Source organism: Gopherus flavomarginatus, chromosome 21, assembly GCF_025201925.1.
Source record: "Gopherus flavomarginatus isolate rGopFla2 chromosome 21, rGopFla2.mat.asm, whole genome shotgun sequence".
NCBI lineage: Eukaryota > Metazoa > Chordata > Testudines > Testudinidae > Gopherus > Gopherus flavomarginatus.
Genome location: NC_066637.1, coordinates 23,230 through 94,286, shown reverse-complemented (window position 1 = coordinate 94,286; position 71,057 = coordinate 23,230). Strand labels below are relative to the sequence as shown.

The 71,057-nt window shown below is 47.1% G+C and overlaps 2 protein-coding genes across 3 annotated transcripts; both read left to right on the top strand.

Moving 5' to 3' along the window:
* Nucleotides 1–15,169: 15,169 nt before the first annotated feature.
* Nucleotides 15,170–30,220, top strand: LOC127038823 (zinc finger protein 560-like). 2 transcript variants are annotated; one of them, XM_050931837.1, is made up of 6 exons: nucleotides 15,170–15,306; nucleotides 18,190–18,299; nucleotides 25,295–25,456; nucleotides 26,100–26,226; nucleotides 29,150–29,217; nucleotides 29,879–30,220. In XM_050931837.1, the coding sequence occupies exons 3-6, from the start codon at nucleotides 25,433–25,435 to the stop codon at nucleotides 30,032–30,034; spliced, it is 375 nt and encodes a 124-aa protein (XP_050787794.1). In that variant the 5' UTR covers nucleotides 15,170–15,306; nucleotides 18,190–18,299; nucleotides 25,295–25,432; the 3' UTR covers nucleotides 30,035–30,220. The 2 variants fall into 2 exon arrangements, 1 of the variants encoding a protein (XP_050787794.1); XR_007770812.1 differs by lacking the exons at nucleotides 26,100–26,226; nucleotides 29,150–29,217.
* Nucleotides 30,221–32,443: 2,223 nt separating this feature from the next.
* Nucleotides 32,444–36,504, top strand: LOC127038754 (zinc finger protein ZFP2-like). Its single transcript, XM_050931621.1, has 4 exons — nucleotides 32,444–32,504; nucleotides 33,186–33,299; nucleotides 33,657–35,087; nucleotides 35,902–36,504. Exons 1-4 carry the CDS (start codon nucleotides 32,444–32,446, stop codon nucleotides 35,994–35,996), a joined length of 1,701 nt encoding a protein of 566 aa, XP_050787578.1. The 3' UTR covers nucleotides 35,997–36,504.
* The last annotated feature ends 34,553 nt before the right edge of the window (nucleotides 36,505–71,057 follow it).

The window sequence follows — 71,057 nt, the reverse complement described above, 5'->3', positions numbered from 1 at the left end:
CTCTAAAGGAATACGCACCTTGATCCTGTATGTGTGTAATACCACCGAGGTGAGGACCGGTAGTGATGGTCCTGTCATTATAATCCTGGTTCTGGAACGGATTTGTTCAGGGCATGACACACAATTGGGTGGTTCCACTCTGTCTCTGATAACCCGGTTAATTGTTACCAGTTGTGGACATTCTAATTTGGGCCATCGTTTAACAAATATCTGTCTAGGAAGGAGTATGGCAGAAAGAGATCTAGGGGTCATGGTAGACCACAAGCTTAATATGAGTCAACAGTGTGATACTGTTGCAAAAAAAGCAAACGTGATTCTGGGATGCATTAACAGGTGTGTTGTAAACAAGACACGAGAAGTCATTCTTCCGCTTTACTCTGCGCTGGTTAGGCCTCAACTGGAGTATTGTGTCCAGTTCTGGGCACCGCATTTCAAGAAAGATGTGGAGAAATTGGAGAGGGTCCAGAGAAGAGCAACAAGAATGATTAAAGGTCTTGAGAACATGACCTATGAAGGAAGGCTGAAGGAATTGGGTTTGTTTAGTTTGGAAAAGAGAAGACTGAGAGGGGACATGATAGCAGTTTTCAGGTATCTAAAAGGGTGTCATCAGGAGGAGGGAGAAAACTTGTTCACCTTAGCCTCCAATGATAGAACAAGAAGCAATGGGCTTAAACTGCAGCAAGGGAGATTTAGGTTGGACGTTAGGAAAAAGTTCCTAACTGTCAGGGTAGTTAAACACTGGAATAGATTGCCTAGGGAAGTTGTGGAATCTCCATCTGTGGAGATATTTAAGAGTAGGTTAGATAAATGTCTATTAGGGATGGTCTAGACAGTATTTGGTCCTGCCATGAGGGCAGGGGACTGGACTTGATGACCTCTCGAGGTCCCTTCCAGTCCTAGCGTCTATGAGTCTATAAATATGTGCCATGCCTTTGGGGTTATGTGCATCCGTGCTTTAAGTGCAAGCCCAACCCCCACAGGTACCATGTCGGTATAATTGGTGCATGATCTTTCATGAGTGTTTGGTTTCTTTTTCCCAAAATTCCACACAAATTCCAGTATCGAAGTCTGTGCGTTCCCTCCCAAGCCATCATGGCAATATGCCATGTAGTTGTGCTCAAATGAGGGATAGCCCAAGACCTTGTAGTACCCTTCTGTCATAAACAGATAAGTAAGAGTTAATAGAACAGAAGTACTTCATCTCTCTTTTGCCTGTAAAGGGTTAAGTTCAGTGATCCTGGCTGTCATGTGACCAGAGGACCAATCACGGGACAGGATACTTTCAAATCTTGAGGGAGGGAAGTTTTTGTGTGTGCTGTTAGTTTTTGGTGGTTGTTCACTCTGGGGGCTCAGAGGGACCAGACGTGCAACCAGATTTCTCTCCAATCTCTCCAATACAGGCTCTTATAAGTTCAGAATAGTGAGTACTAGGTAGATAAGGCGAGTTAGGCTTATGGTTGTTTTCTTTATTTGCAAATGTGTATTTGGCTGGAAGGATTTTAATTTGTACTTGTATACTTAGGCTGGGAGGGTATTCCCAGTGTCTATAGCTGAAAGACCCTGTAACATATTCCATCTTAAATTTACAAAGATAATTTTTACTGTTTTTCTTTCTTTAATTAAAAGCTTTTCTTGTTTAAGAACCTGATTGTTTTTTTATTCTGGTGAGACCCCAGGGGACTGGGTCTGGATTCACCAGGGAATTGGTGGGGAGAAAGGAGGGAAGGGGGAGAGAAAGGTTAATTTCTCTCTGTGTTAGGATTACTCTTTCTCTCAGGGAGAATCTGGGAGGGGAAGAGAGAAGGAGGGGGAAAGGTGAATTTTCCTCTGTTTTAAGACTCAAGGAGTTTGAATCACAGTGATCTTCCAGGGTAACCCAGGGAGGGAAGCCTGGGAGAGGCAACGGTGAGGGAAAGGGTTTACTTTCCTTGTGTTAAGATCCAACGGGACTGGGTCTTGGGGGTCCCCAGGCAAGGTTTTGGGGGGACCAGAGTGCACCAGGCACTGGAATTCCTGGTTGGTGGCAGCGCTACAAGTACTAAGCTGGTAATTGATCTTAGAGGAATTCATGCTGGTACCCCATCTCTTTGGACGCTAAGGTTCAGAGTGGGGAATTATACCATGACACCTTCACTAGTAGTATGCAGCTGTTCCCCCTTTAAAGGTAATTCGGACACTGGCTGCATTAAATATAGACACTGTTCGTCTCAGGGGGCCACAGCATCATCAAGGAGCCTCGCCCTGTTCCAAGGGGTAGCTCATACACTTCCATGATTCCTTCCAAAAACTCTGTAATCTCTGGTACCTGACACCAGCGGATAACAGGGCAGTCAGTTGTTATCAAAATTGTAATGTTACTAGCCTCCTCATTGTTGTGAGTATCAGTGTGTGATTTTATTTGGACTGTCTTGGACCTACTGTGTGCTCATGTCCTAACCACAGTGCCACCTTTACTTCCGGTCAGATTTGTTTGTTGGCCACTGCACGTGTTTTGGACAAGCTAAAGTGTTTCCTTAGTGCGGCAATTAAAGCAAAGCAAACCCGGAGGAGGGGGGTTAGTGATCCATTCCCAGTCCCCCTTTTCACATGGCACACGACTTGCATCCTTCCTCATGCACCATAGGGACAGCAGGAGCCACAGCAGAAGCCTCCCCATGGTCGCTCTGGTTATCCTGGTCACCGTTAAGTCCTTCCTCCTTCTCCTCTTCTTGTTCACCCGTGGAAGCATTGTTAGTATTGACAGATGCTGATTTAAACAATTTTAACTGATTTTGGTGATGTCAAAATGTTTTAAATTTTCCTTTAATCTTTGCACATGTATTAGTAGTTAGAAGGACCTTTATAGGGCCTTGCCATCTTGACTTTAGAAGTTCCTTTAACCCCTGGATAAATGCTACACATTACTAAATTCCCAACTTTAAATGCAGGTTTGTCTAGACTGCTATTATTATTCAGCTTGGTTTGGTTTTTTTTCCTACTGGGTTGTATAAATTCTTTAACTCTATGTCCAATGGCTTAATGTAGTTTTGCAGCCTGTCTGCAAAAAGCCCGGATCCCCCTGCAGGGAGGGTCACAGTACTAGGCATTCTCCTTGCTCTTCCTGTCATTAGCTCAAAGGGCGTCAGCTGGGTCAGCCTATTTGGGCTTTCTTTGATTTGATACAACATAGCAGGAAGCATAGGAGCCCATCCTTCTCCTGTATCCAGTACTGCTTTTGTTAAGGCTGTTTTTATCGTTTTGTTTATCGTTTTTTATTATTTTTGAGCTTTCAGGGTGGTATGGTATATGGAATTTTTGCTTTATTCCCTAGTGCTTTACATGCCTCTTTTATTACTCACCCTGTAAAGTGAGTTCCTTGGTCAGAGTCTGTTGACAGTGGCAAACCTCATCTGGGTATTAGCTCGAATCCTAGCAAAAGAAATATTGTTATGGCAGTACAGTTCTTGCTTGGGAATGCCTCTACCCATTGGGTAAAGGTGTCAATAATTACCAAAATGTAAGTGTACCCTCTGTTTGTGGCAAGGGTCCAGTAAAATCAATTTGCAAATTTTGCCACGGTCCCTCTGGTCGTGGTTGGTGATTCAGAGGCACTTTTTTTTAACCCACATTTACTAGTGCCTATGTTACACATATTTTGAGAAATTATAAAGCATTTTTTTTTATGGCTGGCCACCACCAGTATTTCAGGGCTGCCTTCATTTGTCTCTACCTCAGAGGGGCTGGAGAGTGGATGCCATGGCGCAGTAGAGTCTGTATGCACTCCGGGGCTACCAGCTCCTCCCCCCAGCCCATACCAGAGGTGATTTTTATACACACAGCCTTGTTTTTTTAACTTTCTTTTCTGGGCTTATGGTTGCATATAGCTTTTTTAAATTTACTTCCTTTTTTTGGCACTCTAGCTGCACAAAGCTTAATAGGACTTGCTTGTGCAATTTTTTTGGAATGTTTATTTCCCCAGTAATTTTTTTGTTTGTTTTTTACTTGAGATTTAATTGTGTGCTTTTATTTTTACTACTGCTAGTTCTGATGGTAGTTTGGCAGCTTCTGTTAGGCCTTGAATTGCTTTCATATTATTAATTTGCTTGTCAGTTGTTGTTATAAAACCCCTGCGTGACCACGCGTCCATGTAGTCACGCACTACTCCAAATGCATATCTGCTGTCTGTGTATACAGTGAGCTTCTTGCTTTCCCCCACTCTCAAACGTTCAGTGAGGGCTGTTAGCGTTGCTTCTTGGGCTGACTTTGATCCTTCCATCTGACCTGAAGCTATCACTTCCCATCACTGAGTAGCACTGGCCATCCTGTATGTGGCACTCCAATTTTATACTCTCTTGATTTATTTACATACAAAACTATATTTGGATTTTTAATAGCTTTTTTTAAATTCTTCCCAACATTTCCTCTTCTCTATAAGATATGCGTGTACCTCTCCCTGTATGTTTAGACATTTGGCTACATTTATTTTTTTGTTTTTTGCTATGGAGAAGTTAGGGTTTTGCAAGCACAATGTTGATTCCCACTGACTCCTCTGCTCTGGGCATCTGTTAAGGAGATCAATAAGTGTATGGGGTGTATGGAGCACTAATTTCCCTGTGACAGTGTATGATTCATAAGCTTTCACAGCTCAGGGAGCTACTATGAACTCCAGTAATCCCTGGGATACAGGGGGTCTTAAGGTAGGTAGGTATGCTCCCTGAAGCTGGGTTAGCACAGCTGAGTACTGGGTCCAGCTGTGGCTGCAGTAAAGGTGGAAGGGCTTTCCCATATTGGGTAAGCCCAGGCTGGGGGCGGAGGCTAAATCCTGTTTTATTTTTATAAATGCCTCCACGTGTTGTGTGCCTCATATTACTAAGTCATTTGCAGGCTTTTCCCCTCTAGTGAGGTTTTGAAATGGTTCCACCATCTCTCGAGTGCTCCGGTATATAGGTTCTACAGAAATTAAGGAGTCCCAGGACCTTCCAGACCTCCTTAACTGTCCGTGGTTTCTTTAATCCTAAAATTGCCTGCTTTCTGTCTACTGTGAGTGCCTTTTCTCCCTTGGAGATGTTATGCCCTAGGTATAAAACTTTCTGCAATTGCAATTGAGCTTTCTTCAGGCTTAATTTAAGTCCTGCCATGCAAAGATATATAAACAGTCTGTTTAAGGTTTTTAAAGGGTCCTTTTTATTTGAACTGGCAATTAGCAAATTATTTACATACTGTAAAGTATCAGAAGGGTAGCCATGTTAGTCTGGATCTGCAAGACAAACCCAAGAAAGAAACCAACAGGACTCCACTGGCCATCACATACAGTCCTCAGCTAAAACCCCTCCAACGCATCATCAGGGATCTACAACCCATCCTGGACAACAATCCCACACTTTCACAGTCCTTGGGTGGCAGGCCAGTCCTCGCCCACAGACAGCCTGCCAACCTGAAGCATATTCTCATCAGTAACTGCACACCGCACCATAGTAACTCTAGCTCGGGAACCAATGCAACAAACCTCGATGCCAACTCTGCCCACATATCTACACTGGTGACACCATCACAGGACCTAACCAGATCAGCCACACCATCACCGGTTCATTCACCTGCATGTCCACCAATGTAATATACGCCGTCATATGCCAGCAATGCCCCTCTGCTATGTACATCGGCCAAACTGGACAGTCTGTATGGAAAAGGATAAATGGACACAAATCAGATATTAGGAATGGCAATATACAATAACCTGTAGGAGAACACTTCAACCTCCCTGGCCACACTATAGCAGACCTTAAGGTGGCCATCCTGCAGCAAAAAAACTTCAGGAGCAGACTTCAAAGAGAAACTGCTGAGCTTCAGTTCATCTGCAAATTTGACACCATCAGCTCAGGATTAAACAAAGACTGCGAATGGCTTGCCAACTACAAAACCAGTTTCTCCTCCCTTGGTTTTCACACCTCAACTGCTAGAACAGGGCCTCATCCTCCCTGATTGAACTAACTTCGTTATCTCTAGCTTGTTTGCATATATATACCTGCCTCTGGAAATTTCCACTGCATGCATCGGACGAAGTGGGTATTCACCCACGAAAGCTCATGCTCCAAAACGTCTGTTAGTCTATAAGCTGCCACAGGATTCTTTGCTGCTTTTGCATACTGTAGTATCACAGTATCCCCTTCCAAAGGCACTCGTGCTATTACTTCTGCCATTGCCCTGTGGAAGATGGAGGGAGAATTATGGAACCCCTGAGGTACTCGGGTCCAAGTGTACTGCTGGTCTCCTACTGCAAATGCAAATTTCTCCTAACTCTCCTTCGCAAGGGGCATACTCCAAAATCCATTAGCTGCCTCCAGGACTGAGAATATTGAGTGTCCTGGGGTTAGCAAATTAAGAATAGTGGCAGGGCTTGCCACAATAGGATGTGCCTTTGGAGTCACCTAGTTAAGGTTGGTGTAGTCTATAGTTAACCTCCAGGTCCTGTCTGGCTTCCTGATGGGCCAAGTTGGGGAGTTAGTTGTGGAGGTGGTTTTTTTAATCACCCCTCTAGATTCTAAATTAGTGACTATATATTTAACTGCCTCTAAGGCTTTGGATTTAATAGGATCCTGCCTGCGAGCTTTGTGAGTTGGTCCTTCTACAGATACAGGCTTCATGTTTACTAGCCCACACTCTTGTTTATCTGTTGCCCACACTTCAGGGTGAAGGGAATACGGGGTTTCTACTGGACCCCCCCCCGGTATTATTACCCTATTACTGGCAATCATGGCTATATTTTGAGATGATTTTTCCTGTTTGGACCCTTTGGCCCATTCAATGCAGCTAGCTCTGGGGTTGGTTACTCCCGTGAGCTCCTTAAGGAGATCTATGCTGCACATTGTGTCTCCCTGCTTGGGGCAAACCCAGATTTGACTGACTGTGACCATATCTTCAAATTCTATTTCTACTGCCTGGCTAAGGGTTGCTTTTAATTTCCCCCCTTCCACCCCTTCAATCCATATGGTTCCACAGGTCAGGGGAAGATCTTGGCTGGTTATTGATACCAAGGCTCCCATGTCTATTAATATGTTGCACTGTCGGCCCCCCACTTGTGTGTTTAGAAACAGCGTGGGATCGCCTTCAGTTCCAGCCACAGAGGCCGCTGATAACTATTTGCTAGCCAGGAGTTTGAGCAACTCCTGGATTTGTTTATCCTCTCCTTGTTCTTGGGCACTAGTTGTATCACTTTTATTTTGCTCGTTTGGCCACTGCCCTTCTTTATCCCCTCCGGGGTGGAAGCAGACTTCCTGTCAGTGGTTGCTCCTTCTACAATTACTGCATGTTTTTATTTTTTACAGTCATGTGCCAGATGTCCAGGCTTACTGCAAGTGAAGCAGGTAGTGGTTCTGACTGCATGAATTGCTACAATTTCCTCAGAGGGGGTGGTTGCTGCTACCTTCCTCTTTTTTTCTGTTTTCTATTTCTGTGGCCCATCTCATTACTGCTGAGTACGTCTCTCCCACCGAGATGCCAAATGCCAGGACTGCTTGGTGATCTGCTGACAGCCCTTCCTTTAGGATTTGAAGGAATACATCATGGTCTCAGGATGCTATATTCTCCAGACCTGGATAAGCTCAGAATGCATTTCATTTCTTTTCAGCATAGGACATGGCGGACTCCCCCGTCTGCTGAACCACAGACTGTAGAGCCCCCAAGTTAGTAGTCTGAGCTCCTAGAACAACACATAGTGCATTCCTGAATTCTGTTACAGTGCCTGCGTCTGGGTTTGGGATTCCTGCTGGTTCTTTGGCCTGCTCCCCTCCCGCTGGGTTGGGGTTATGATCTTCAGCCCAGTGTCCCATCTTCCATTTGTTATCTGTGTTCTCCCACACATCCCTGGGACACTTGCACTTGACCAGGATGCGAATGTCCTTCCTGTAGAGGCCACGCATTTCAGTCAGGCCATCCAGCTTGTCCCAAAACTCAAGTATTCTTGTTATCACGCTTGAGTTTGGGTAAATCAGACAGTAGAGCCTGTTTTTCCTGGGGGGTGAAGGGGTGGTTAATTTTAGTTGTCTGTGTCTTGAGTCCCCTTACTGGTTCACCTGCTGGATTAACATTTATGAACCTCCTTAGCTGTGTTTTGATTGGAGCTGTAAGGGAAAATCTACGGAAAGAGCTTTGGTCAAGCTAGTAGGCCTAAAATATTAGCTAAGCTTCCTTCTCTCTGTAAAGGGCATAGAAAGGCAAAGTAGAGTGGAAAGTCCCCAGATACACTGATTTGCAATAACCAAGCTTGTGAAACATAACCACAGTGGAAGCGTTAGAAAAGTCCAACCACAAATTAGACTAGGAATAACAAGAACAGGAAAGGCCAAATATGGAAAATCGATTGTTCAGTTTGCTTTTGACCTGTATCATATTTTGCAATATATTCTAAATAAGGTAATTTACGTGCAACGTATGTGTAATTGTTTGTGGTTTTAACTTTAAAAGGCTTGTGTGAGTTTTAGCTTGGGGGGACAGTATTCCAATAGCTGTCGCCCCTGCGCGCTTGTAACCAATATAGGAGCCTCAGGCTGAGCTGATTCAAAATCAATCGTGTGGTCGTTTTCTACAACAGAGCCCTACGCTGTACTTGTTCCTCTGGGGCAATTAATCCTTGTGGTGCTCCTTTATGATCTTTGTGGGTGCTCAAATTTGGCCTGTCATGTGAAGAAATGTATGGAGAAGGTTCTGATTCCTCCCCTTTGCTTTGTGCTGCTGAGTTTTCCCACAGGTAGTTAATCGGTGAAGCTGTTGGCTGACAAATGCCAGGAGTGTGCGCTTCCCCTCCCAATCTGGAGGTGTGTCCTAGGCATGGTGAATGTGATTCTTTTGCTCGGGGATTTTTTTCCAGTTTCTTGACAATTACATATTTTAGAGCACAGGCTCTTATGTTCAGAGCCTGATTTTTAAATCTTGTAATTACATTTCTTTTATTAAAGATTCTTAATATTCCAAAAAAAACCCTATTACTGCTTTGTTGGTTTTGTCACTTTTCTGATTATTCCACCAAGGAACCAGATCTGCCCCTGGTCCAGCTGCAGAGTAGTATTTTAGCTGCTGCCTGCTGAGTTTTGACATGTTTATATTCCAAGCGCTCTTGAGGACTGATTATCACCTCTCATTTTGACGCCATGGGTTTTTAGTCACTCCAGCTGCTGACTTTGATGGGAACTTACGTCTTCCCCCTCCAAATGCCGTAGTCTCAGTCTCCACAGCCTGTCAGCCTTGATGAGGAGTTATTTCCCCCCCTATATTGTGTTATGGTCTCAATCTCAATAGCACTGACAGTTTTATGAGGACGTCACTCCCCTTTTTAAATACTACGTGGTCTTAAGTTACACACACTTGCCGGCCTTATTTGTTGGAGACTTTGTGCTATTCGAAAGCACGTATGTCACATGCCTGGGGGGGCAGTCGCCTAGGACTTGCAGTGTTACATGCAATGAGGAAATGGACCACCAGTTTGCATTGCGTACTCAGCCAATCTTGGGCTTAACTCACGGCCAATCACTTGCTGGTGGCTTATCCAAGTGCTCCGTAACACACCCTGTAGTTGTTAAAACAGTACATGACCCTCTTGCACAAGTCTTCCCTCCCAAATGGTACCCTTATTTAACTCCTCTGCTTGGACTACACTTGTCTAGGTTCCTTCACAGAAATTAAAAAAAAACGGAAACAAGATGTATCTGAAAGGAGATGAGAGACTTCTATCCCTGGCTTAATGAGGTGGTAAAGTAAACATATTCACCTGTTTTGGATTTCAGTCTCAGATCCTCAATCAACTCACAAACTTGAATCTCAGACGAGCTCCCAAACTGAAGGACATAAATCCACATTGTGCAGAGATTAAGCGTAGGAGTTTATTACACAAAGTGCTGGTGGAGTGTCACCTGGCTTATTAGGCTCAGAAACACTGTCAATCAGTTGATTACAATAGAATATACAGATTTTCCATGGGTGGGGGAAAGTGATGGGGTGGGCAGTTCCACACCTCGGGATAGGTTTTGCAGCAAGACAAGATAGCACATTATATAGCCTGTTAACCATTTACTAATGTCTCCGCCCATGGTCTTAAGTTAGTAAGTTAACATTTAGTTAAAACTTAAAATGTTATTAGGATAAAATATATATCAATGTTGAATTCTGATTTGGGGTACATAGGAATGGAGTAGCTCCTCTGATTGTCCAGCAGATACATTCCTAGGGGTTGAAACAGTGAAAGTATATGGCAATAAAGATTGTCTCCCTTGTGTTTTAAGGCAGGCATTGGTCCCTGGGAAAGGGAGGTGGGAGGAGGCCATATCTTATACTGACATGTTCCAACCTTTCATAAACTCAGGGTTGGATGTGGGGGAAGAACTCCCTGCAAAAGAAACTAACACAATAGGAACAAGTGTCAGAGCGGTAGCCGTGTTAGTCTGTATCTGTAAAAGCAACAAAGAGTCCTGTGGCACCTTATAGACTAACAGACATATTGGAGCATGAGCTTTTGTGGGTGAATACCCACTTTGTCGGATGCATGCATCCGACGAAGTGGGTATTCAAGTGGGTATTCACCCACGAAAGCTCATGCTCCAATACGTCTGTTAGTCTATAAGGTGCCACAGGATTCTTTGCTACAATAGGAACAGGGATTCTTTGAATAATTATGTTTCATTCACTGCTTCAAATTAAACAGTTATTGCTTCAACATCTTGCATTTCTACCAATTAAGCATATCTTAGCAAAGGCAAGGTTACCTTGTTTATTCTGCTTTTTCTTAGCTAATCACTATTTGCTAGGCCTCTGACCTCTTGACCAAACTCTGGACTTTGGGCCTGTACACAATCCATATGCCACTTGCATTTTAACCCTTCTTACATCATATCCCACCATAGGTGAGCTGGAACTGCTCACACAGGGAAAGGACCTTCTGTATACATGAGAACTCTATCTACTATCTGTAAATGCTGCTCATGTCTTCTGTACAAAGGCAGAAGTCACTGCTGTTAGTGACCCATCTTTTTCTGTCTTGGAAAGCTGTAGGATTACTCTCACTATATCCCTATCCAATTTCTGCATATCTTTTAAATCTGGTATGTCAGCCTGTACAAATTTAGTTGTGGCTATAGGGCATTTGGGACTAGGGGTAGTAACAGAATATTTCTGATCTTTTCCTTTCCAGAATTCCCCTAATTGGGCTCCTTCTTGGGCTAATTTATCAGCCTTCCCATTTTCTATAGCACTTTAGCCCTGCATCCTTTAGGATCTGCAGGAGCTCATCAAGTCTTTCTAAATGCTCCCTTTTCGTCTGTGTAGCTAAACACAGGCCATCTACGTATTGAAATAGAACATTTGGTTTAGGAAATTGTGATAATACCTACCTCATTTGCACATGGATAAAGCTGGAGAATTTTTATACCCCTGAGGTAAACGTGTCCAGGAATATTGGACTCCCTGGAAACTAAATGCAAAGTGGTACTGTGAAATGTGGGCCAATGGCAATGTCCAAAAGCTGTTACTGATGTCTAGGACAGTAAACCACACAGCCTCTGGATCAAAGGATTTGAATAGATTCGGCATTTTGGCCACTGTAGGGGCACAAGTGCGTGTGACCTGATTCAGGCGTCTGTAATTTATTGTGAGATGCCAAGAACCATCTGGTTTCTTCCAGGCCAAATAGCGGATACTGTCTCTGGGCTGAAATCTCTCCTCCTTCTACAACAATAGTGACTGCCATGCATCCACAATCATGTTTGTGTTTAGCAAAGGCATCCGCATGCTTGCAAAGTAACGCCTGTAACTGAGGTCGCTCTGCATGCTTAGCCACTATTTTGTTCAAATCATACCCCTCAGGTTCAGAGTCCTCCACTGGAGATACCATGCCACACTCAGGTATGACTACTGGTGAGTCATCCTTTACCTGTTCTAGGGTAAGACACAACAATTGGTTACCCAGATCACGAACACATGCCTGTTTGTATAGGAAATCATTTCTTAACAGACAGTTCTTTGAGTCTGCTAATTTCATCAGTGCAAAGGATGGACCTGTCCTAGGTGACTTATCTGTATTTCAAGGGGTATAGAAAGTGTGGTAACAACCTGATTACTTGCAAAAGTTTCAAGTGTCTTTGTACACCCTGATGACAGAGAAGAGGATCTAGGATCCTTGACATGGATAATGCTAATTGCTGCCTCAGTATCTATAATAAAGTTCCTGTGGATGCCCCCTACCACGGCAGATACTGTGGGTCTGCCACTTGCGTCCCTGCCTAACGGGGTTATGACTATGCTCGGGGTTGATTGACATCATGCAGCATATGCAGACAAATAATATGTGAGTTCTTCCCCTATGTCTTTGGAGGCAGCCAACTCTGGAGGAGGAGAGGCTGTCTACCTGAGAGAAGGAAATGGGTCAATAGAGGCCACTGGATGGTTCAAGGGTGCTGGGCCTGGCCTTCCTCATCCGCTCATTGACACGAGCTCAGAGTTCCCGGATATCCTGCCATTGAGCTTCAAGGATCTGCAGCGCTGTCTTAAACATCCTTACAACTGAGTCTTCAGTTTTGTGGGGAGGCAGTGAGTTGGGTCTCTGCAGACGTGAATTGTTCTGTGCGGTTGTCATAAACAGATTGTTAAGGGTTAATGTCTCTTGTACCTGTAAAGGGTTACAAGCAGGGAATGGGACACCTGACCAGAAGACCAATCAGAAGAGAAGATACTTTTAAATTTGGGTGTAGGGAAGCTTTTGTGTGTGTTCTTTGTCTGTTGTGTGTTCTTCTCTCAGAGGGTCTGAGAGAGACCAGACATTACTACAGGCTCTCTAAGTTTCTTTCCAAATAGTAAGTAAAAACAGGCGGTTTAGGCTTTTTGATTGTTTTACTCTATTTGCAATTGTGGATCTGGCTGGTTAACTTTTATATGTGTAGTTGCTGGGAATATTTTGATTTGTATTGGTACTGGGGGGAAAGTCTCTTTCTCGTGTCTGTAAGCTATAGGACCCTGTAATATTTACATCTTGAAGTTACAGAGATAATTCTTTACTTTTTCCTTTCTTTTATTAAAAGATTTCTTTTTAGAGGACCTGATTGATTTTTTTTTCTTGTTTCCCTTGCTTTATTCCAGGGGATTGGGATAACTCACCAGGACGGGTGGGGGAGACAGGAGGGGGGAGAGACAGAATCTCTGTCTGTTTTCCTTGAATCTGTTGGCCTCTTTGTGGAAGGGAAGGGAGATGCTTCTCTATATGGTGATTTAAGAGGTTGGATCAGTATCTCTCAGGATAGCCCAGGGAGGGAAATTCTGGGAGGGGGAAAGGTGGGGGAATGGTTTATTTCTCCTTGTTTTAAGAACCCAAGGGATCTGGGTTCTTGGGGTCCCCAGGGAAGGTTGGGGAGGTCAGAGTGCCCCAAAACACTATATTTTTGGGTGGTGGCAGTGCTATCAGATCTAAGCTGGCAATTAAGCTTAGAGGATTCAGGTGCTAGTATCTCATTTTCTGAACTCTAAGGTTCAGATCTGAGAGGGAATGCTATGACAGCGGTAATCTGAAAAGAAAGGAACATGGTCCCCGGCCCTTACATAGGATCCAAATGCATAACCCTGTCGAGGGGCCTGCCCACTCGAAGATCCAGGGTTATTATATGGGTTAGGGTCATTTTGCCAACACTGGTACCTAGGGAATTTAGGAACCCCTTAACCTAACCCTGATTGAAATTGAGGTCTCTCAATTCTCACAGTGGGATTAGTTCGTGATTCCTGAAGTATTGTAACAGGAGCTCCACACCAACCTATTTTAGAGCCTCCCTGCGCATATGCCTTGGCTAGTAAAGCTAATGCAGTCTTTAAAGAAGTATCATCAATTATATGCATGTCAACCATTTCCCGTAAATGGGGAAGAGTTATTAGCCAGCAAACTAATGTATGGTGGCTCATGTGTTTCCTCTTTCATATGACTGTGTCATGCTGCACTTAACTGCAGGCAAAACTGATGTGGAGACTCATTAGATCTTTGCTTTAAGTTAGACAGAATTGCTACTCCAGTTTGCCCTGGATGCCGATTATGTTCCAATAGGGCTCTTGTTTCATTAAAAGTTTTTTCTCCTACCCTGTACTCAGGTGGCAAAGTACTCCACAATGCTCGATTCACTATGAGTTGTAAGATTTTAACCCAGTCTTGCCTTGGTAAGTCAAATGCTTTTGCTGTTTTTTGCACACGTTGTGCATGCATTGCAACTGATGAATCGTCCATCATTCCTATTTGCTTAGTTACCAGATCTAGGGTCTTAATATCTATAACAACTGCCACAGGACAATCAGAATTAGAATCTGAGGATCCTCCTTCTGGATCAGGTTCTGGACTTCTATCTGAGCTTGAATCTATAATTTCTGTGTTTTGACTTCTGCCCGAAGTCACATTTTCGTCATCTGAGCTACCAGAACTTTCCACTGGAGATAATTCTGGATATGCAGAACAATTTTCCATAAAACCTCTATGTCTTACACTCAGGGCAACTCCATGCTGATGCAGGACATCTCTTAGTCTGCTAAGGTCTGGTGTAGTAGGGTGTTCTACCGGTACACCAGGTGATACCAACATATACCAAGGGAGTGTAGAGGTTCCACCAGGTCAGCGGCGGCTCGAGGAACCAGCTCAGCAGGCGCGTGCCTGGAGCGGCAAGCCGCAGGGGTCGGCCTGCTGGTTGCTGTGAGGGTGACAGGCAGGTGGCTTTCGGCGGCATGCCTGCGGGAGGTCCACCGGTCCTGCTGTTTTGGCGGCAATTTGACGGTGGGGACACTGAAGGCGTGGCACTGGCAGACCTCCGCAAGCATGCCACCGAATCGGTGTGACCAGTGGACTCCCCTCAGGCATGCCACCGAAAGCCACCTGACTGCCAAGCTTGGGGCGGCGAAAGGCATAGAGCGGCCCCTGCATGTGGTCTAGGCAATGTTGATTGCCCAAATGCCAATAAATGTCCACCCAAAAGGGGCTGGATATGCCACTCTATATGGTGCTAATTTAATATTGGGTGGAGGAGCAGGAATCCTATTCCTTGGTTGTTGTAACTGAACCTTCTAGTCCCTGAACAATGGCAGTCTCTAAAGGCACTGCCTCTTCACTAACAGAGGAGAGGATATTTCCTCCCATTTTGCTTTGCTCAACTTCTCCTTTACATCACTAGCTGCCTTTTCTATGGCACTCAGCTCCACCTCCTGTGGTGCCACCCTGGGACTTCCTTTTCCTATGTGCAGACTGCCAGTATCTCCTGCACTGCTAAATTCCTCTTCTGATTCCCCGTGGCTCTTTGGACTCAGTCTCCAACTCCACTCCTAAAGGTACTGTATCAGCCTGAGCTAACTCTCTTACCCTACTTGGCCCGGCAGGTTTTTCTACCTCTGTCAGTTCCACCTGCCAATAGGGATGGGAATCGATTCTTTATCCTCCTCTGACACATCTTCTCTCTTCTCTAATTCTTTCCAACAGCTGACCACGTTCTGATCTATAGCCCTCTAGCGATTTTAAGCTGGCATCCAAAGTTTGCTGGGCTTCCCTAAGTAACCCTTCTTTTGTATTCAATTTCTTTCCCAGCGAACTACAAGCCACGAGCAGGCACTCAACAGCTATTCCCTTTACCGGTTTAGCTCTGTTTCTACATCAAATAAGTCACTTACAAAACCCTGTGGGTTACCATGCTCAGGAATCATCTCGCTATTTCTCAGCTGTTCTAAACCTCCTCCATGTTCCTGAATACATTTTATGGCAAAGTTTTCTAAAGCCAGACTGCAGGCAACTCCAACGGACTCTGCTCTTTCCCTTATTCCACTTTTAACACAAAATATAGAACTCATTTCAATTCTGTAACTTCACTAGCTTATTCAATAAACTAGAATGAATACTCTGTTGATTTACTCTGAAACTGAAGCCGTCCCTTCACAGACACAACAGGAAATAATATCCCTAACCATTTTTTACACTTGGTTAAATAAGTCCCAAGTAAATAATAGAGGGATGGGGGTACATTCCTTCTCTTTCCTCAATGGCTCGTAGCTAATGAAGAGGTCTTTTCCCTTTGTCGGGACCTGCCAAATACTAGGAAATACTGAGGCAGATGGATCAAAGGTGCAGCCTGGGAAAGTTAAGGGGACTGAGATAAGGTATCTTGAACTGTTCAAGTTCTGAACTATTGCGGCCTTTTGGCAGCAATTAATTCCTAGATTTGTCAATTCCTCTGCCACCACTAGTGTGGGTCATCAGATCCAATGCTACTGCTCATATCTTACCGGTACCTTTTGTTATAACTTCAACCTTTACAAAACCCCTTAGATACATGAGCTTTCGTGGGTGAATACCCACTTCCTCAGATGCATGTAATGGAAATATCCAGGGGCAGGTATATATATGTGTGCTAGCAAGCAAGCTAGAGATAACGAGGTCAGTTCAATCAGGGAGGATGAGGCCCTGTTCTAGCAGTTGAGGTGTGAAAACCAAGAGAGGAGAAACTGGTTCTGTAATTGGCAAGCCATTCACAGTCTTTGTTCAATCCTGAGCTGATGGTGTCAAATTTGCAGATGAACTGAAGCTCAGCAGTTTCTCTTTGAAGTCTGGTCCTGAAGTTTTTTTGCTGCAGGATGGCCACCTTAAGGTCTGCTATAGTGTGGCCAGGGAGGTTGAAGTGCTCTCCTACAGGTTTTTGTATATTGCCATTCCTAATGTCTGATTTGTGTCCATTTATCCTTTTCCGTAGAGACTGTCCAGTTTGGCCGATGTACATAGCAGAGGGGCATTGCTGGCATATGATGGCGTATATTACATTGGTGGATGTGCAGGTGAATGAACCAGTGATGGTGTGGCTGATCTGGTTAGGTCCTGTGATGGTGTCGCTGGTGTAGATATGTGGGCAGAGTTGGCATCGAGGTTTGTTGCATGGATTGGTTCCTGAGCTAGAGTTATTATGGTGTGGTGTGCAGTTACTGGTGAGTCTTGGTTTTCACACCTCAACTGCTAGAACAGGGCCTCATCCTCCCTGATTGAACTGACCTCGTTATCTCTAGCTTGCTTGCTAGCACACATATATATACCTGCCCCTGGATATTTCCATTACATGCATCTGAGGAAGTGGGTATTCACCCACGAAAGCTCATGCTCCAAAACGTCTGTTAGTCTATAAGGTGCCACAGGATTCTTTGCTGCTTTTACAGATCCAGACTAACACGGCTACCCTCTGATACTTAGATACATGTATCACTTTAAATAATATTACTTTAACAATAACACTATTACTTTATAATATTACTTTTGACTTAGAAGTTTAATTTTAAGGTTTTTAAATATAATACTGCAAGATAAAAACCACAACACAAAACTGAAAATACTGGGACTGCTGCCAGCTGCAGTCACAGGAAATTAGGTTTCTGTTTTCCTAAGAAAGAGTGGGTGAGACACACAATTTGTAAGTTTCTGTAATTTTAACTGTTTACTTATGCCTCGGGTGAGATTTCTAGGGGTCTAAGGATGCCTGGAATTCCTGAAAATTCCTGTCATATGCTCATCTAGTCTCCTGGCTAATTGAAGATGAAGAGATCTAGAATAGAGGATGAATGAAGCTATTTTATATGACACCAGTGCTGGAAATCCTTCCTCTTGTTCCCAAATTTCATTCCTTCCCCACAGAAATATTAGGGTACACTTACCCCATATACTAGTATGTATGTGCGTATTGATGATGGGTATGTATGGACTCGAGGTGTACTTATTAGATCTGTGGGTCCAACTTTGAAAAATCCCCTTTGCCATCCTTCACTGTCTATTGGTTTAGATAAAAGGTCTCTAGACATCTAGATTGGTCATCTTTTCTTAGGAATGAAAAGGGTCACAATATACATATGTTGACTTTGCCTTAGCTTAACAGACAGAGTTTTAGCCTGTAGGTCTCTTGCATTACAGCCAAACATATTTTTAATATAAATCTATAAACCTATTGCAATACATCAAATACTTATAAGAAAAGATATAAGTTTATCTATGCAAACAAGCAGATTAATCCTGAGGGCTGCACGCTGAGAGGCGTGTTAATCCGGAGTCACTGCAAGACAGAACAGGGAGTGACTCAAAATTAACATGGGAGGTAGATAAGATCAGGGTGTGTCCTTGTTGGGAGGGGGTTTCAGTTGTTGCTAAAGGAGGGAAAGTTACTCAATTTCTCTCTGTCTCTGCCTCAGGATTTTGGGGTTGAGCTTTCTGGTTCAGACGCTGCTGCCCTGATTGTGGTCTGGGAACCCAGGCTGAGCAGCTGCTGCTCCCCCAGCGGGATCACAGCTGGGGAGTGGCCGTGAGTAAAGCTTCCTCTGTGCCCAGCCAAGGTGAGGATTTCCTGCAGCTGTAATTAGCCCCATAGGGCAACCCAAGGCTTTGTCCACAGCAATGTCTGAGTCAAAGACTCCAGGCGATTGATAGAGAACTCAGGGAACTGGGGATGGGCATGAGAGTGACTCTGCACAAACAGCCCCTCCTCACCCCACATCTCTCCCCCGTTAGCAATTGCAGGAGCCGATCCAGCCATAGGAGAGCGAACCCCCAGGAGTCTGTCAGCCAGAGGGGGACAGACAGGGGAAGGGGAGACATAAGGAGAAAAAGGAGACAGAGAGACTGAAAAGGGCAGTGGGAGAAATAATTAGGGAGAGAGATTCCCAGATCTCTGACCAGCCCCCACACACTTATTGCAGCATCTTTCTGTTGATATCCAGGAAGTCGGTGGGCAGATCCCGTCCACTGCTAAAGGACCTCCCCTGAGCCTAAGGGGAGGATCCACAGGACCATGATATCAAATAACTGGGCAGATTCACTTTCCTGTGAGCAAAGTGAGGTGCAGGAAGAGGAAAAGTCAGTTCCTGACTCTCCCTGTTCCCCCTGCTGTGGGAGTGCGCTGCCCTGGGGACAGTGTCGGGGGAATCTCCCAGGGTCACTCCTTTTTGTTCTGCGCTTCTCTCCCACCCGGTTCCCAGACCTTGTTACTGGGAGGGTTTCAAAATGTCTCGGTGGTTTAGTGCTCGTGGAAGGGGCCGGTCAGTGCTGTAATAAAGTGGCCAAACATTTCCCCTGCATAGAGTCGTAGAACTGTGGGGCTGAAATGAACCGTGAGAGGGCAGCTAATCTGGCCCCCGGCACTCAGGTGTTTGTCTGACCTGTCCTTAAAAACCTCCAGTGATGGGGATTCCACCACCTCTCTTGCTAATGTAGTCCGGTGCTTCATCTGGTTTTTCACAATTGACTCAGCTTCAGTTTGTGATCCACTGTAGCCCCCAATCATTTTCAGTAGTACTGCCCCCTGGCCAGCTAGTCCCCACTTTGTAGTGGTGCATTTGCTTTTCCTTTCCTAAGTCTAGTACTTTGCATTTGTCTTTATTGAATTTCATCTTGTTCATTCAGCCCATTTCTCCTGTGTGTAAATGTTACCTTGATTTCTAATCTTGTCCTCCAGTGTGCTTGCAGCCCCTCGCAGCTGCTGTTATCTGCATATTTAGACAGCATGCTCTCCAGTCCATTATCTAAGTAATGAGTGAAAATATTGATTATATCAGATCCAGGACTGGCCCCCGGGCACCCCATTGTATACATCCTCTCATTGGACAGTGAACCGCTAATGATTACTGTCTGAGTACAGCCTTCAACAACATTTTCACCCATTTTATAGCACTTTCATGTGCGCCACATTTCCCTAGCTCACTATGAGAATGTCATGGGGGACTGTGTCAATAGCTGGACTAAAATCAAGATATGTCCTTTCTACAGTGTCCCCTGGATCCGTAAGTCCAATACCCCTGTGAAAGCAGGAAATTAGACTGATTTGGCATGATTTGTTTTTGGAAATCCAGACTGGCTCCAATTTATCACCTTCCTGTCCTCTAGGTGCTTACAAATTGATTGTATAATAATTTGTTCATTCCAGGTATCTAAATAAAGCTTTACTTTATTCCTCAGTCCTCTTTATTCCCCCTTTAAAAGATGGGTACGTTTGCCCTTCTCCAGTCTTCACCATTCTCCAGGCATTCTCAAAGATAATTGCTAATGGTTTCCAGATTGCTTCAGCTAATTCTTTGAGCACCTTAAAATGAATTTCATGGCTGACAATAATGTACCTACATATTTTTAACCTGTTTTTTCCCTATTGTGGTTTCTGTTTCTTCCTCCTCTTACTTAATAATAATTAAGACCCTACCTGAACTGCGGGATGATCTTCAAATAATTGCAGTTGATTTGCAAAGAAGGCTTGGAAAATCACAGAAAATTAATAATGGGCCTTTATTAATTGCTGTAATTTGGAAAAGCCACAGCAGACCTATTTGTTTAAGAAAAATCTGCTGGAATAATATAAACACTCAACTATTACATGATGCCTGTGATTTGTTTTGCTAACCAGACAATTTGGTTCTGCTACAGGGCCATAACACGGGTGGGGTGAGTGGGGCAGCCACCAAGGGCACAAAGTGGGGCTGGGGAGTAGAAAAATGGGGCAGAAAAATGAGGGTGGAAATTTGCATCACAGACCATGAAATCGGGTCTTCGGCTGCCTGACTCTGAAGGCAGAGTGGCGAGTGGCAGCTGCCGGCTGGGTGCCTCGCTCTAAAGGCAGCACCACCACAGAACAGAAGCTAAGGTGGCAATACTAAGCCACTCCTACTTCTCTCCTTCAGAGCTGGGCACCAGCCAGCATCCACCGCTCTCCCGCCACCCAGCTCTAGGCAGCACTGCTGCCAGCGTCACCTCAGGAGTAAGGGTGGCAATACAGCGACCCCCTGGTAGGCTTGCATCCCCCTTTTGGGTCTGGGCCCCCAGTGTGAGAAACGCTGTGGAGAAATCACACTTTTTTATGGGTTACTCACTACATCAATAGCAAATTTTGCAGGTGTATAACTCATCTGTGAAGTTCACTATTTATGCCATGACCAACCCTTGAAATTTATATGATTCCCCCTCCTCCCTGTGATTTAAGCAGTACCCTACTTATTGCCGCTGTTAGAGCAAAAGGAATTTGTTAACTCTTTGCTTATGGCAATCCTCTGCTTATCATCCCAGTACCATCCCAGTTAATCTTTGCACGTATGTAACCCTTCTTAAATGCAGGTAGGCAAAATACCTAGAAGGAAGATGTTAAACAGATCCAACTTATCTGCAAAAGGAATTCAAGGAATGTATGGACTAACAGAAGTTCTGCAGGTAAAGATGTTTGTAACCTAGTATATAAAGGGTGTTCTAAGCCAGTAAGGTGTGTCTTCTTCTCTGGCACTAGCCGAGGAGAAATACCCGATCAGCTGACCGAGAATAAAAGTTTGGTTCCCGTCTTCCTGTCTTCCGTGCCTCCTTGGGGTAATTGAGTAGCTCCAGGGGGAAACGAGCCTATTTGGCTAACACCTTCTATGTCCCTTGCTAGTGGTAACTTCTTTTGTGAGTTAATCTTTCTGATTTTGTCCCCACATTCTGATGGTACTCAATGGGGGGAGGGTGACAATACCAGAAAATGTGGAAATGGCAGAAGTGCTAAATGCCTTTTGTTTCGGTTTTCACCAAAAAGTTTAGTAGCAATTGGACATCTAACTTAATGAATGCCAATGAAAATGAGGTAGGGTCAGAGGCTAGAACAGAGAAAGAACAAGTTAAAAATTACTTAGGTTAAATGTCTTCAAGTCACCAGGGCCTGATGAAATGCAGCCTTGAATGCTGAAGGAGCTGACTGAGGAGATCTCTGAGCCATTAGCGATTATCTTCAAAAAGTCAAGGAAGATAGGAGAGATTCCAGAGGACTGGAAAAGGGCAAATATAGTGCCCATCTATACAAAGGGGAGTAAGGATGACTTGGGGAATTACAGACTAATCAGTTTATTTTAATTCCCTGGAAAAATAATGGAACAAATAATTATCATCTTCTAGGTGTTGCTAACTGATTGCTTAAAGTGATAAGTAACAGTCAGCATAGATTTGTCAAGAACAAATTGTTTCAAACCACCCTAATGTTTTTTTTCCTGTCAGGATAACAAGCTTTTGGATAGAGGGGAAGCAGTAGACATGGTGTATCGTGACTTCAGCAAGGCTTTTAATACTGTCTTGCATGACCTTCTCAGAGAAATACAGTTGAGATGGAACTGCCAGTAGGTGGGTGCATAACTGGTTGGAAAACTGTTCCCAGAGAGTAGTTCCGAGTGTTTCACAGGCAAGCTGGAAGGGCATATCGTGTTGGGTCCTACTGGAATCAGTTCTGGGTCTGGTTCTGTTCAATATCTTCATCAATAATTTAAATAATGGCATAGAGAGTACACTTAAAAAGTTCGTGGACGATACCAAGTTTGGAGGAGTTGCAAGTGCTTTGGAAGTAATTCTGCTATCCTCTGTGCTGATTAGGCCTCAGCTGGAGTATTATGTCCCGTTCTGGATGCCACATTTCAGAAAAGATTTGGAGAAAGTTCGGAGAAGAGCAACAAAAATGATGAAAAGTCTAGCAAACATGACCTGTGGGGGAAGATTGAAAAACCTGGGTTTGTTTAGTCTGGAGAAGAGAAGACTGAGAGGGAACATGACACCAGTTTTCAAGTACATAAAAGGTTGTTACAATGAAGAGCGAGAAAAATCGTTCATATTAATCTCTGAGGCTAGGACAAGAGGCAATGGGCTTAAATTGCAGCAATAGTGGTTTGGGTTGGACATCAGGAAAAACTTCCTAACTGTCGGGGTGGTTAAGCACTGAATAAATTGTCTGGGGAGGTTGTGAAATATCTATCATTGGAGATTTTAAAGAGCAGATTGGATAAGACACCTGCCAGGGATGGCCTAGATAATATTTAGTCCTGCCATGAGTGCAGGGGACTGGATTAGATGACTTTGTGAGGTCCCTTCCAGTCTTATGATTTGACGCTTGTGCTGTTCTTTTGTACTCATCCATAGCAATTTGTCCATGATTCAAATTTTTGTAGGATTCCTTTTTATTGCCTGGTCATTAAAGAGCGCCTATTGGCAGCTTCCTATTCTTTCTGTCTTTCCTTCGCATTGTGATAGTTTGCTGTTGCTCCTTTAGTAGTGGTCTGAGAAACTGCCAGCTCTCCTGAGCTGTATTCTCCTTAGAATTTTATTCCCATGGGGCTCTGTGACGGGTTTGGACCCTTTGGGGTGTCGCCTGATGTGCCGAGGTGCCACTGAGGCAGCCTGTTCTGCTAGTCTGGGTCCCCTCTTTCTGGCTGGGCTAGGCTTGCAAGCCTCTTTCAGCCAAGTACATGGGCAGGGCCACGCCCAGCTGCACAGAGAGACAAATCCACTCTGGAAAGATTCAGCCTTAGGGGCTTGCCCCAACACTCTGGTGCCCACTCCCTTTAAGGGGGACAGACGGAAAGATTTTATGAAATTTGCCCCCTCCCTCACTGTGGAGGGAGATATGCACAACTTCTGCCCCCAGTTAGAAATTACATAATAAATGTATTCCTTGTTTATAATATAACCTAGTTTAACTACAAAAGGTGAATTTTAAGTGAATATAAGAGATAACAGACAGAACAAAGCAGATTACTAACCAAATAAAGCAAAATACACAAGCTAAGCTCAATATACTTAAAAAACAGGTTACACAATAAAAATATAAATTTGTTAGTCTGTAACATGCCACAAGTACTCCTTGCTCTTTTTGCTGATACAGACTAACATGGCTACCACTCTGAAACAGGTTACACAATGTAATTTCTTACCCTGAATGTTATTTTAGGCAGGTTGCAAAGTTTCCGTGGTTCAGAGTTCCAGTTATATTTCATTTCAGATTGGATCACTGTCTCAGTCTGGACTCCCCGCCTCCCTTACCTTCAGATGGCTTTAGCAGTCTTTCTTCTTGGGCAGACACGTTTGCCTTCCTCCCAACCCTTAAATAAGATTTACATAAAGCGAGAATCTTCTGTTTCCCATACTTGACACACACACCCTTTCCTTCCAGTGGAAAGTTACAAGAAGTCCCAGGTGTCAGGGATTCACAGGTCGTGCCCACTCTTGGCCCCATGCAGTCCTTGGGGGAACCCCCTTCAGGGATACAGACCTTCTTGCGGTTTCACTCTCTCGGGAGTTAAGCCTCTCCACCTCCTGGAACCGCACCTCTCTGAGCCTTAGCACACCTGTCTCTCGCCATGGGCCCCCTCAGGGAGTCCACTTGCTCTGGACCCCCGGGCATCTAGTCCCAGAGGGAATGATGCAACCTGTTCTCTAGACCAGAGTGACTCTCAGCCAGTGTAAAACACGAGGCTTTATTGAGCATCTGAACACAGCATAGGAAAGTCTCAGGGCCCTCAGGCCTGGCCTCCCTCAGCACAGCACCTCCCAGTCTTCCTGCATCCAGGTGGGCTCTACCTGCTCTCTCTCTCTCCAGCCCAGAGCCCTCCTGCTTCCCAGCTGGGCATCTGATATCACTAGCCTTTCTGAAGTCCGTTGTCCTCCTTTTCCTGCTCTAACACCTTCCTTTCTCTTAGAATCACAAAATCATCATTTCATGAACACTTTCGCCCATATTGCTTTCCACCTTCTGCTTCCTAACTAACTCCTGCCTGTTAGTCAGAATAAAAAACCCTATGATGTAGAAAAATGATCCACGCATTGTGTTTGGAATCAGATTAGCCTGAGGCATCGTTATTGATTATGAGCATGCAAGGGGTGACAGCTATTTGGAGCTGCCTCCCCCAGATTCAAGGAACACACAGCTTTTTAAAGCTTAAAATCACAGACAAATTACACATACTTCTTCATCAGTTACCTTGTTTGGAATACGTGGCAAAATCAATACAAGTCAAAAGCAAAAAGAACAATCATCTCCCTTACTTGGCCCTTCCTGTTGTTGTTGTTCTCAGTCTCATCCTTTTGCGATTTGACTTTTCTAACGCTTCTATTGTGGTTATATATGTCGTCAGCTTGGCTATTGCAAATTATTCTGTTTGGGGACTTTCCACTTCGCCTTCTCCTGCCCCCTGTACACAGAATGCCATTGTTTGGTTTTGGGGACTTTTCATTTGGTTCTTCATATACAAAACAAGCTTGGACAATGCTTCGGGCCTACTAGCTTGACCAACGTTGAGGCCTACCAGATTTTCCTTCACACTTAAAATGTCTGGTGCCTGGTTAAAATCCCCCTGGTTATTACTTCCATCTTCTGAAGCAAACAGGTGTCCCCAACACATTCCAAGAACTCATTGGACACTTGTGTTTGTTTGAATTCCTTTTCTAATAGGTGTCTTGGTAGTTAAAGTCACATGTCTCCCCTCCACCCCATTACTAATTGTGTTTTGAGTATTTCTGTTGTTTGCATGACAGAGTCGAGAACATCCATCTGCGAGGAAAGAGCCTGGGGGAATTGTGATGTGATGTGACTGTCCTGTTCTGACACTTCCCCTTCTTGCCCTGACAGGCTGCAGTGTCACATCCCACCCTTCCAGGGAGCAGGGAAGGGAAATGGCTGCCATGGAGCCAGCTCAGGTAGGGATTATTGGGGAGTTGCTGGTGGGCTCCTGTTGGCGGGAGAAGGGCAGTAAATACATAGGAGGTGGGTGCTTCTGCAATCGGTCGGGAGGGGGCTGGAAATACCCAGGGTGGAGAAAGGGAGGGATACAGAATGTGACAAACCTGGTGGGATTAGTTTACGGTGGGCCCTAAATTCTAGCAACAGACCCATGGGGTTTGTGGGTGGAAATTCCCTAGTTTGTCAGCCCCCCTGGACTGGGCTGGGGAAATGTACCAGCCTCCAATACTGGAATCTGAACCTACCAGTGAGGCCCAGGGAAGACACCCCATCCCATCCAAGTGCTGGCACTGGGGAGTGTGTTGGGATTGCTGCCAGGGGGCTGTCCCTGGACACTGCTGGGGGCTCCATCTGCTGTATCAACTTCTGGCTGATAGGTGAGTGTTGAATGTGAAGACTCCTGCCATCACTGTCTGCTAGAAGGGGCGAGGGACTCTCTCTCTTTCTCCCCCCACCCTGATGCCTCCTGGCTGCTCTGACGGGGAGGGAATGGGATCCTGCCTGCCTCCCAGAGCTTCCATGTGATTGGCCCTCTCCCTTGTGAGCAGTGGGGTTATCACTGGGGAACAGATGCAGATTGGGAGGCTCTTGGTCTTTCAGGGGCCGGTGACTTTTGAGGAGGTGGCTGTGTATTTCACCAGTGAAGAGTGGGCTCTGCTGGACCCTGCTCAGAGAGCCCTCTACACAGACGTCATGCAGGAGAACTGTGAGAATGTGACTTCACTGGGTAAGGATTCCTGTCCTCTTGGTTCTTAGAAGGGGAAACAAAGAGTTAAGGTTCACAATGCACCCTCAACTTTGCCCTGTTTCAGCAACACCCCAACAGGCTAGTGACACACAGACCAGTGCTCTGCCCTCCCTGCTACAGAACAGTTTGGGAGCAGAGCACAGGTGCAGTAGCACGAACGCTAACACTATCTCTTTGCTAAGGCAAAACTTGGGGTTAGGGTTAGGCTGAGGCTGACAAACCTTGTGGCAAGAACACACCCTTGTGTACCTTTATTGACCCTTCCTACACCACTCCGCACTGAAATGAGGAATACCTCTTGTGATGGGTTGGATCACAGAAACCCCATGAGAGCTGCCAACTGTTTTGCCAAAACTACTCCTGCCCCTGCTTTCCCTGCCAGCTTAGGACTCCAGCACCCTGTCTTGCTGAGCCAGACATGCCAGTCTGCTCCAACACAGACCTGGGGCCTGATCCACGTGCCCCCAAAGTTGCAGGTTTAATTGAAAGCAAGTTACAGAAGTGTTCCTGTCTTTAATACTGAGAAGCCCAACTCTCAACAGGGTCCAAACCCTAAATAAATCCATTTTACCCTGTGTAAAGCTTAAACTCATAGATTGGTCACCCTCTGCAACACGGATAGAGAGAGGTGCACAGCTGTTTGCCCTCCCAAGTATTAATACATACTTTGGGTTAATTAATGAGTGAAAGGTGGTTTTATTAAATGCAGTATGTAGGATTTAAGTGCTTCCGGGTAGTAACCGACAGAACAAAGTGAATTACCAAGCAAAATAAAATAACACACCCAAATCTATGTCTAAGAAATTGAATACAGATAAAAACATCACCCTGTAAGCTTCCTTTTACAGCTGTTTGGTGCCGCAAGACTGGGAGGGAGAGGGAGAGAAGCAGAGTAGGGCGTCGTGCTCAGGGGAGGAGGCGGAGGAGAAGTGAGCTGGGGCGGGGAGCAGTTCCCCTGCGTCCCGTGCCTCCCCTTGCTGCAGGCGACCCTCCCCGCGCTTTCCTGCCCCAGCTCCCTCCACCTAAATGCCAGTGACGACCGAGGCAGCCAAAGATCCGGCCACCGCAGTTGCCGCTGAAGGACCCGAAATGCCGCCCCCGAAATGCTAGCGGCCTAGGTGACCGCCTAGGTCACCTAATGGGTTGCCCTGGCCCTGAGTACAGGAGCGGCGCGAGGGTTTCTGGTTCCCTAGGTGCACGGCCGGCTCTATCCATTTTGCTGCCTCTCCCGCGGCTCCAGTGGACCTCCCGCAGGCATCCCTGCGGAGGGTCCGCTGCTCCCGCATGTCTGGTGGACCTGCCGCAGGCGTGCCTGTGGAGGCTCCACCGGAGCTACCTGCCGCCCTCCCGGCAAAATACCGCCCCCCGAATTCCTGGTGTCTTAGGCGACCGCCTAGGTCGCCTAAATGAAAGCGCCGGCCATGCCTGAGTATACAGCCAATATTCATAACTTTGAATACAAAAATGATATGTGCATACAAATAGGATTAATAGATTCAGTAGATTATAACCTTTACATAGGTATGATACATGGCATATGTAGCATAAAACATATTCCAGTTATGTCATATATACATTCATATATGGTGAGGGGCAGTCGGGGCGTAGGGTCCTGGGTGGTCAGGGGACAGGGAGCAGGGGGTGGTGGATGGGGCATGAGTCCTGGAGGGTGCCATCAGGGAACGGGGGTGTTGGATGTGGTAAGAATCCCGGTGTGTGTGTGTGTGGGGGAGGCGGCCGAGAAGCAGGGAGGGTCAGGGGCCTGTCCCTCCATACAATTTTGGAAACCCGATGTGGCCCTCAGAGCAAAAATTTTGCCCGCCCCTGCCTTATCCTCTCCTGCTTAGTGTTAGGGTAGGGAGAAGTAGTAACTGGCTTGTTCTGCAGCATGGGATGTTCAGGTTGGATCTTAGGAAAAACTTTCCAACTGTGCATATAGATAAGTACAGGAATATGTTACCAAGAGAGGTTGTGGAATCCTGGTCACTGGAGGTTTTTAAGAAGAGGTTAGACAGATGGTCCTGCCTCAGGGCTGGAGGATGGACTAGCTGACATCTTGAGGTCCTATGATGTGGAAAAATGATCCACGCATTGTGTTTGGAATCAGATTAGCCTGAGGCACCGTTATTGATTATGAGCATGCAAGGGGTGACAGCTATTTGGAGCTGCCCCCTCCCCCCCACAATTCAAGGAACACACAGCTTTTTAAAGCTTAAAACCATAGACAAATTACACATATTTCCGCATCAGTTACCTTGTTTGGAATACGTGGCAAAATCAATACAGGTCAAAAGCAAAAAGAACAATCATCTCCCTTATTTGGCCCTTCCTGTTGTTGTTATTCTCAGTTTGGTCCTTTTGCGATTTGACTTTTCTAACGCTTCTATTGTGGTTATATATGTCATAAGCTTGGCTATTGCAAATTGTTCTGTTTGGGGACTTTCCACTTTGCCTTCTCCTGCCCCCTATACACAGAATGCCATTGTTTGGTTTTGGGGACTTTTCATTTGGTTCTTCATATACAAGACAAGCTTGGACAATGCTTCGGGCCTACTAGCTTGACCAATGCTGAGGCCTACCAGATTTTCCTTCACACTTAAAATGTCTGGTGCCTGGTTAAAATCCCCCTGGTTATTACTTCCATCTTCTGAAGCAAACAGGTGTCCCCAACACATTCCAAGAACTCATTGGACACTTGTGTTTGTTTGAATTCTTTTCCTAACAGGTGTCTCGGTAGTTAAAGTCACATGTCCCTCCTCCACCCCATTACTAATTGTGTTTTGAGTATTTCTGTTGTTTGCATGACAGAGTCGAGAACATCCATCTGCGAGGAAAGAGCCTGGGGGAATTGTGATGTGATGTGACTGTCCTGTTCTGACACTTCCCCTTCTTGTTCTGACAGGCTGCAGTGTCACATCCCACCCTTCCAGGGAGCAGGGAAGGGAAATGGCTGCCATGGAGCCAGCTCAGGTAGGGATTATTGGGGAGTTGCTGGTGGGCTCCTGTTGGCGGGAGAAGGGCAGTAAATACATAGGAGGTGGGTGCTTCTGCAATCGGTCGGGAGGGGGCTGGAAATACCCAGGGTGGAGAAAGGGAGGGATACAGAATGTGACAAACCTGCTGGGATTTGTTTACGGTGGTGCCCAGATTCTAGCAACAGACCCATGGGGTTTGTGGGTGGAAATTCCCTAATTTGTCAGCCCCCTTGGACTGGGCTGGGGAAATGTACCAGCCTCCGATACTCGAGTCTGAACCTACTAGCCAGAGGGCAACCGCCAGTGAGGCCCGGGGAAGACTCCCCATCCCATCCAAGTGCTGGCACTAGGGAGTGTGTTGGGATTGCTGCCAGGGGGCTGTCCCTGGACACTGCTGGGGGCTCCATCTGCTGTATCAACTTCTGGCTGATAGGTGAGTGTTGAATGTGAAGACTCCTGCCATCGCTGTCTGCTAGAAGGGGCGAGGGACTCTCTCTCTTTCTCCCCCCACCCTGATGCCTCCTGGCAGCTCTGACGGGGAGGGGGTGGGATCCTGCCTGCCTTCCAGAGCTTCCATGTGATTGCCCCTCTCCCCTGTGAACAGTGGGGTTATCACTGGGGAAAAGATGCAGATTGGGGGGCTCTCGCTCTTTCAGGGGCCAGTGACTTTTGAGGAGGTGGCTGTGTATTTCACCAGTGAAGAGTGGGCTCTGCTGGACCCTGCTCAGAGAGCCCTCTACACAGACGTCATGCAGGAGAACTGTGAGAATGTGACTTCACTGGGTAAGGATTCCTGTCCTCTCGGTTCTTAGAAGGGGAAACGAAGAGTTAAGGTTCACAATGCACCTTCAACTTTGCCCTGTTTCAGCGACACCCCAACAGGCTAGTGACACACAGACCAGTGCTCTGCCCTCCCCGCTACAGAACACTTTGGGAGCAGAGCACAGGCGCAGTAGCACAAACGCTAACACTATCTCTTTGCTAAGGCAAAACTTGGGGTTAGGGTTAGGCTGAGGCTGACAAACCTTGTGGCAAGAAGACACCCTTGTGTATCTTTATTGACCCTTCCTACACCACTCCGCACTGAAATGAGGAATACCTCTTGTGATGGGTTGGATCACAGAAACCCCATGAGAGCTGCCAACTGATTTGCCAAAACTACTTCTGCCTCTGCTTTCCCTGCCAGCTTAGGACTCCAGCACCCTGTCTTGCTGAGCCAGACATGCCAGTCTGCTCCAACACAGACCTGGGGCCTGATCCACATGCCCCCAAAGTTGCAGGTTTAATTGAAAGCAAGTTACAGAAGGGTTCCTATCTTTAATACTGAGAAGACCAACTCCCAATGGGGTCCAAACCCTAAATAAATCCATTTTACCCTGTGTAAAGCTTAAACTCATAGATTGGTCACCCTCTGCAACACGGATAGAGAGAGGTGCACAGCTGTTTGCCCTCCCAAGTATTAATACATACTTTGGGTTAATTAATGAGTGAAAGGTGGTTTTATTAAATGCAGTAAGTAGGATTTAAGTGCTTCCGGGTAGTAACCGACAGCACAAAGTGAATTACCAAGGAAAATAAAATAACACACGCAAATCTATGTCTAAGACATTGAATACAGATAAAAACATCACCCTGTAAGCTTCCTGTTACAGCTGTTTGGAGCCGCAAGCCTGGGAGGGAGAGGGAGAGAAGCAGAGTAGGGCGTCGTGCTCAGGGATGGAGGTGGAGCAGAAGTGAGCTGGAGCGGGGAGGGGTTCCCCTGCGTCCTGTGCCCCCCCTTGCTGCAGGCAACCCTCCCCGCGCTTTCCTGCCCCAGCTCCCTCCACCTAAATGCCAGTGACGACCGAGGCAGCCAAAGATCCAGCCACTGCAGTTGCCGCTGAAGGACCCTAAATGCCGCCCCCGAAATGCTAGCGGCCTAGGCGACTGCCTAGGTCACCTAATGGGTTGCCCTGGCCCTGAGTACAGGAGCGGCATGAGGGTTTCTGGCACCCTAGTTGCAGGGCCGGCTCTATCCATTTCGCTGCCCCTCCCGTGGCTCCGGTGGACCTCCTGCAGGCGTCCCTGCGGAGGGTCCGCTGCTCCCGCATGTCTGGTGGACCTGCCGCAGGCGTGCCTGCGGAGGCTTCACCGGAGCTGCCTGCCGCCCTCCCTGCAAAATACTGCCCCCCGAAATCCTGGTGTCCTAGGCGACCGCCTAGGTTGCCTAAATGAAAGCGCCGGCCATGCCTGAGTATACAGCCATATTCATAACTTTGAATGCAAAAATGATATGTGCATACAAATAGGATTAATAGATTCAGTAGATCATAACCTTTGCATAGATATGATACATGGCATATGTAGCATAAAACATATTCCAGTTATGTCATATATACATTCATATATGGTGAGGGGCAGTCAGGGGCGTAGGGTCCTGGGTGGTCAGGGGACAGGGAGCAGGGGGTGGTGGATGGGGCATGAGTCCTGGAGGGTGCCATCAGGGAACGGGAGTGTTGGATGTGGTAAGAATCCTGGTGTGTGTGTGGTGGGGGGGGGGAGAAGCAGGGAGGGTCAGGGGCCTGTCCCTCCATACGATTTTGGAAACCCGATGTGGCCCTCAGAGCAAAAATTTTGCCCGCCCCTGCCTTATCCTCTCCTGCTTAGTGTTAGGGTAGGGAGAAGTAGTAACTGGCTTGTTCTGCAGCATGGGATGTTCAGGTTGGATCTTAGGAAAAATTTTCCAACTGTGCATATAGATAAGTACAGGAATACGTTACCAAGAGAGGTTGTGGAATCCTGGTCACTGGAGGTTTTTAAGAAGAGGTTAGACAGATGGTCTGTGTATACTTGGTCCTGCCTCAGGGCTGGAGGATGGACTAGCTGACATCTTGAGGTCCTTTTACCCTATATGTTTCTGTGATTTTATGATTCATGATCCTAGCCCTTCACTTTGACGTTGTCTCCCTCTGGAGAATGGGGGCTTTATTTAGTAGTTTTTTAAATGAAAAATATGCATGGGTCAGCTTCCCTCTCAATGTGCTTTGTTAGTCACTGGGTGTGAAGGAGTGAAACACGATCAACAACTGTCCACATATGAATGTGTAATGACTGGGTCCAAGGGAAGCAGAATGTGAGAACACAATTGTATTGCACTTTGGGATGTCTGTGCTGCCTCTGGGAGAGACCCTCCCTGCATGGGTCCCCAGACTGGCCTTGGTGAGCTGTATATAACTGCGTATATGTTGCAGATTGGGCTGGAGCTCAGTCTCTTAAGCCTGAGCTGCAGTGTCTACACCAGCAGTATGTGTACCCCTGGGGTACGCAGAGGTCTTCCAGAGTTAGGGTGACCAAATGAGAGGAAGAAAATATTGGGACACGTGGGGGTGTCCACTGGCAGAGGGGGGAAAAAAGTAGTACTGCGAAATATTGGGACAAATTGTGTCCCGACCAAACATTGGTGAGGATGCGGGACAAATGCCACAATATCGGGATGGTCCCAATTTTATCAGGAATTCTGGTCACCCTATCCAGAGTTGCTACCCAAAAATCACTAGCCAAGTCAGTAGAGAGTAAAATTTCATACAATGACTTGTTTATACTGATCTATATAATATACACTAAAATGTAAGTACAATATTTATATTCCAATTATTTATTTTATAATTATATGGTTAAAAATGAGTAAGTCATCAATTCATGGTGTGTGGTGACACTTCTTTTGTATTTTTATGTCTGATTTTATAAGCAAGTAATTTTTAAATGAGGTGTAACTCGGAGGTACGCAAGACAAATCAGGCTCCTGAAAGGGGTACAGTAGTGTGGAAAGCCACCGATCTACACAGCTGTTTTTAACATGCTAGCACCTACAGTGGAGTACCCAGTAGGGAGACATATCTCAAAGAATTATTGTTGATGCGCAAGTTGAGTAAGTTCTTCTTTTGCGTGTTACATGATCTCACTGGTCGTGTTTCCCCTGAGCAGGGTTTCCAGTTTCCAAACTCGATGTCATTTCCCAGCTGGAACGAGGGGAAGAGCCGTGGGCCCCAGATCTCCAGGGCTCAGAGGAAAGAGAGATCCTGAGAGGCAGTTGCATGGGTGAGGGATCGTTAAACCTACTCAGCTGTTGAAGGAAACAGCTGCGATTCCCAGTAAAGCCCTTGTGAGGTGTCTCAGTTCAGGGTGGTCCTCAGCAGGTGTCATATCCTCAGAGCAGATACTGTTCATGGCTTCCTACCCATCCTAACTCCTGGCATTAGTTCCGTCCCCAAACTCCCTTCTCCCTGAGTGTTTGGGTGGGAACTGGATGCAGAAATGATCCTCTCCTCTCTCCCCTTTGGGGAAGAGTTTGGGGAAATTCAGTCCCTGGTTTTTCTCCATCTCCAGCTATTCTCTTGGTTTGTTCCCCCCTTTTCCCTTCTGGTTTCTGAGGTTTTTCTTTCTCTGTCCCAGCAGGTGAGGGGATGGTGAGAGAGACCATGGAGCAGAAGCCTCAGCAGGAAGAGGAGCAAGTGAAAGCACGTGGGGTGTTGTTGCAAAGATGCAAAGGGAGTGTGTCCAGGAGTTGTGAGCAGGGAAAAGGCTCTCAGGGGCAGCACAGGCCAGAAAAGCGGCAGGGAAACCAGCCAGTGCGGAAAGTTGGAATATCTGTAAATTATCGGGAAACTCACAAAGGCTTCAAGGAAGCCACGGCCCACCAGAGAATCCTGACGGGAGAGAGAAATAACACGGGCTTTGAGTGTGGGGAAAAGTTCAAGAGGCACTCACACCATCAGAGAATCTACGCTGGAGTGAGACCCCATGAGTGCTGCGAGTGTGGGAGAACCTTCACTGAGCGCTCACGCCTTTTAAGCCATCAGAGGAGCCACACAGGTGAGAAACCCTATAAATGCGGTGAGTGTGGGAGAACCTTTGCTCGGAGCTCAACCCTTATTACACATCAGAGGAGCCACACAGGAGAGAGACCCTACGAATGCCATGAGTGCAGGAAAACCTTCGCTCAGAGCTCACATCTTATTCGCCATCAGAGGATCCATACAGGGGAGAAACCCTATAAATGCTGTCAGTGCGGGAAAACCTTTGCTCGGAGTTCACAGCTTACTACACATCAGAGGAGCCACACAGGGGAGAAACCCTATAAATGCCGTGAGTGCGGGAGAACCTTTGCTCGGAGCACAACCCTTATTATACATCAGAGGACCCACACAGGAGAGAAACCCTATGAATGCCATGAGTGCGGGAAAACCTTTGCTCAGCTCTCAGGCCTTATTACACATGAGAGAATCCACACAGGGGAGAAACCCTATAAATGCCATGAGTGCGGGAAAACCTATGCTCACTCCTCACACCTTGTTACACATCAGAGAATCCACACAGGGGAGAAACCCTACGAATGCTGTGAGTGCGGGAAAACCTTCGCTCGGACCTCACACCTTACTGCACATCAGAGGAGCCATACAGGAGAGAAGCCCTATAAATGCCCTGAGTGCGGGAAAACCTTCACTCAGAGATGTGGCCTTATTACACATCAGAGGAGGCATACAGGAGAGAGAGCCTATAAATGCCGTGAGTGTGGGAAAACCTTTGCTCAGTGGTCAGGCCTTATTACTCATCAGAGGAATCACACAGGAGAGAAACCCTATGAATGCTGTGAGTGCGGGAAAACCTTCCCTTGGAGCTCATACCTTATTGCACATGAGAGGATCCACACTGGAGAGAAACCCTACGAATGCCGTGAGTGCGGGAAAACCTTCACTTGGAGCTCACACCTTACTAGACATCAGAGGAGCCACACAGGAGAGAAACCCTATAAATGCCGTGAGTGTGGGAAAACCTTTGATCAGAGCTCACACCTTACTATACATCAGAGGAGCCACACTGGAGAGAAACCTTATAGACTCATAGACTCATAGGTCAGAAGGGACCAATCTGATCATCTAGTCTGACCTCCTGCACAAGGCAGGCCACAGAACCCCACCCATCCAATTTTATAACAACCCCTATCCCAGGACCGAGTTATTGAAATCCTCAAAAATGGTTTGAAGACCTCAAGCTGCAGGGAAACCACCAGCAAGCGACCCGTGCCCCACGCTGCAGGGGAAGGCGAAAAACCTCCAGGGCACCTGCCAATCCGCCCTGGAGGAAAATTCCTTCCCGACCCCAAATATGGCGATCAGCTAAACCCTGAGCATGTGGGCAAGAGTCACCAGCCAGCACCCAAGAAGGAATTCTCCGCAGCAACTCAGTACCCATCGCATCCAACATCTCCCCGCAGACCATTGAGCAGACCTGTCTGGTGGTAATTCAAGATCAATTGCCCAAATTAACGATCCTATCATAACATCCCCTCCATATACTTATCAAGCTTTGTCTTAAAGCCAGGAAAGTCTTTTGCCCCCACTACTTCCCTCGGAAGGCTATTCCAGAACTTCACTCCCCTAATGGTCAGAAACCTTTGTCTAATTTCAAGTCTAAACTTCCTAATATCCAGTTTATACCCATTCGTCCTCGTGCCTACATTAGTACTAAACTTAAATAATTCCTCTCCCTCCCTAACGTTAACCCCCTTGATATATTTATATAGAGCGAGCATATCCCCCCTCAGCCTTCTTTTGGCCAGGCTAAACAAGCCAAGCTCTTTGAGTCTCCTTTCATAAGGCAGTTTTTCCATTCCTCGGATCATCCTCGTAGCCCGTCTCTGAACCTTATGAATGCCGTGAGTGTGGAAAAACCTTTGCTCAGAGCTCAACCCTTATTACACGTCAGAGGAACCACACTGGAGAGAAAACCCTATAAATGCTGTGTGTGGGGGAAATTCTTCCATCACAACTCTTCTCTTATTTATCACCAGAGAAACTGCAAGGGAGATAAACACCATGAAAATCTTGTCTGGGTCTCAAAAGATTTTTTTTTCCTTTTGCAAATTCCCAAGTAGTGAACTTTAAGGCAGCATTTATGGTGTCTCTGCTCCTTCACGTGAGTTGCCGGCTTTTCCCTTTTACAGCTCATCCTTCCTTGGAGTGAAGCCCACAGTGTTTTTCATCAACTCCTTTGTTCTGCGTCATGGAAGTGTGCATCCCTCGAGGGATGTCCATCAGCCCCAGGTGGGGGAACCAGGAGTGACCTTTACTAGGTACATGGAGGTTAAATCTACCTGGGCCTTGACCTCACTAGAGTTTTCCATGGAGTTAGCTAGACTGAATTAGGGATCCTGATATAAAAACACAACTGTTTTTTTTCAGTGAAGAAAATAGCCTATATAGCGGCCAGGGTAACGTAGCAAATTTCCTCACCACTGGACACAGCCTCCATCACTTTTCCTAGTCTAACCAAATGTGGAGCATCAGGTTTATACTTTTCCTCCCACTGCAAAGTGATTGTTAGTCACCAGTACAGATTGCCTCATTCCCAGTTCTTCCCACGTTGCACTGGGTTCTGCTGAAAAGCAGTTGGGTTTTGTACCAATTTTCTCAATGTAAATATAACAGAGGAGAAGCAGGGATAGAGGGTGTGACAAAGTGGGGATTTTCCCTTGTTATGTTGTATATGAGTCTTACTGTTGAGCCTATGTGAGTTTTACTGTTTTGCATGAATACAGTCTGTGCCTCAGTTTCCCTGTGTGCTGCCTTTATGTGGTGGTAATAGGGGTGTGTGACTTCGGCTGAGACCTCTGGGGCGGGTGAGGCTGCTCCAGCTGCCTGCACCTGTGGTATGACCGGTGTGTGACGTTGCATTCCATATGCTTTATGGAAATATGCTTCTGAATATGACATAACTGGAATATGCTTGACGTTAAATACCCCTTGTATGGTGTCATTAGAAAGCTTGTAATCTACTGAGTGTGTTCATCCTATGTGTTTGCATGTATTATCTCTATGTCTGGAGCTAGGAGAATAAGATATAAACTTGTATCACTGATGTAAACATATTAAGTGGAGGCCTTTAAGGGTGCTCCAGAAAGAATCAGTCGTAAATGGCCTTAGTTACTTGAACGCCTTCCTGTGTAGGTGTGGGCCAGCCCATGGGGAATGGAGATGAGGGGTCTTACAGTGATATGTGACCATGCCACCTGGTACTGAAATCCATCTTAAACCTGGTGCTTTTCCATTTAGCAGGAGGGGTGGGGACTCAGAGAGACAAAAGATTCCTGCCTCGTGCCAATGCTATAGAAGAGGGTGGAGTAGCACAAAGGGGACCAGTCATGAGAAATCCCCTGCTTACCACTGAGATGTCTGCTGGAGTTAACACACCTGGGAAAGGATCAGGCCCAGACTAGAAAGGAGTCTAATCTGTGACAGAAGCTTATTGGAACATTCCCGAGGGTGAGCTATTACTTGTCATCAGTTTCTTGCGTGTTTTGCTTTATTTTCCTGGGTGACTTACTTTGTTCCATCTGTTCTTACTTGAAATCAGTTAAACAAAAACGATGTTAAGTAGGAAAAGTAGGATTTATTAATGAACCCAAAGTAAGTGATTAATACCTGGGGAAGCAAACAGCTGTGCATCTCTCTCTATCAGTGTTACAGAGGATGGTCAGTTTATGAATTTACTCCATATAAGCTTTATACGGAGTGAAATGGATTTATTTGGGGGTTTGGATCCCATTGAGAACTGGGTGTCTGGGTGCTGGAGACAAGGAAGCTGCTGAGCTGTTTTCACTTAAAGCCTGCAGCTTTGGGGCGTGTGGTTCAGACCCCGGGTCTGTGTTGCAGCAGGCTAGCGTGCCTGGCTCAACAAGACAGGATTCTGGAAGTCCCAAGCTGGCAGGGAAAACGGGCTCAGAGGTCATTTCATTACATCAGGTGACAGTCCCAAGGCGGTGTCTGTGACTGAACCCATCATATGGTGCCTTTGTAACCTGAGACCCAGGGATGGGATGCAGCCGGGTGACTCTTTGCCCTGCAAGAGAGACAAAGACAAGGAGGAGGAGCAATGGGGGTGTCTGAATTTGGGTCCCTGGAAGCTGGCAGTCTGCTTGGGTGGACTGGAAGAGGGGGAGTCCAGGGCAGCTGGCCCACAACTCCTCAAGATGGACTTGGCTGAAAGTCACTGTTTTCTGTGCTAACGAGTTCTGTTCTACGCTGCGTTCCTGTTGAATAATAAAACTTCTGTTCTCCTGGCTGGCTGAGAGTCACTGCTGACTGTGGAGCTGGGGTGCAGGGCCCTCTGGCTTCCCCAGGATTCTGCCTGTGCAGACTCGCTGTGGTAAGCACACGGTGGGGCAGGGGATGCTGAACACTTTGAGGTCACACCCAGGAAAGTTGAAGCTGTGTAAGCTTCTTGCCCTGGTGACAGTCTGCTCAGAGAGAGGAGGCTCCCCCAGAGTCCTGACTGGCTTCATATGGAGTAGTTCCAAAGCATCGTCTGGTGACTCTATGACTGAGGGGGGGAAGAAGTTTTTTTGTTTTCAATCTCTGTGACACCTGAAGAAGTGGTGTGTCAGAGGAATTCCCACCTTCCGAGTTACCCCAGCAGTGTTTCCTCTTTTAGAGCTGTGTGGAATTGATCTTCTCCACTTTCTACAGTTCCACCACTGAGTGTGTCCTATGATTCAGGGTTCTCAGCCCTCTGTTTGTGGATCACAATTTGTTTTCTTTGCTCCTAAAACAGTAATTTAGGGTATGAGATGAAAGTGTCACAGACCTGGATAGGGAATTTGAATGGATCTCAAATACAGTGAGATCATTTGGAGTTTACATCCCAGTTTCCAACTGTTGGCAAAGCCTGTTGCAGGACTTTTCCTAATGAGATAGAATTGTTTGCAGATGAGGAGGTTGTCTGGTTTGTTTTTTGTTTTTTTCCATTATGATGATGCTAGAACTTTTGTAAATAATATGACTCAAAACTAATGAGTGAAGGAGGTCTGAACGGCTCACAGGAGAATGCAATGGCAGAAACTCTTGTCCTGATTCTGTCATGTAGCCTATAGGAGTAACCAGCTTGCTTGCATAGATATATTTTTTCATATAAGTTTAATATAAATCTATAAACCTATTACACTAAACCAAATACTTCAGGTCTCTTGCGTTACAGCCAAGATTACTTTAAGGCCATATCCTTCCTGTATGTTAAACTAAGGAAAGTTAACACATTTATATTAAGACCATTTACCCAGAAGAGTAAAGTTAACCTATATCTTGTTACCTAACTAAATAAGTATCCACGCCTATGTCTCTAACCTTCTACCTAGACCAATAGATAATAAAGAATGGCATAGGGGGTTTTTTAGGGTGGTACCCACAGACTTAACAGGGACACCACAAGGAAACTTATGGTGTATACGTGTCATCAATACGCACAAACCTATTAGGCTACACTTACTCCATAGGCTAACGTTTGTGGGTGAGGAATAAAATGTGGGTATAGGAGGAAGGATTTCCTGCACTTGTGCCCTATAAAAGAGGTGACCCACATTGCTAGAGCACTTCACTGCACTCCACTGTATCATTTTCACTTACTCTATCTTACTCTCACTCACTCACTCTATCTGTTCTGTCTACGATGGCTACTATTATTATTAGTAGGCTGTACTTGTTGTTCTTAAAGTTTGTTTCAAGGGAACTAGGCTAAGCTTGGTTTCCCTAAGCTTTTCTTCTTAGGTTTTAAGCTTAAGTTAGTCAATAAACCCTAATAAAACTAAGTTAGCTCTTACCATTAGTTTTTCTAAGGTCTGCATCAAAAATTGAGAAACTTGAAACTGCAAGGCTGGGCCTGTGTCTCTTACCCCCAGGTTTTCAAGAAAGGGTGTAAGTATGTTAACCAAAGCTTTGTTGCATATAATACTATATTATCATATGTATCTTTTGAATAGCATTAATGCAATTGTAACTTTGTAACTCCGGGTATTTTACCATTGACTTACTATTTCATTGATTTTAATAAAAAGTCTTTAAGGATATATCTGTCTCAGTGTGAGCTTCCTGTCGTACCCCCGAGGGTCCTTTGTAAATTCTGTGAAGCCTAATTCGAAACAAAAACTTGTATTAATTAAAATATTAATAGTATTGGTTTTAGGCTTGCCAATTTGTTTGATTAGAAGATAAAATATATACATTAAATTAATGTTATTAGCACACCCTAAATCAGGCTACAGTCATCATATTTAACCTGCTCTGGAATTTCTAGTTATTTGAAGCTGGATGTATCTTGTGTGATATCGGTTTTTCCTCTTGAGGGACATTTGGTCACATAATCAGATATTAATTTTATTTGCCAGACAGTAGCTCAGGTTTACTGGGGACTTTACTATTTGGAAAAAATTACTATTTACTATTTCTAATTTCGTATTTTATTTTATGCCTTTTCTCTGCTTCCTCCATGATGACATAGAGAAACTTCAAGTGCAGTTTGGTCAACAGGAGAGACTACTCCAAGCTATTGGACATGCTACCAACTGTTTAAATCGCCAGTCTGAAATGGTGAACTAGACCACACCCAAAGTAGTGCAACTAACTGAAATGACTGCACACAATCACACCGCTGCTCAGTTGTTTTAGGTCAATATTGTCTCTGATGATCTGGGGAGAGAATTTGAAGAATTGGGCAAAAGGCCCATGGATTTGTTTCCCAAGGCAGTTGTGAAAGAGGCTTTTGTGACAGACTAACACCCATGTTCACACCTTGCGCCAGGGGTTCTCAACCTTTTTTTTCTGAGGCCCCACCCCCTGCTATAAAAACTCCAAGGCTCAGCTGGGATAGAGGGGCAGCTCAGGTCTCTGGGCTACAGCTGCTGGGTCGTGGAGGTGCATTGAGGCTCCGGGCTTCTGCCCTCCGGGAGGCGCAGGGCCCTGCAGACCCCCTGAAACCCGCTCACAGACCTCTGGGGATCATGCTGCCCTACAAGGTATGACGCTGGCAGTGCAGGTTATATCAGAGTGTATTCAGGCCAATTGATGTGTGTATTAGTATTGATCGAAGTGACTGTTAACTGTACAAGTGTATTGGGTGTTTAAACCTCCTGAAAAATAGTGGAATGTTGTTTGCATTGTTGTCACTTATCTGTAGCCTGTTACAGTGTAATAGCAAACAGTTACATTGTGTATACTCCTGCCACTAAATAACCCATCCAATGCAATGGAGGTTTGTGGAATGAAAATGAAGAAAATGTTCATTTCAAAAGAAGGGGTCATAAGAAGCTGGATTCCTGGGGTGGGTTTGCAGGGGAACTGGGCGATGGCTTAAAGTGGTGTCAGGCTCAGAGGTTAGAGTCAGAGTGAGGATTGGGCTATGGTTTTGGTTAAGGGGTTTAGGGTTGAGGAACAGGTTTTAGGGTAAGGCTTGCAGTTGGGTTCTGGGTAGGGGGTGGGGTTGGGGCTTAGATTTTGAGGGGAGGGTTTGGCCAGCAGCAGCATAGAAGTGTGGGTGGCAATGGGGTGCCAACCAATAGTGATTGATAAGTAGGGGGTTTTAGTTCATTTTAGTGTCAATAGCACCCTAGGGAGGGAGTAGGGTCATATTTGCTACAGGGAGCTAAAGTGCTGGGGAAGGAGGTGGCAAGTTGACCCATCAGTGTTAAGCTAAGATTTTTGTAATGGTTATTTTTAATAAAAGTTAGTGACAGGTCATGGGCATTAAAAAAAAATTGATGGAAGCCCTGACCCGTCCTTGACCATTACTAAAAATAACTGACAAAATGGGGAAGCTGGGAGCATCTACCAACTGCTCCTGCGGCTCCTGGGTCCCCTCCCCCCCATCACCTGGGGCTGCAGCTCCAGATTCCTCTGTGGCTGCTGGGAGCTGCAGGGTCTGTCCATGATGGCTGGGAGGTGTGGGATCCCCCTGCTGCCCATGGTGGCTAGTAGCTTCTGAGTTCCTAAAAACAACAGAAAGGCCCTACTGGGTCAGAACAAAGGTCCATCTAGTCCAGTATCCTGTCTTCCAGCAGTGGCCAGTGCCAGGTGCCCCAGAGGGAATGAACAGAACAGGGAATCATCAAATGATCCATTCTCTGTTGCTTGTTCCCAGCCTGTGACAAACAGAGGCCAGGGACACCATCCCTGCCCATCCAAGCTAATAGCCATTGATGTACCTATCCTTCATGAACATTAGTTCTTTTTTTAACTCTGATCTAGTCTTGGCCTTCACAACATTCATCCACCACATGTGGCAGCTGGGAGCTCTGGTGTCTGCCCATGGCAGCTGGGAGCTACAGAGTCCATCTGCAGTGGCATGAGGCTGTGGCTTCTCCAGCTGCCCATGGTGATTGGGAACTCCAGGGTTTGCCTGCAGTGTCTGGGAGCTCCCTCTGGTCCCTGCAGGATATGAGGGCTGCCTGTGGCAGCTGGGAGCTCTGGGGTCTCCTGCCACTTGTGGTGCCTGGGAGCTTTGGGGTCCACCCATGGTGACAGGGAGCTCTGGGGACTGCTTGCAGCAGCTGGGAGCTGCGGGGTCCATCCAGGGTGGGCAGATGTGGCAGTGCCCTATTTGTATCCCCTCACTATTGTTTCAGTGACCCCTGGTGGCCAGCTAAGAGCATCCAATCCTCCCACCCTCCAATTTAACCCTGACTCCACCTGCAAACCCAACAGACCCTGGGGATCCCGGGGGGGGGGAGTGCCACATTGACCAGGGTCCACCACCCAGCGCAGGTGGAGGGGCTAAGGCTCAGCCCAGCATCCCAGACTGACGTGCTCTGGCCTGGGCTCCTGGGTCCTGCTCCCCAAGGGCTGTGCTGGACCCCACACCAGGGAGGCTCTTATGGGCTGTGAGTGGTCAAAGGGCAGGAGGGAGCTGAGGAGGTACCACAGTCCCGGGGTCCCAAGCTGCAGGAGGACAAGCGGAGGAAGCTCTGCAGCTGCCTGCACTCTGACATCAGCTAGTGCAGCAGCCACTTTACCCTACCCGACTCTGGCTTCTGGCCTCTGACATGGCCATGGGCCAGGGTGTTGGAGAGGAGGTGGCAGGGCTGGCACTTCACTGACGAGGAGCAGCGGGTGGAGCCACAGGAAGGGCAGAGTCTCATGGCAAGGGGGGTTGCAGCTGCCACAATTGTCTGTCTTATCCCCCACCGCCAAAAATGGCTCCCACTGCTGGCCACGGGGTATTACTGTGTTTTTCTGAGGAACCCTCTGTGCATTACCATGACTGGCCACTGGGTGTCATCCATGGAAGAGACAGTCCATGCATTACCCCGACTAGCCAGTGGTGTCGCGGCTGCTCCTTAGTAAACAGTTTGTGCATTACTCTGAATGTCCACTAGGTGTCCCTGCTACTCCAGGGCTGATGCAGTCTCTGATTTACCCTGACTGGCCCCTGGGTTTCACTGCTGCTCTGGGAACACCACCCGTGCATTACTCTGATTGGCCTCTAGATAAATGTGTGGTAAAGGCCAAGTACAGACTCCTGCTCCCTCTAGCTGCAGCTTGGTTTCTAATAAAATATTTCCTGCTCATTCTGGGTGCAGGGGGAGAATTTCCCCATCTTGGGAGTTTCTGATCTCCCAGGGCAGGGAGAAGTACGTCCTCCTGAGCAGAGGCCTGGAATCAGGAAGGTGACTACAGGTGTTAAGTTTGTTCTTCCTTTGTGACTTCTCTCTAAAGTGTTGGTCATCATGCTTTCTCATTGCCTGGTGGTCTACAGTAAGGGTTCTCAAACTGGGGGTCGCCAGGTTATTACTTGGGGGGTTGTGAGCTGTCAGCCTGTGCTCCAAATGCCTCTTTGCCTCCAGCATTTATAATGGTGTTAAATATATTTCAAAAGTGTTTTTAATATATTAAGGGAGGGGGGGTTACACTCAGAGCCTTGCTATGTGCAAGGGGTCACCAGGACAAAAGTTTGAGAACCGCTGGTCTACAGCCTCCCTTCATAGACATATTCACTTGCATGTGTCCACTGGTGATTGAGACATAGACGTCTATAGCTCTCTGTGCAGATCTATAGTGTGTGTGTTGGGGGCGGGGGGACAAGGACTTAAAGCTGTTGCTACTTCTCCTGTCTGCTTCTAGTTCCATGTGCCTTGGTGCAGCAGGGAAATTGTAGTCTTTTACTTTTTTTTGCAGAATGTGATGCCCTATGTGCTACTTGGTGCAGCTGGAAGTGTGACTAGTGATTGCAAACTTGTCACTGATGTATTTATGTATTTTTAAAGACCCACTGGGGTGTTGAAAATGTATTCCCCAGAATGCCTCCCTTCCACTATCCCACCCCTACTGTGGTACATTAGTAACCAGTAGGAAAAATTACCCTAATAAATATTTGAGGTAAACTTAATTCTGTCTACAGGTTAACTAGTGGAAGTGGCTGCAAACATTCACAAATATGGGTAACAGTACATGCATGTCCTTTGTGTTTTCAGGATCAGGGCCAACCTCTTTATGGATTCAGTTGCAGAAAGGACACAGGTTTGTTCCAGAGCCAGACTTTATATATTGGAGCTTTTTGAAAGTTCCTTGAATACATATCTGTAGCCTTGAGAGTGTGTGCAGTGACATGCACTACCCAGGGGGCATCATTATGTTAGCAGAATGAGGGCATGTTAGCTGTTCTGAAGGGTTTTTCAGGATGAGATTTAAAGGGAGGAGGATGTAATCCATAGCCTTCTACAGATGGGGAAACAAGCACGGTTGAGGCTGAACAGTCACACCACCGAACAATACAGAAAATTTTAACTACATATAAGGCTGAGTTCTTTAGTATCTCCATCATGCATATCACGTGGGCAGCCTACTCTAAGGAGTAAGGATGTATTCTGATAGAGTTGATAGAATGCACAGTCCACCACCGCACATTTTTATAAAAAAAAAACAACTACCAACCTAACTCCAATGCACCTTTGTGTAACAGTGCCCCTTAGTCTCTGTAATAATGTATAGAAAGATGCATTTCTCCATTTGTTCTGCTCACAGCAGGTTTTTTTTACATCACAAACTACTAAACGTGTGAGAGGAGGGGGCAGGCTACTCCCCTTTCCCTTCACTCTGAACCACATGTGCCATGCTGGAGGGGAGATATCCCAGGATTTTTGCAGGTGCCCTTTTGCCCCAGGTCTGTATTGAGATGTCACAGCAGAGGCCAGGCACTAAGCAGGTGCTTGGATTGAGGAGAAAAAGGTGTATAGGGGTGCCCTGTGAGAGAGGTAGGGTGTCTTTGCCTACAACTCTTATTCATCTTTGGAGGTGGTGAGGGAGAGGGAGCGTCTTGTGCTTTCTCCCACCGTGGAGGGAGTAGCCAGAACCTTGGAGCTGCCAGTGCAGGGTGAGAAGCACAAGCACAAGCTGGGACCTGCCCTCAGTGTGTGCAGCAGCGAGTGTCAGAGGGAGCCTCACTGAGCTGTGCTGCCAGTGGGAGCAGCCAAACTTGCAGTGAGGGGGAGGGGTGACCCCTGCCAGGAATGGGTACAGTAGGTTATGGGGGCACCCTCAGCCATTCCCCCCACTCAACTTTGCTTCCCCTCCCTGGTTTATGTGCCTTAGTTTCCTCGTCTGAAACCTCTTCAGCTCTTGCTCCCCCATCCCCAAGCCCTCACCCCCCCACTCACCTAGATCAAGCCCCCAACCCTTCTCATTCATCCAACCCCCCCAGCCCATTCCCCTCATGGACCCCTTAGCCCCCTTTCTCCTCCCTCCCCCATGGGACCTTCAGCCCCCTTTCTCCTCCCGCCAACACCCTCCAGCCCAGTCCCCCCATGGGCCCCTCAGCCCCCCTTTTCCTCCCTCCAACCCCCTCATGGGCCCCTCAGCCCCCCTTCCACAACCCTCCAACCCGCCCCCAAGTCCAGTCCATTTCCCCCATGGGTCCCTTAGCCCCTCTTTCTCCTCCAACCCCCCAGAAAAGCCTCCCAATGGACCCCTCAGCTCCCCTTTCACACCCCATTCCCTCCGTGGGCCACTCAGCCTGCCCCACCCTTCCCCTATCAGTGCCCGTCCCCCCTAGCCTGTCCCCCATCCATGGGGCCTCTGACTCCTCCTTTTTTCTCCCTCCAACACCCCCTAGGCCGCCTCAACTTGCACCACTATACCTACCCTTCCCCCATCCATGCCTCCTCTTGTAGGACTCAGTCCCCTTCCTCCCCAATGTCCCCAGCTCACCCCAACCTTCCCCAACCCTTACCCTCACCTCCCTCAGTTCATCCCTCCACTTGTGGGACCTCTCAGCCCCTATCTCTCTCCAACACCTTCCCAATCCATCCTGACCTGCACCTCTATCCCTACCCTCCCCCCACCCATGCCTCCACCCATAGGCATTGCTCAGCTCCCTCTTCCTCCCACTTTTGGGCCCCTCAGCCCTTTTTGCTCCTCCCTCCCAACACCCCGAGCCAACCTGCACCCCAGTCCAGCACTCCATCTGTGGGCCCCCCAGTGCCCCTTTGTCTTCCCTCCAACAGTCCCCAGTATGAACCCCCATACCTACCCTTCCCCCCAGTCCCTCCCTCCACCCATGGGGCCCCTCAGCTTGTCTCTCTCCTTTCTCCCCAATATGTGTCCCTAGTTCACTATAGCCATCTCCCTCAATGCTGGGATCCCTATCATCTCCTTCAGTGCATTCCAGCCTGCTCTCCACTTTCGCTTGGCCCTCCCAATCCATCCCATCTACTTCTCCATCTCAGGGTACCCCAATATCCTCCAGGAGGCTCCATCCCTACACCCCAACCCCAATTGGCTCCAACCTATTTCTCCATTCCTAGGCCCCACTTTCCCAGCACCGCACTCCCCCATGCCACCCACAGCCTGCCAGGTTTACCTTTCCAATTCCTGTTTCTTTTCCGAGCCACACTTTGGCCCTCCAACCCCCCTCCACCCTGTCCTTAGTCTCTGAGGCTTCTGAATCCCACATTCCCTCAGTACAGCTTGGGAACCCTACACCCCTCTATCCTGCAGTTCTGCCTTCACCCACATATATCCCAGACAGTCATTCATTTGACTAAGCCATGGATGCACGGACCTCAAACTGCCTACTGAGCTTGTCCATCGATCAGCCCCATGGACTGACTCTCTCCCCTTTCCTCTCCTTGTGTTGTCGCCCTTCATAGGACACGGGCAGGCAAACTAGGTGTGCATCCCCACAGGCTTGGTCTCATGAGCCATGCAGAAGTAGGAGGGGATGAAAATCCTGCAGGGTAGTAGATAGTAGAGTGGAGCGGTGACTGTCGGTTTTGACTCAGTCTCTGTTCATCGAGTGGGGCTGATGTAGATAGAATGGGACAGGGAGTCAGGGATGAGGGTACAGTTAAATGTGCCAATAGAGCTCTGTGTAGTGATAGTTCTTGCTTGGCTTTATTAGTTTGCAGAGGAATCATCCAGGAGCCCTAGCTGGAGGAGAAGGTGGTAGAAGTAGATCTGAGCAGCCTGGACATCCTTCTAAAGAGACATGAATAGTCATCATGTTGCTGTCTTCTGCGTATCTGGCTGTGAATAAGAGGTCAGTGTTTTGAATTCCTCATCTGGATTTGCTGTAGTATTCTTCAGATTGTGTCCTTCCTCGTTGGATATGGGACTCCCTGGTATTAAGGCTGGGGAGGGGCCAGAGTCTTCCACAGGTTATTTACTGTTCTTGTGGAGGCCTGCAGCAGGCCAGTGGAGCAGCTGCAGACAGAGGAGGAGCATCTGGAGTTAAGGGAGCTGCACAATCTAGACCTTTCCCTTGGCAGTGGAGCTTATGAGCCTTCTCGTGATGTTGGAGGAGCAGTTGTGTGTGTTTGTTAAATAGTTATCTAACCAGTATCTGCATAGTGAGGTGCCTCCTTGAGAGCAGAGAGTTGCGTCTCACATCCTTGGGAATGGTCCTGGGGAAGGTAGGACTCTGCCTGTTGTTGGCAATGGTCTGGGATTGTCCCTTTCCTGGAGTGCTGTAGCTCCTTAGGAATGACAAGCATTTTAGGCCCTCGGAGGGCTGGAGAGGAATAAAGAAGGGGGCTCCAGTGAGCAGCAGGCAGTGACACCTGTGTGTGTGTGTCTGTCTTCCATGCACCTGATGGCCTAGTTGACAAGTGTTCTCTCTTTCTCTTTTCAGTTCCTACTGAGATTGGTTAGAGGAGAGATCGGCCAACCTGTGGCAGAGACCAAAGAAGGAGCAGCAACCCTGAGCCCATCCCTAGGGATGGAAGCCAGACAATGATCTGCAGGGTCGTTACCTGGAATGGACATTTCCTGATGTAAAGTATTGAGGGAGAGCTGCAAAGAGTCAGGGTAGAGAATATGTTAGTATTGGGTGGGCCCCTGAGGAAAGGCCTCAACACATAACTGGGGCATGATAAGCTTGGGGGAATCCTTTGTGCCCTCTCAAGGAGTTGTCGGGTGCTATGGAGTGTTCCTGAAGTGCTGGAACTCTTTGTGGAGAGCCAGGAAGGTGACTACAGGTGCTAAGTTTGTTTTTCTTCCTCTGTGTGTGTAGCTCTGCTCTCATATGTTGGCCAACATGCACACTGTCTCTCTCCCCTTGTACTGTCTCCTTACATAGAACATGGGCAATGGTGCATGCTCACAGGCTTGGTCTGGAGAGCCTGCATCCCTCTGGGGCACTGGGAGGGGGAGCCTGGACATCCTTGTAAGCAGAGATGAACAGTCCTTAGCTTTCTGCCTCCTCCGTGATTGGCTGTGAGTGACACTTCAGTACTGGGCAAACTGATTGAAACTATCATAAAGAACAAAATTGTCAGAGACATAGATGAACATAATTTGTTGGTGAAAACTCAACATTGCTTTTGTAAAGGGAAATAATGTGTCACCAGTTGACTAGAATTCTTTGAGGGAGTCAACAGGCATGTGGACAAAGGGGATCCAGTGGATGTAGTGTACTTAGATTTTCCGATATCCTTGACAAGTTCCCTCACCAAAGGCTCTTGAGCAAAGTCAGCTGTCATGGGATAAGAGGGCAGGTCCTCTCATGGACTGGAAACAAAGGGTAGGAATAAATGGTCACTTTTCAGAATGTAGAGAGGTAAATAGTGGTGTCTCCTAGGGGTCTGTACTGGGACCAGTCCTATTCAACATATTCATAAATGATCTGGAAAAAAGGGGTAAACAGTGAGGTGGCAAAATGTGCAGATGATATCAAACTACTTAAGATAGTTAAGTCCCAAGCAGACAGTGAAGAGCTACAAAAAGATCTCACAAAATCAGGTGACTGGGCAACAAAATGAAAGATGAAATTAAATGTTGATAAATACGAAGTAAGGTACATTGGAAAATATAAGCCCAACTATACCTATACAAAAGTGTGATCTAAATTAGCTGTTACCACTCAAGAAAGATCTTGGATTCATTGTGGATAGTTCTCTGAAAATATCCACTCAATGCGCAGTGCCAGTTAAAAAAGCAAACAGGCTGTTGGGGATAATAAAGAAAGGGACAGATAATAAGACAGAAAGTATCATATTGCCTCTCTATAAATCCATGGTACCGTCACATCTTGAATACTACCTGCAGATGTGGTTGCCCCATCTCAAAAAAAAGATACATTGGAATTGGAAAAGGTTCAGTAAAGGACAACTGAAATGATTTTTGGTATGGAACAGTTTCCATATGAAGAGAGATTAATAGGACTGGGACTTCTCAGCTTGGAAAAGAGAGGATATTATTGAGCTCTATAAAATCATGACTGGTGTGGTGAAAGTAAATAAGGAAGTGTTATTTACTCCTTTTCATAACACACAAACTAGGAGTCATCAAAATAAATTAATAGGCAGCAGGTTTAAAACACATAAAAGGAAATATGTTTTTCACCCAATGTACAGTCAATCTGTGGAACTCCTTGCCAGAGGATGTTGTGAAAGTCAAGGCTATAACAGGGTTCAAAAAAGAACTAGATAAGGTCATGGAGGATAGGTCCATCAATGGCTATTAGCCAGGATGGGCAGGGATGGTGTTTCTAGCCTCTTTTTGCCAGAAGCTGGGAACGAGCAACAGAGAATGGATCATTTGATGATACCCTGTTCCACCAAAGCCTCTGACACAGTGTGAGCAATTTGTCTATTGAGGAAAGGAATGGGTTAATTTGAAAATCAGCTTGGCCCAGAGATAAAGAGAAAGTTGTTTTGCGTTCAAGGTCAAGAATCAGTGCAGACCATTCCAAGTACAAAGAAAAACTACTTTTGGCCCCAGCTGGCTGTGAAAAAATATAGACAGAGGCAAGCCAAACACAATACAAGTTACAGAACTGGGATTACGTTTGCAAAGCTTAACTGTCCAGTGAGATCCAACAGAGTGCCTTTGCGACCCTGGAGCTGGTGTGTCTTGGTGACGCTGAAGAAGCCACAGGCAGCCAACCTGGACTGGAATCTCTGAAAGAGATGCTGCAGGAGATTCCAGGATGTAAAAGAATAGCTTCCCAAGAGCGGAAGCATGTTGGAAATTCTGGACAAGCCGTATACAGGATAATCTCCCGTCCACCTCTCCCCCTTCTCTGAACATTATACACAGATGCGGCCACTCTGAATGTATGCGTGTGAGTATGAAAGTGGCTTAGGGCTTGGGGCATTAATGTTTTTCCTGAGTGATGTGGGAAAGTTCCCAATAGTCTCTGTTGTTGTTCTATTATTTTATTAATGAAGCTTTAAAATTCAGTCATATGGTATGTTTTCTTTATCTTCCCCCAACAATCCTGTAGTGTCAGCCTTATCACCTGACATGAGGGATAGATTGGTAACAGAAATTTGTCATAGTTTAGTGGGCAATTGAGAACGGGGGAGCCGTGCAGAATTTACACCATCTATTTGTTTTGCCCTCATTATTTTTATGTTTGCTTTGCTTGGTACTGTTGTTAGATGTTGAGGATTGTATGATTAAAGGCGTGCCTACACTCAGCTGCAGTAAGTCTGAGAACTGGAGTGGGGTTTAGCATTCCTCTCTCCAAGCCCGTTGACCGGGAAGGGTGGCAGGTGGATCTATCCCTACTTGTAGCAGGACTGGGCAATAGAGAAGTTGGGGAAAAGGGAAGAGAGATGTATTTGATAACTAGAATTAAGCAATTAAGAGCATAGATCATGAACCAGGCAGCAACTCAAACCTACGCCCAGGGCAAGTTGCAAGCCCTGAGACAGGATTTCCAGGCAGAAAAGGAAGCACTGCCTAAGCAAGTACTGGTCCTTCAGGGACTTGTCAAAATTTAACCAATTGTGCTCAGCATACGCTGTAACAGCAGTGTGTTTGCCACAAGAGGAAACTGAATTGTTAAATGCCAATGGGCCATGTGTTTTTGCACAGGTGGCAAACCTCACGGGGGAGGACTCGGGTAGCCTTGTGAGTAAGAATGTTTAAGAGGAGAGACCAGAAAGGGTGGGGGCTAGTTGAGAAGCCTACCCTTCTAGGTAAATTGGTAGTGAAACAAAGCTGGTGCCCATGGAAGGGACAGTTCAATGAGAAAAGCAGGATTGGGCCTAGGCGGGCAGACGACAGATAGAGAGATTGGAAAGTGGGCTGCCAAATTTTGAGGATATAGTGGAAGGAAGGAGTAAGTAAGTATAAGCGTGGGGATTTTAATGTAAGCAGAGTCAGGAGAAGCTCTACCCTGACATCTGGTGGAAAGAATTTCAGAGAGTGTATTTGCATAGGCACGCCTACCCTATCCCAGACTGCCGAGCTGTGGGACTGCTTGGTGACAAATGACTCACCCTCAGTTGGGTGGTACTTGCTAGACAAGGGACATGGGTTCCAAAACCTAGTGAATTGAGAGAGGCTGGGGACAGGTATCTGTGCCTGGTGGTGCAGTCTCCTTGTGGAGCCAGAAGCACCAGTTCCACCCCCTCCTCTCTCCACTGTGGAATGTCAGAGTTGATTTTTTTTTATTCCCTCAAGAATCTAAATACTGGTTACTGAGCTGAACTCACTTTGGGCTAATGGTGCACTAGCACTGGGGCTCCCCTACTAAGAGCTGAGATCACTAAGAGTTTAAATCACTAAAAAGCTGAAATAACTGAGCTGAGAGCACTGAGTACTGTGCTAACTAGTGGGGGAGCCTGAAGTTATACTGTGGAACAGAGCAGCTGGTGGAGTGGAGCAGTTGCGGGGACAGCTGGAGCAGATCACGGGACAGCTGGTGGCAGCAGAGCGGCTGGCAGAGCAGAGTAGCTGTGGGACAGGTGGAGCGGCCCACAGAGCGAGCGGAGCTGAGCAGTTTGCAGAGCAGCTCATGGAGCATAGCAGCTGGTGGAGTGGAGCAGTTTCTGAGGACGGCTGGAGGAGCAGAGTGGAGCAGCTGGTAAAGCGGAGCAGTTCATGGAGAAGGCAGAAGCAGAACCCACGGAGAGGCAGGGCAGTTGGCCCCGGACCACGTAAGGTGCCCCTTTCTACCCAGGCTGGGGGGAGGGACCTCTACAGAGAAACTCTCAAACTCTGGGGTGGCATTGACCAGAGACTTTTGGGTTGTTGGACTTTGGGGTGATTGGCCTTAAAACCCTAAGGGGAAAAAGGACAGTGCCAAACGTACTTGGAGGTGGGTTTTTGTTTATGGTTTGTGTTATAACCCTGTTTGTGGTGTAAGTTTGTGGTGTTTCTCCAATGGGATGCCGCATTGATTCCTTCCTTTATTAAAAAGATTTTGCTACACTCAGACTCCGTGCTTGTGAGAGGGGAAGTATTGCCTCCTACAGGCGCCCAGGGGGTGTGGTGTGTGAGTGTCCCAGGTCACTGGGTGGGGGCTCGAGCCGGTTATGCATTGTGTTACTGAAACAGAACCCCTGGATACTGAACCCGGCCCTTGTTGCTGCCAACTCAGAGGGGCAGAAGGGTTACATTAAATACCCAGGACAATACTTGAAATGGTGATTCGAGTTGATAAAAGTGTTGGGAGACAAGCAAGTGATTTAAGGAAAGAGTGAGAAGTTAACTCAGGGTATGGCTACACTTGAAACTTCAAAGCGCAGCTGTGGCAGGGCTTTGAAGTGTGAGTGTGGTCGCAGCGCCAGTGCTGGGAGAGAGCTCTCCCAGCGCTGCACGTACTCCACATCCTCATGGGGTTTAGCTTGCAGCACTGTTTACACTGGCTCTTTACAGCACTGTATCTTGCAGCGCTCAGGGGGGTGTTTTTTTCACACCCCTGAGTGAGAAAGTGGCAGCGCTGTAAAGCACTAGTGTAGCCAAGGCCTCAGTAGTTGCTACTGGGAACAGCAGTTGAACTTTGTAAAAATGCTAGAGACGAAAGTTTTTGGTGTCTTTGCAATGTTTGTAAATAAATCCAGGCAAAGAAATTATTTGATTGCTATCATTTGGCTATGAACAATTTAGTCAAATTAGCTAAAGAAATGTATACCAGTGCTATGTAATTAAAATTCTATTAGGTTCTAAGGGGCACTATAAGAAGTGTTTTTTCTTTTGGATCACTGTGTGTTTGAAAGCAGGAGTTAGAAGTAAAAAGCCATCAAAATTTTGATAAAGTTAATTATGTCCCTTTTAAAGTAAGAAGCTTTAAGATGGGGATAGCTTTGGATCCAGGAGCAAGCCAGAAAGCATCCGTATTAATGCAAATTATCTAACTGATAAGGTAGGAGCCACTGAAACCTGGGATGCCTATGAAACAAATACAAGAAAATATGGGGTAATTGCTCTGTTTTGTCTGAAATCAACAAGGGTATTTGTATATTTTAAGCAATGACTGACTACCCAGAAGGGGTAGACTTCTGTTCTTTTGCTTTTCAGATAATCAGAGAAAACTGATGCCAGCTGAACAGCATTCAACGTACCATGCATTTACTGACACAATAGAAATTATGTTTTGTGTTCTATGTCCTGTCTTGTGGTGTTTGTCTCGTGGCCAGAACTGTTGTGTTTAATATTTTCATTGGATAGTCTAGTTTAAAATCAAACAGAAGGGTTAAATTAAAATGCAAATACTTGTTTTATTCAACTTGAAATACAAAGTGTTTGGATAAATCAGGAAAATGTGATCTACTAAAGTCTCATACATTTGCTTAAGTAAGAAAAAGAAACTTCATTGGCAGATCTTTTAATTGAAAAAAATGTTGTTTAATTTGTAAACCAACAGTCTTTGGAAGCAAGGATATGAAAAGTTAATCCACTCCCCATATTGCACATGGGATCCTTCTGGCTACCTCAGATTTCTAGCCAGAGGGCTGGGGAGGGTGGGAAGCTATTGGACTAGAGGTTGAATTGAATGAACTCCTCAAAAGTGGGTGTGCTTATCCTGTCTTGTTGCTCCAAAGCTCTGTAATAAGGTTATTTTACTGGAAGGGTATATGTGGCATACATTGAATAATAAGACTAATATACTGTATAACAGCAATGTGTATGTGTTCATGGTTGGGAAAAAGGTGTATGAGTGAAGAGTGGAAGTTTCCTTTGTAGGTTAAATGAAGCCAAGAAGGGAAGAAGGAAAAAGAACACAACGAATTAACTGGGAAAAAAAATAGCTAACCTGCTTAGTCCAAATGTAAGACACTGGCCCCACTCAAGGACACTGCTCACAGCTAAGGCTTGGCTGAGAACCAAGAAAAGGGGGGGGCTTGAATGATCCCAAGCAGCTATGAGATCTGCAAAATACTGCCTGGCATTAATGAAATGTGTTAAGTTTCTTTTATCACAGGTAAAGAAGTGCTATCCAAAGACTCTAGCAGCCCTGCCACTCTTGGGAACCAGGAGACTGGATCTATGTAAAGGTCCACCAATGAAAGACTCCCCTGGCTCCACGCTGGAATGGCCCTTTCCAAGTCCTGTTAATCACCAGTACTGCCCTGAAGTGCCAAGGATTGACTGCCTGGACCCACGCTTCTCACTGCAAAAAGACCCCTCCACCTTGGGAGAATTCTCCTACTGATGAGTAGCCTATTTCTCCTTCTAGCTCTGCTGTGCCTTCTGGACAGCAAGGAAAAAGGACAACCTCTCCTTTGTCCAGTGACAGATCTACTGTGCCTTTGGATTTTTCTAGAAGAAGCAAAACCATTACAGGCTGATGTGCTAGTAACCTCTCTCCTGTAGGATGCTGAGCCACGCTTGCTTCAGGAAAGAAGGAGGAACACTCGCTCCACTGAAATTGCCAACGTCCAGGAATTCCTTACTAGAAAGGACATTAAGAACTGACCCTGGTCAAGAAACAAAGAATTATACACTGGCAGGAAGAAATTTATGTGACCCATGCTTGGGAATGTGGTATTGATTGGATGTTGGGGTTTATTCTACAGGCCGCACCCTGTGTTTGGATAAGTCCTTTAGCATGTGTTGCTCTCCCTAATTGGATTTTAAATGACAAGTAGCAAAGGCACCTTGTTGCCACTGCCTTTGCCATCTCCTCCATCACACTATTACCCCTGTAATACATCCAAATACAGACAGTGCTATATATCTGATAAATCCAATGGCCAAGGCCTTCACACTTAAGTGATTTATTTAAAGATTGTTTATATGGGATATCCTGGAATTGAAAAAAATTTTTTTTTCAAACAAACAATTGAGTGGAAAAAGAATGGGTCAGTGGAAATAGAAATATATGATATCACTACAAATGAACCACAAGAATCTGTAATTGAAATTGATGGTAGATTGAAGTAGATATGATGGCTGTTCCTGGAGTTTGCAATGTGTTAGCAATAAGATCCTCTTTTATGTATTTGGTCACCTAATTGGTGAATAATCAAACAAATACCCAAAGAGTTTGTTCTGCTACAGGAAATTTCACCTGTATAGAAATTATTTCATTACTGATAATGTAACTTGTACCTTATCGCAATACACTCCCTCCTATGCTATTAATGTTAGTGCCTCTTAAAAGTACCTGAGATTAGTTAAATAACAGATATGGTATAGTACTACACCAAAGAGAAATTTATTAGGATATTGATGGACTGTGATTAATACAACACTAGGGACTGTTAAGTTTACATTGCCCTTATCTAGTTTCCAGATCACCTGTACATACTGAAATTGCTCACAAATGCCTGCCATTAGATTAGCACAACAGAGGGCCTGGGTTATTTTCTCTGGAAGAAGAGGGACTTGACTGTTTCCCTATGGGATGGAGCCAATAGTGCAGCAGCAGTTTGGAATATTTTTAAGAACCAAGAACATGATGATAAATTGGGCCAACTAGAGAAGCCACTGCCCTTATTATTGAGGCTCAGTTAACCCAAGTACAGGCTGGATGGAGTTGGGTATGTCTACACTGTGGGATTATTCTGATTTTACAGAAACTGGTTTTTTAAAACAGATTGTATAAAGTCGAGTGGTCGCGGCCACACTAAGCACATTAATTTGGTGGCGTGTGTCCATGTACCAAGGATAGCTTCGATTTCCGGAGTGTTGCACTGTGGGTAGCTATCTCATAGTTCCCACAGTCTCCCCTGCCCATTGGAATTCTGGGTTGAGATCCCAATGCAGAAACAGTGTCGCAGGTGATTTTGGGTAAATGTTGTCACTCAATCCTTTCTCTATGAAAGCAACAGCAGAAAATCATTTCGCGCCCTTTTTCCCGGATTGCCCTGGCAGATGCCATAGCATGGCAACCGTGGAGCCTGTTTAGCCTTTTGTCAGTGTCACCGTACGTGTACTGGATGCCGCTGACAGACGCGGTACTGCAGTGGTACACAGCAGCATTCATTTGCCTTTGCAAGGTAGCAGAGATGGTTTCCAGCTATAGCACCATCTGCAATTTGAAATTGGCGATGAGATGATGGTTATCAGTCATTTTGCACTCTTTGCAATTGGAAATTGGCGATGATGGTTATCAATCCTTTTGTACCGTCTGCTGCTGTCATGGTGTAGTAAGAGGAGGCCCTAAGATATAAACCTTGGTATCAGAGGCCCGGTATGAGGCCTGAGGCCTGAACTAAAGTAATGGTCAAGACTTTGCTAACATAAAGCAAAGTTAAGCTGTGAGCCAGAGGCAGGCCCTGCTCACTGCAGCTGGCAAGAAAAGGGTTGATATTGCATTAACATATATCCACATAGTGTATTGAAGTATAAACATGGTACCAGGACACTTGAATACTGTACATTCCATACAGATAACAAGGAACAGACTGACCCATCCCAATGACAGGGGCAAAAGCGTAATATGATGGATAGAGTTGTTTTGTTCGAACCAACATGTACAAGGTGAGAGGTGGCACCTTACTGCATAGAGGGGTTATACCTGGCTATGTGGAGGGGTTGCACCTCAGTACATCAGGAGTGATGTGTAACTTGTTTGTACCTGTATATAAGAATGCATCCCTGGGGTGGTGTCTTTGTCCAGCTGAGGGGGCAGTGGAAAGTCCAGCCATTGACTGAGCTGAGTCCATTGCCAGGGGGCACATATTTGTAGTATGCCCTGAGTTAGACTAAGAAATCTACAGGGAACTATCATTGTGCTTTGTTTGACAATAAATCTGGCTGACGTGCCTTTGTACCTTACTTGACTTTGTGGTCATTGGGTGTTCTCTTTGGGTCTGCTGTGTCAGCTATCTTCAAAGAGCTGGGACAGCACACAGAGGGAACACACACACGTAGCTGAGTGATATCAACGTTGAACAGAGCAGAGCACCACACGGGTAGCATCTGACAACACATGGGTGCTCTTGGCTGGCCTCGCTGATGTCGGCCAGGGATGCATGGACAAAAATGGGAATGATTCCCCAGGTCATTCCCTTCTTTATGTTTTGTCTAAAAATAGAGTCAGTACTGCCTAGAATATGGGGCAAGTGTACTAGAGAACCAGAGAGCATAGCTGCTCCGGGTCAGAGCCCCAGAGATCCTTCAGAAATGATGAGCTGCATGCCATTCTAGGGGGTGCTCCTGCAACAACCCCACCCATTGCTTCCCTCGTCCCCCAGCCCTCCTGGGCTACGGTGGCAGTGTCCCCCCATTTGTGTGATGCAGTAATAAAGAATGCAGGAATAAGAAACACTGACTTTTTAGTGAGAGAAAATGAGGGGGAGGCAGCCTCCAGCTGCTGTGATAGTCCCGGCAGGACATTAAAGGGTGGTGGGGGAAAAGGAGCGCAGAGAGGAGCACTAACCCTAATCCAACATGGCAATACTGATTTCAGTACTAATCCCCTCATCGGGGAGGAGTACAGAAATTGGTTTTAAGAGCCCTCTATATTGATATAAAGGGCTTCGTTGTGTGGATGGGTGCAGGGTTAATTTGGTTTAAAGCTGCTAAATTTGGTATAAACGTGCGGTGTAGACCAGGCCTAAAGGCATTTCTACCCTTAGTTCTATGACCCAGAAGTTACTGACAGAGATGGAATTGAATATCACTGAGGCTGGGAAGGCATTGCAATGGGATCTAGCATGTTCAGAAAATCAGGATTCCCCGAATGACTAGCTGATGGCATTTAGAGTGATCTTGAGCATCAAGCTTGGCCCACTGCCCTTACAGACACATCAGGAGTACCATCTGATCTGTGGCCATGGAGACATACTTAGAGATTTCTGGGTGGAAATATGGACATTCACAGTGCTCCTTCCAAGCATATAGATTGGTTAGGGGTGTGTGGGCTTCCACATACTGAATCCTGCTGGGTCCAGAGGGAGGATGCATGTAGGATTGGGTGAGTCACTGAGATATCTGGGAAGTTAGACCACCTGCTATGCCTAATCAATTTTTAGTTAGTGCCCCTAGAATAACACCTGATATTTGGATAGGAATAGGTAGTCAATGGACATTTTGGCTGTTAGAACATCTACAGTTTCAGTGTATACATAAACTGAAGCCAGGGGAAGTTGTCACTCTTCATGATAATGTTTTGCTGGGAGAGTAGAGGACAAGGAACTACCCTGACAGGACACCTACTTTTTCAAGCTAATGATAGCTGTGTGTATGTTAAAGCCACCACATTGCAAGATATACATGTTAATCTCACCACTGTTGCAGGCAATTATATTATTTACTGGCCTGCAGATAGAATGTTGCAGGTAGCTCTTAGGTTTCAGGTATTTTTTAATTGGACTAGAGTAGTGCCCAATCGGTTTCAAAATGTACTTTCATTGTTACCAGAGGTTCAAAGAATCTCAGAATTACGAGGGCAAATTTATATGCTTCAAAATGTATATCAAGCTGAAAATAATGCCTTTCATACAGCTTGCAGAGTGTCTACTTTATGTACTAAGTATGATGTATTGTGCTTTGTGACTAAAACTGTACAACTCCATCATATTATTCTTATGGGAATGCTATTGCTTGTATTGTTATTAGTTAGTTTAGGATTATGTTGTTGTTGTTGTAAAAGATGTGATAATAATAATACCTTTCATGTTCACGCATTGTCATTACTTCCAATTAAAACACCTAAGGTTGAAGCATCTGACCTATAATCTGAAATCCATGGCTTAATGCAAATAGAGGTTGGAAAATATTTGTTGTACTAGAAGTACAAACGGGGTGTGGAAGTAGAGAAAGAACTGACAGGGATTTGTAGGGGATCTTAATGCAAGACAGTCTCTGTTAGCAAGAATCAGGCTAGCTGTAACCCTAATAATGTGAGATTTGTAGAATCAAGGATTGCGTGAGGCGAGTGGGAAAGAACTATGTGAGAAATTGTTGTGACCTTGTGTTGATATAAGGAATATAGACTGGTGTCTAAATAGAAGTGAGAAAAATAAGATATCAGGATGGCCTATGTATAAACAAAATGCAACTGTTGCTTATTATTGTATTTAACAAAAAGTATAAATGCTGCTGTAATTGTTTACCTGTAGAGACACCTGCCTAGGATGAGGAAACCCTGTCTCCTAGGGCACTCCCTCCCTCTTTGCACTTGCTTGAGAAAAGATAAAGTATTTGATTTTGCTGCATGCAAGTGAAAAGTGAGAACTGAGTTTTTCTCTGGCACACAGATCAAGCATCTAACACAGATTTCTTTTAACAACTATATGCTATTCTTCTTTTATATTACTCTACGCTAACTAGATTCAACAAAAGTACTTCCAGGCATTGCTAAGCAAAAGCTGGCCTGTGAGCCAGTGGCAGGTCCCACTCACAGAAGTTGGCAAGAAGAGGGCTGCTAGAAGCAGGTGCATCCACACTTAAGTGGTAATAAGAGGAACTTGTGCCAAGATAGCATCAGAACACTCCAGGGAGATAACAAGAAACAGACAGGTGCATCTTAAAGACTGGGTCAAAAGAATATCATGATGGATAGATCTGTTTGAAACAACATGTTCTTCTTCGAGTGATTGCTCATATCCATTCCAGTTAGGTGTGTGCGCCGCGCGTGCACATTCGTCGGAAAACTTTTACCCTAGCAACTCAGTGGGCCGGCAGGTCGCCCCCTAGAGTGGCGCCATCATGGCGCTTGATATATACCCCTGCCGGCCCACCCGCTCCTCAGTTCCTTCTTACCGCCCGTGTCGGTCGTTGGAACAGTGGAGCGCGGCTTAGCTGACCTCCACTTCCCTAGCTACTCGTAGTTCTCGTATATAGTTATGCAGTTATAATCCTTTTATATATATATTTGTATAGTTATACGTTTTTTCTTTGCTAACATAGTTAGTTTAGTAATTGTTAGCGGGGTTCAGGAAGTAGCCCCTTCCATGAACCCGGTGCCGGAGCCCATGCACGGCTCACCGGGTTTTAAAATGGGCTCGGCCTGCCAGAAGCCGATGCTGAAGGGAGATCCACATGACTCCTGTATGAAGTGCCTCAGGGAATCACACTTGACAGCTAAGTGCCCCATTTGCAAGGCTTTTAAGCCGAGAACAAAAAGGAGCGGGACTTTCACTTACCCCTCCACCTTTGGCGCCGAGCGATGATCAAGCGGCTGGCAGAAGCGCCTCCTCGGCACCGGACCCCGCCGGTACTGCCAAGGCCTTTCGGCACCGGCCGTCGCCAGCACCGAAGTCGACTCGGCACCGCTCCCTTCCTCCGAGGTCGAGAGAGCCTACAATTCCTGCTGGTGCCTGACGGGTCCCCGGCACGTGCCGTGGTTGAGCCCCCTGCTCCTGCTGCTTCCGTGCCACCTGCATCGCAGCCAGAGAGCTTGTCTAAGTCGGATTGCCCGGCACCGACACCTGCAGAGGCACCGATGACATCGGCACCGTCGATTCCAGTCCCCCAGGGCCATTGAATCCGGTGCCTGACAGCTCCCCGGCACGCGCCGTGGTAGAGCTTACTGCTCCTGCTGCTTCTGTGCCAACTGCACCGCAGCCAGAGAGCTCGTCTAAGTCGGATCGCCCGGCACCGACACGTGCTGCGGCACCGACGACGTCGGCACCGTCGATCCCGGTCCCACAAGGGCCGTAGAATCCGGTGCCTGACGGCTCCCCGGCACGCGCCGTGGTTGAGCTACTGCTCCTGCTGCTTCCGTGCCAACGGCACTGCAGCCAGAGAGCTCGTCTAAGTCGGATTGCCCAGCACCGACACCTCTGAGGCACCGACAATGTCGGCACCGTCGATTCCAGTCCCACAAGGGCCGTAGAATCCGGTGCCTGACGGCTCCCCGGCGCGCACTGTGGTTGAGCTTATTGCTCCTGCTGCTTCTGTGCCGACGGCACCGCAGCCAGACAGCTCATCTAACTCGGATCACCCGGCACCGATGCCTACCGAAGCTCTGACGACCTCGGTACTGTCGATCCCGGTCCCACGAGGGCCGTCGAATCCGGTGCCTGACAGCTCCCCAGTATGCACTGTGGTTGAGCCTGCTGTTCCCTCCACGCTGGAGACATTACCAACGGCGAGGGATCTCATTGCCACGACAGAGTCGATGCTGCCTGACCCCGGCACCGCCGGTGCGGGTAATACAGTCTCTTCATGTGACTGTCCTCTGTCAGCACAGCAGAGCGGCACCGTTCATGATCACGGTCCCGCAGACACTCCAGATCCTGTCGGCACGCCCGACACCACTTGCAGTCCCGGTGCTGTTTTCCTCATCGGTACTGGTCGCACTCGCTGCACCGGTCGGTATCCCGTTCGCCGACCCGCTATCGGCACCGTTCCGACTCCCGGCACCGCGACAGGTACCTTGACTCCTGTAGCCTCTCCCCGAGCCTCGAGATCTTGGTCGACCTCCAGGCACCATTCTGGTTGTGGGTCTGGATCTCGTTCCAGGTACCGGTACGCCTCCCGGTGCCGGTTCCCGGTGCCGAGTTGGGCAAGGTCCGATAGAGTCAGAGACTCTGCCTGTGCCTTCTTTTAGTACCTCCATGGCCATCCGGACACGCATCCGTGTCATCCCACATGCACAGATCTTATGCTCAGGACCATGATTCTGATACGATGGCCAGCGGGCGCCAGCCCCGAAACCGAAAGAGGCTTGGCGAATGAACCTGTTTGGCCGCCAGGTGTACTCTGCAGAGGCCCTGCAGCTCTGGGTAGCAAAGCAACAAGCCTTGCTTAGCTGCGATAATTATAGCACCTGGGTGAAGGTAGTTTAGTTTATGGAGTTTCTCCCTCAAAACTCCCGCCAAGAGTTCGCTGCCGTCTTGGAGGACGGGGGAAAAAAGGTACCCAGAGCGTCCCTCCAGGCCTCGTTGGACGCAGCAGACTCTGCAGCCAGGACTCTGGCCTTTGGTGTCGCCATGAGGTGCATCTCATGGCTTCAGGTTTCAAACCTCCGGCCGGAGCTGCAGTATGCCATTCAAGATTTACCCTTTGTTGGTAAAGGCCTTTCGCGGCAAAGACAGCCCCAGGCTGCCAAGCCTGATGGACAATAGGGTCCTAATGCGCTCTCTCAGCATGTATATGCCAGCGACCAAACGCAGGCCTTTCTGTCCCCAGCCGCCATACTCTGTGCCTAGCCAGAGACAGGACTTTGGCAAATGGCGAGGCCAAGGTGGTCGCAGACGAACGTCAGGACCCCTAAAGAGCCAAGGTCAAGGTCCCTCGCAATTACCACTGGGACCAAAGACGAACCTTCCAAGGTGCGCCTGAGGGCGGTGTAGCAGTCACAGGCCGGGATCCCAATCCCGCTTTCTCCTGGCGTGGCCCCAGTTAATTTCAGATCGCTGGATCCTGCGCACGGTGGAGCATAGGTACCACCTCTAATTTGTTCCAGCCCTGTCCCCCCTTCAGGGAGCAGTAAGCTCTACCACGGCGCGTGCCGGGGAGCTCTCACGAGCAATTCCTCGTACAAGAGGTGCAGACGCCGATGGATGAAAGGGGCAAGGGGTTTTACTCCCGTTATGCCCTAGTGCCCCACTCGAACGCAGGTCTGAGACCTTCCTAGTCCTGCACGGACTCAACCGGTTTAGGATAAGGTTGAAGTTCCGCACGGTATCCCTGGGAACCATTATTCCATCCTTGCCTCTTGGGGGCTACTATGCCGCCCTGGATATGAAGGATGCGTACTTTCGCAACGCCATCTTCCCTCCGCACAGGAGATACCTCCGCTTTCTAGCCAACTGTCAGTACTTCTGGTTTACGGCCATAGTCGCCGCCTACCTTCGCTGATGTCGGATATGCGTTTTTCCGTATCTGGACGATTCGCTTATCTGAGGAGACTCTGAGACACAAACCACTCAGCGCGTGGGCATCGTCACGGTCTTATTCACAGGTCAAGGCCTGATGATTACTATAGAGCAATCCACTCTGGTTCCCACGCAGAGGTTGGACTTCCTAGGAGCTATCCTGGTCTCCTACCTAGCCGGAGCCTGCTTATCACAACTGCGGTTTTAGGCGATGGCAACAATCATCTGAGGTCTGCAGGCTTTCCCAACGACCTCGGCTCGTACTTGTCTCAGTCTCCTGGGTCCATGGTTGCCCGCAAGTTTGTAACCAAACACGCCAAGCTCCGCCTCCGTCCTCTCCAAGTCCGGCTCACCTCGGCGTACCACCCGGACAGGGAGCCAATGGTCATGGTAGTCACCGTTCCCTCGAGCACCTTAGGCTCCCTAGAGTGGTGGCTAACTCCCTCCCTGGTGTGGGCAGGGATGCGGTTTCATCCGCCCCAGCCCTCACTGCCCCTGACGACGGACGCGTCATCTCTCTGCTCAAGTGCTCATGGTCACCTCCGAGCTTAAGGCCTTTGGTCTTCTCGGGAGCTGGCATTCCACATCAATGCCCCAAAAATGAGAGTAGTCCGCCTGGCGTGCCAGGGGTTCCAGCGGCAGCTGCGAGGCTGTTGTATCTCGGTGTTTACAGCCAACACAGCGGCCATGTGCTTCATAAATATCCAGGGAGGGACATGGTCCTCCCCCCTTTTGTCAGGAGGCCATCCATTTCTGGGACTTTTGCATGGCCCACTCGATGGAGCTGGTGACGTCCTTTCTCCCAGGCGTTCGGAACGTCTTGGCGCTTTGACTCAGCAGGTCTTTCCTGTCTTACGAGTGATCACTCTGCCCCATGTGAGGCGTTCTGCTTTCCAGAAGTGGAGATGTTTCCTCACATAGACCTGTTCGCTCACTGAGAGAGCAGAAAATGCCAGATGTTCTGCTCCTTCCAAGGTCTCTCCTTGGGATCGATCTTGGACGCATTCCTGATGCCGTGGAAAGGCCAACTCCATTATGCCTTCCCACTGTTCCCACTGGTTCATTAGGTCCTGCTCAAACTCCGCAGGGGCAGAGCGCGCATCATCATGATCACTCCAGAGTGGTCCAGGCAGCACTGATATACCACGTTGCTCGGCCTGTCAATAACAGACCCAATTACCCTGCCACCCCACCCAGACCTCATCACTCAGGGCAACGACAGGCTTCGTCACTCGGACCTGCAGCCTCTTCGCCTCACGGTGTGGCTGCTGCGTAACTGAGCCGGGGTGACAGGAAGCCTTCCACCTGGTCAACGTACCGGGCCAAGTGGAAGCGTTTCTTCTACAGCTGCAATACGCTCGATCTTGCTCCTGCTGAGGTCTCGATCCCCTCTATTTGGCCTGCCTCTGGCCTTCAGCGGCAGGACCTGGCGGTATCATTGCTGAGGATACACTCAGCAGCCATCTCTACCTTCCAGCCAGGCTAAGGTGGACGTTCCGTGTTCTCACGCTCTATGGGTTCGAGATCCCTCAAGGGCTTGGAGAGCTTGCACCCTCGGGTGCGCCGCCCAGCCCCAACCTGGGACCTCAACCTAGTTTTAACCAGACTTATGTCTCCCCCAGTTGAGCCGTTCACAACTGGCCCTCTGATATACCTGTCTTGGACGACAACTTTCCTCGTAGCTGTTACATCGGCCAGACGGGTCTCTGAGCTCAGAGCTCTTACGAGGGTTCCGCCGTACACTAGGTTTCACAAAGACAAGGTGCAGTTATGACCGCACCCGGCTTTCCTCCCTAAGGTGGTTTCGGCCTTTCATGTTACCCACAGCTCAACGCAATGGGCACAACTATTGCACTCCTTGGACATCTGTGGAGTGCTCGCATTTATATTGCGCTGCCAGAACCATTTCGTAAGGTGCCCCAGCTGTGTCACGGTAGTGGGCCAAAGGGAGGGCTTGCTTGTTTTCCTCTCAGAGGATCTCATCTTGGGTGATGGCGGACTTCCGCACTTGTTATGATTTGGCTCATATTTCCCCAAGCCACATCATCGTACAGTCTACCAGGGCTCAGGCTTCATCTGCCGCCTTGCTGGCTCGTGTTCCTACCCACGAGATCTGTCGCGCAGCTCCATTGGTCCTCGGTCCATACCTTTGCTTCGCAGTATGCCCTGGTTCAACAGTCAAGAGATGCTGTAGCCTCTGGCTCAGCAGTTTTCATTCTGCCACATTTCACTCCGACCCCACCGCCTACGTAAGGCTTGGGATTCACCTAACTGGAATGGATATGAGCAATCACTCGAAGAAGAAAAGACGGTTACTCACCTTTGTAACTGTTGTTCTTCGAGATGTGTTGCTCATATCCATTCCACACCCGCCCTCCTTCCCCACTGTCGGAGTAGCTGGCAAGAAGGAACTGAGGAGCGGGTGGGCCGGCAGGGGTATATATCAAGCGCCATGATGGCGCCACTCTAGGGGGCGACCTGCTGGCCCACTGAGTTGCTAGGGTAAAAGTTTTCCGACGAATGTGCACGCGCGGCGCACACACCTAACTGGAATGGATATGAGCAACACATCTCGAAGAACAACAGTTACAAAGGTGAGTAACCGTCTTATCAAAGGAGGAGACAGCACCCTAATGAGTCAAGGGGCTGTACTTCAATACATTAGTAGGGATGAGCACTCTTTCCTGTAACTGTATAAAAGTAGGTCTCGGAGTGGGCAGTGGAAAGTCCCACCACTGACTGAGCTGGTCCATTGCCAGGGGGCACAAATTTGTAGTACGTCTTGTAGAGTCTACAGGAAACTATTAGTGTGCTTCATTTGATGACAAACCTGGCTTGGGTTCCTTTGTACCTTACTAGAGTCTGTGGTCTTTGGGTGTTCTCTTGGGGGTGGGGGTGCTGTGTCAACTATCTGCGCAGAGCTGGGGCAGCACACAGCGGGAACACGCATGCAGGCGACTGTTATCATCATTGAACAAGAGCAGAGCACCACACCGGTAGCTACTGACCACAACAGGTTAATGTTGATGGACTGTAGGGCATTTAAAGGCTGGGGATAAATGTGGTTATGGGAGGAGGGCTACTTCCTGTTTATATAGAAGAGAAACAATTTTCATTGGGGGTGGGGGGTAGGGAACACTAGTATTGGAATGAGGAACATTCTCTAGTCTAAGGAGACAGTTTTTGGGGATCTGAGTTTTTCTCACAAGCTTATGCTGGGGAGGAGGGGGGATTTCTGTAACTGTTCCTTCAAAGGCTTTGGGGGGTGGGGAAAGAGGACAGCTCAGCGTTGTCCATTTTACTGCCCATTTGGAATGAGTTTGGGTTAGGGAAAGTGAGACAGCTACTACTACAGTAGATCTGAGCGGTTGCTCCATTCCAGGAGGGGTATGTGTGGGAGGCAGTCATTTACAGAGTGCAGTTTGTATATGTGTGAGGGCTGCAGCTATTAGAAACTTTGTGCATTGGGGTGCAGCACCAGCCATCTTGTTTCTGAAGTAAATGTTAATAGCAACACTCAAATGGTATCCTGCTGTCCTCCAATAACGATCTGTGATGAGTCCGTAACATTTTATGTTTAATAAAAAATATGGTGTGTTTTGTTAGTCTTTGGAAACAGGAAGTAGTTTAATTCCCTGCAGATGGTGTGATTTATTTTTCACCAATATAATTCTTCGTGCAACAAGATGTGTTCAGTGTCTTCTTGATCACATTCCCTCAGTGAAAACATGTCCCATGCAGGGTTGACACCATGCTTGGGGACCTCAGCGATATGTTGTCAATAGCATTCTAAATGGAAAAAAGGGGGTGAGTCAGGAATACTGTCCCCTCCAGCAACAAGGGGTGTGTCATCAATAGTACTTTTCTTGGAAATGAAGTCTGACATGATGACTGTCACCTCTGGGAACAGCCAGGGCCGGCGCTACCATTTAGGCGACCTAGGCAATGGCCTAGGGTGCAGAATTTTTTGGGGGCGCTATTTTGGCAGGGGTCGAGGGGGGGGTGGCACGTGGGTCCGGCGGACCTACCGCAGTCATGCCGGCAGACGGTCTGCTGCTGGAAAGATTCCGGTGGAGCTGCCGCAGTCATTTCGGCGGACGGTGCGGTGGTCTAAAGGCTCCGGCGGACCTACCGCAGTCATGCCGGCGGCAGGTCCACTGGAGCCTTTAGACCAGTGGACCGCCCACTGGCATCACTGCTGCAGCTCCACCGGAGCCTTTCCAGCAGTGGACTGTCTGCTGGCATGACTGTGGTAGGTCCACTGGACCCGCGGGGGGCAGTGAAATGGCTGTCTGCCTAGGGTGTCAGAAACCCTGGCGCCGCTCCTAGGAACAATGGGTGGCCCCCAGAAACAAATACTGTGGCTCCCAGAAAGATGTGTGTCACAAATAGTGTCCCATTCAGAAACAAGGGGTGTTAGGAATAGTACTCCTCCTGGAAGTGAGGTGTGATAATTGAATACTAACCTCTCTGGAACCAAGAGGTGTGACATGAATACTGGCCCCGCCTCTCTCCTGAAAAAAGGGGGGGTGTCATGCATACTGACCCTGCAGAAACAAGAAACCCAAATACTTTCCCCCCCTGGAACCTAGTGGTGTGTTCTGAATAATGTCCCCTCCAGAGAGAAGAGGTGTGTTCTGAATACAGTCCGCTTGGGGAACAAGAGGTGTGTCTCAACTAGTGTTTCTTCTGGAAAGAAGGGGTGTGTCATCAACAGTACTCCTCCTGTGAGCAAGAGGTGTGTCCTGAATACTGTTCTTTCTAGGAACAAGAGATGTGTTATGAGTACTCTGCCCTCTGGCTGTAAGGGCTAGAGTCTGCTCTGGAAACAACATGTGACCGCTGGATACTGTCCCCTCCAGAATCAATGGGTGAGTCATGAATTGTCCTTTTATAAACAAAGGGTGTGTTGGGAATTGTAGTCTCCAGGGAAACAAGAGGTGTATTCTGAATACTGTCCCCTCCAGAAACAAAGGGTGTGTCTTGAAATGCAGTCTCCCCAGAAACAAGGTGTACCCTGAATACTGTCCCGTCCAGAAAGAAAGGGTGTGTCGTGAATTGCAGTCCCCCAGAAACAAGAGGTGTATCCTGAATACCGTCCTCTCGGGAAACAAAGAGTGTGTTTTGAATTGCAGTCCCCCAGAAACAAGAGGTGTATCCTGAATACTGCGTCGTCCAGAAACGAGAGGTGTATCCTGAATACTGTCCCGTCCAGAAACAAAGGATGTCTCTTGAATTCCAGTCCCCCAGAAACGAGAGGTGTATCCTGAATACTGTCCCGTCCAGAAACAAAGGGTGTGCTGTGAATTGCAGTTCCCCAGAAACAAAAGGTGTATTCTGAATACTGTCCCGTCCAGAAACAAAGGGTGTGTCGTGATTTGCAGTCCGCCAGAAACAGAGGGTGTGCTGTGAATTGCAGTCCCCCAGAAACAAGAGGTGTATTCTGAATACTGTCCCCTCCAGAAACAAAGGGTGTGTCTTGAAATGCAGTCTCCCCAGAAACAAGGTGTACCCTGAATACTGTCCCGTCCAGAAAGAAAGGGAGTGTCGTGAATTGCAGTCCCCCAGAAACAAGAGGTGTATCCTGAATACCATCCTCTCGGGAAACAAAGAGTGTGTTTTGAATTGCAGTCCCCCAGAAACAAGAGGTGTATTGTGAATACTGTCCCCTCCAGAAACAAAGGGTGTGTCTTGAAATGCAGTCTCCCCAGAAACAAGGTGTACCCTGAACACTGTCCAGTCCAGAAATAAAGGGTGTGTCGTGAATTGCAGTCCCCCAGAAACGAGGTGTATCCTGAATACCGTCCTCTCGGGAAACAAAGAGTGTGTTTTGAATTGCAGTCCCTCAGAAACAAGAGGTGTATCCTGAATACTGTCCCGTCCAGAAACAAAGGATGTCTCTTGAATTGCAGTCCCCCAGAAACGAGAGGTGTATCCTGAATACTGTCCCGTCCAGAAACAAAGGGTGTGTCATAAATTGCAGTCCCCCAGAAACAGAGGGTGTGCTGTGAATTGCAGTCCCCCAGAAACAAGAGTTGTATCCTGAATAGTGTCCCCTCCAGAAAGAAAGGATGAACCGTGAATTGCAGTCCCCCAGAAACGAGAGGTGTATCCTGAATACTGCCACCCCCAGAAACAAGGGGGTGTCATCAATAATAGTCCTCCTGGAAACAAGAGCTGTGTTCAGAATACTGTCCCCTACAGAAAGAAGGGGTGTGTCACAAATTCTGTCCCTGTAAATAAACAAGGGGTGTTTTATCAATCATACTTCTCCTGGAAACAAGTGGTGTGTCATGAATATTGTCCTCACCGGGATCAGAGGTATGTTCTGAATATTGTTCCCTTTGGGGAGGAGAAGTGTGTCTTAAATAGTATGCCCTCCAGAAAGAAGGTGTGACCCATTAATAGTAGTCCTCCTGAGAAGAAGAAGTGTGTCCTGCACACTGCCCTTTCTGGGAACAGGAGATGTCTTATGAATACCCTACCCTTTAGAAACAAGGGGTTCCCCCTGAATATGATGCCCTGTAGAAACAAGGGGTGTGACATCGATAGTTCTCTTCCTAGGAACAAGAAGTGAGTCCTGAATACTGTCCCTTCTGGGAACATGAGATGTGTTATGAGTACCCTGTCCTCTGGAAACAAAAGGTGTCCCTGAATACTGTCCATTGCAGCAATAAGGGCTGTCTCAAGAATTGTAGTCCTCCTGGAAACCAAGGGTATGTCATGAATGGTGGATCCCCCCCCGAAACAAGAGGTGTGTTTTGAATACTGTACCCCTCGAAAACAAGAGCTGTCTCATTAATAGTACTTCTTCTGGGAACAAGAAGTGAGTCCTGAATGCTGTCCCCTGTGGAAACAAGAGATGTGTCACATATTCTGTCCCCACTGGAAACAAGAGGTGTGACATGAATAATGTCATTGCAGAAACAAGATGTCTGTCATCAATATCACTTGTACCAGGAACAAGAGTTGTGTCCTCAATAGTGTCCCCTCTGAAAACAACAGTTGTGTCCTGAATACTAACCCTACATACATGAGAAGTGTGTCATCAATAGTATGCCTCCTGGGAACATGAGCTGTGTCCTGAATCCTGTTCTGTTGAGAATCAGGGGTGTTTCTTGCCCTTATGGCTTGTAGAAAGTGATATTAAAAGCAATGGGGCAGGGCTCCCTGGTGCCCTCTATATCAGTGCCCCTGTGCTTGGAGCAGCCCCATGCCAAGCTGGTCCTGGCAACTTCTTGTCTGCTGTGCAGAGGGCAGGGGCTGATGTTGGGGTGTGTGTGCGACAGGCATCTGTGATGTTGCGTCTGAGTTATGAGTGGGAGATGCTGAGTGCTGCTGATGGACTCAAGAAGCCTTCTGATTAGTGAAGTCTCTGCTTAAAGTGAGAGTGTGCTGTTGCGCTCATTCCCGAACACACACAGTCTGTCTCTCTCTCTCTCATACATGCTTGGACTGTTGTTATTACTTCTGTTGAAAGAATAAAATTGTAGAGACTATATGTGTATGGTGCATTTCAAGGATTACAGTACTCTTAGTTTATTTGTTTCTGTGGTCTGTGCATTTCATAATTTTATTAGTCAAAGAATTAA

Coding starts and splice junctions, on each gene's coding strand:
- LOC127038823 (XM_050931837.1), top strand. CDS start 25,433: ATGGCTGCCATGGAGCCAGCTCAG. Junction 25,457..26,099: donor CTGCCATGGAGCCAGCTCAG/GTAGGGATTATT, acceptor TTGGTCTTTCAG/GGGCCGGTGACTTTTGAGGA. Junction 29,218..29,878: donor CTGCCATGGAGCCAGCTCAG/GTAGGGATTATT, acceptor TCGCTCTTTCAG/GGGCCAGTGACTTTTGAGGA.
- LOC127038754 (XM_050931621.1), top strand. CDS start 32,444: ATGTTGCAGATTGGGCTGGAGCTCAGTCTCTTAAGCCTGAGCTGCAGT. Junction 32,505..33,185: donor CTGCAGTGTCTACACCAGCA/GTATGTGTACCC, acceptor TCCCCTGAGCAG/GGTTTCCAGTTTCCAAACTC. Junction 35,088..35,901: donor GAGGAGCCACACTGGAGAGA/AACCTTATAGAC, acceptor AGCCCGTCTCTG/AACCTTATGAATGCCGTGAG.